This window comes from Nelumbo nucifera, chromosome 2 (genome assembly GCF_055504915.1).
Source record: "Nelumbo nucifera cultivar China Antique chromosome 2, China Antique-T2T, whole genome shotgun sequence".
NCBI classification, from domain to species: Eukaryota; Viridiplantae; Streptophyta; class Magnoliopsida; order Proteales; family Nelumbonaceae; genus Nelumbo; species Nelumbo nucifera.
Window position 1 is genome coordinate 34,032,500 of NC_142650.1, and position 72,089 is coordinate 34,104,588.

General features: G+C 38.5%; 2 protein-coding genes across 5 annotated transcripts; one reads left to right on the forward strand and one right to left on the reverse strand.

Moving 5' to 3' along the window:
- Positions 1–21,491: 21,491 nt before the first annotated feature.
- Positions 21,492–39,975, forward strand: LOC104603233 (uncharacterized). Of its 4 annotated transcripts, XR_002023000.2 has the most exons (11): positions 21,492–21,821; positions 21,913–22,020; positions 27,081–27,494; positions 27,587–27,652; positions 27,755–27,797; positions 28,653–28,707; positions 28,851–28,899; positions 30,837–30,904; positions 31,194–31,302; positions 37,599–37,728; positions 39,560–39,975. XR_002023000.2 is itself a non-coding variant. In XM_010267209.3 (10 exons), exons 3-10 carry the CDS (start codon positions 27,312–27,314, stop codon positions 39,674–39,676), a joined length of 690 nt encoding a protein of 229 aa, XP_010265511.1. In that variant the 5' UTR covers positions 21,494–21,821; positions 21,913–22,020; positions 27,081–27,311; the 3' UTR covers positions 39,677–39,975. The 4 variants fall into 4 exon arrangements, 3 of the variants coding, with proteins under 3 accessions (XP_010265511.1, XP_088755232.1, XP_088755231.1); XM_010267209.3 differs by lacking the exon at positions 37,599–37,728 and having other exon boundaries at positions 21,494–21,821; XM_088899106.1 differs by lacking the exon at positions 37,599–37,728 and having other exon boundaries at positions 21,494–21,821; positions 27,093–27,494.
- A 3,534-nt stretch (positions 39,976–43,509) lies between these two features.
- LOC104603232 (ATP-dependent DNA helicase) lies at positions 43,510–50,980 on the reverse strand. Its single transcript, XM_010267208.3, has 6 exons — positions 50,562–50,980; positions 49,886–50,167; positions 49,608–49,781; positions 49,416–49,522; positions 46,603–46,913; positions 43,510–44,418 (listed from the first exon to the last, which is right to left on the reverse strand). Exons 1-6 carry the CDS (start codon positions 50,712–50,714, stop codon positions 43,799–43,801), a joined length of 1,647 nt encoding a protein of 548 aa, XP_010265510.1. The 5' UTR covers positions 50,715–50,980; the 3' UTR covers positions 43,510–43,798.
- Positions 50,981–72,089: the final 21,109 nt, after the last annotated feature.

The following is a 72,089-nucleotide window of genomic DNA, read 5'->3' on the forward strand; positions in this document are numbered from 1 at the left end:
ATCCACATAGGCATTTCAACAAATACCCATGTATCTCATTGTTTGGCTCAGCAGATTATTAAAAAATCGGGCATGCCTCGAAAATCAGGACCCCACCATGAACCGTTTCTCCCAATGGTTGACTGATGTGTATCCTATGTGGTGCTTACCTGTCAACACATACATGAAAACGGTGATGAAAATCACCTTACCAAACAGCATAGTGTTGCTCACTGCCACGTAAGCGTTTTTTTGTGAAAAACGGGTCTTGCAAGCATGAGTGTTTTTTCTTGAAAATCGGTCCCAAAAAACGCCCACACTTCCAAACACCATGCAGATCAACCCATGAAAATTTCATTTAAATATTGAGACCTAGAAAGGCCATTGAGACACGAAGTCAGCTGTTCAACAATTTGATCTACTCTGAGTCTTACAAAACTGTTTTAAGTCTTTAACTGAGAAGAAAGATTTGACGTTGGAAACATATTATAGAAATATAATGAGGTATAAAATAATTATTTTATCCACTAAGATTTCATTAGGTATATTTCAATGTTTTAAAAAACAACCCGGAATTGGAACCATTCTGGCCACTAGTTTTCGAGTTGACGGTTCTACCATTCGATTTGAACAAATGGCCCATTCTGACAAAACGATTTAAAAAATTAAAAAAATAATAATTGACTTAAAAATGGCCAAAAACTATTAAACGGGTGATGGTTTGACCACAAGGGTCAATGGATCATTGACCAATTCAACGGTTTTTGTCCAAGAATCAGTTATAGGATAAAACGGAACTGATTGCCTGGATGATTTTCGGGCTAAACAGTCTGACCATCCTAATCAATGGCGATTCGAAAACCATGATATATTTTATCCACTAAGAAATATAATGAGATATATGACAATACTTTGGTGAACCAACCGATCGGCCTGAGTCCTAATCTGAAAGTGGAGGGATGTAACTTGCTTGTCATTAACACAATTCATTCCAGTACAAGTGATATTGGAAAATTGTTTTAAATGAGGACCTCGCTGAAGGAGGGAATGAGTCAGATTGCAAAGAGGAAAATGCTGATGGTAGGGATGCATGGACAAGGAGTGGAACGGACAAGAGGGCATTGAAGGCTGGGAGGAACACTTTAACAACACTACAAAAGAATTCGCAAGTAATTTTGCATTTTCTAGCGTTCAACACAATGAGGACGAGTTGGGTCCTAAGGAGCAAAAATATTAATAAACGAAAATTTTAATATAGACTGTTAGATGAGTTGCTAGACTTTGCATTAGGCGTCAAGTCAATGAACTTAGTAGGATGTTTAAACCTTCTATTTGCTTTTTGATGGAGACTAGGGTTAATCCGATTAGAGCAAAACAGATTACTGCTTCTTTTCATTTTGATATATAAATGCCATATTGTTGAATCTATTGGACTGGCCAGAGATCTATGGGTTTTATGGGATTCATCTGCTTGTTCTATAGATATAATTTTATCTAACGATAGACTTATACACTCGCTTATTATTAATTTGAACACCAATAATTCCTGGTTCAATACTTTTGTATATGCCCCCCTTGCAAATTGGATCAGGTAATTAAGGATGTGGGATTGGATCAAAAACATAGCAGACAACACCAATGGGGCGTGATGTGTTATGGGGGACTTCAATGCCTTGAGAAGAAATGAAAACAAGATAGGTTGTTTGAAGATATATCTCCACCACACTAAAAACTTCAATCATAATATGATTGATTATTGTAATCTCATGGAATTAGAAATGGAAGGATCCCAATTCACATGGAGAAACGGCTTGACTAAGGAAAGGATTGACTGGGTTCTAACTAATGCCGATTGGAGAGATATGTTTTTCCTTCGGATAAGCTTTTGAATTTACCCTTCATGGCCGTTGGTCACACGCCTATGATTCTGGATACAAACTCTAATGTAACTAATGAGCCTAAACCATTCAGATTTGAGGCCATGTGGTGTCTTGACCTCAATATTAGTGATTTGATTAAAAAAGCTTGGGAGATTGATGTAAAGGAGACTAGGGCCTACCAGTTTTACAAGAGGAGGAACAATCTTGTTAAAGATTTAATTTGGAATAAACTTCATTTTGGAAATATAAAGAAAATGAAGGAAGAAATCCTTGCAAAGCTCCAAAGTATCCAAAAGAGAATAGAAGAGGACCCGGACAATAGGAGTCTATGAACCATGAGAATGCTATGAATAAACTTCTCAATAACATTCTTGGTTGAGGAGGTTTCCTAGGCCCAAAAATCGAGGGTTGACTGGTTGAAACTTAGAGATAAAAATAATAAAATTTTCCATACAATTGCCACCATTCATACAAACAAGAATACAATAAAAAAATTAAAGATGATAATGGAAATTGGTTACAAGAGAGAGAGAGATTAACAAGCTATTCTACTTTAAGTTTGAGGAAAGATTTAATTGTGCCATTGAAGATTTGGAATATTGTAACCAATTTCCATTATCATCTTAATGGTCTTAATGTCTTATTTTTCAAAAAATTTTGGAATATTGTTGGTGATTCTATGTGTCCAACCATTAAAGCATTCTTTCATTATGGGAAAATGAACTGCAATTTGAATAGAATTTTTATTTCACTCATTCTAAAATGCCAGAATCCGGAAGTAGTCAATGATTATAGACCCATTAGCTTATGTAATGTGGTTTATAAAATTATTTCTAAGATCCTAGTTAACCGCATTTAACCATTACTAGATGAAATAATTTTCCCTTTCTAAAGTGCCTTTGTTCCAAATAAGCAAATTACTAGTAATATTCTCATTGCTCATGAAATAATGCATTCTATGAAAAAGAAGAAAGGTAATTCAAGAGTTATAGTATGTAAAATTGATATGAAAAAGGCTTATGACAAATTGGAATGGGATTTTATTTGGAAAGACCTCAAACACTTTGAGTTTCATGATATCAAGACTGCCTCCTTCCAGATCCTCATCAACAACTCCCCTACTAGAATGATCAGGACTAGCAGAGGCATTAGATAGGGAGATATGCCGTCTCCTTATATTTTTGTGCTTTGTGTCGTGGCCTTAACCAAGAGTCTTTGTATGGAGGTATCTAGAGAAGATAAATTAATTGGTTGTACTATCTCTAGGGGAGGTCCCTCCATTCCCATCTTGCAAATTGTGGATGACTATGTAATTTTTGCTAAAGCATCTATTGATGCATGCTTTAAAATTAAAGAAATCTTGGACAATTTTGCCAAGGCATCAAGACAACTGCCCAATTACCATAAATCGGCTATCATTTTTTCAAAAAAAAAAAATCCAAAATAGACATCAAAAAATAATGGCCAAAATTTGGAAGATTTCCATAGGGGATAAAAATAAAGCTTATCTTGGGGCTCCCATCATTGATGGAAGGGTTTCAAAGGAGGTTTTTAATAATCTAAATGAGAAACTATAGAGGATGATGGTAGGGTGGAAAAAGAATATGCTATGCCTGGAAAATCACTCTAATCAATTTCGTTGCTTCAATGGTCACCCAGTTTATAATGCAATCATTCAAAATTTCGAATAACTTCATTAATGAGCTAGAGAAAAACTCAAAGATATTTTATGTGGTCTAATTGTAGAACCCATAACCCCATCCGTCATGTTAATTGGAGAAGAGTGAGTCTTTACTTCTAAATCCAGGGAGGTCTTGGCGTGAAAAACCTTAAATGGTTTAATAAAGCTCTATTAGCTAAATTGGGATGGAAAGTAATGACCTATCATAATAACATATGGGTGAAGATGGTTAAAGTAAATATCTTAAGAATCAAATTTTTTAAGACACTAAGCCAAGACAGGATACCTCTTGGGCTTTGGAGGGGTGTTTTGAGTGCTAGGAAGCTTATCAATATGTCTACTTCCTATAGAATTGGGAATGGGAGGTTGGTCAATTTTTGGACTGATACATGGGCGGGTACCAGCCCAATTATAAATGAAGTCTGTCCTGACACAATAACTAATTAATTTAGTTATGAAGAACCCTGAAAATAAGGTATGGAGATGAACATCTCATCACATCATTAACTCCTTCTCATGTGTGGAAACACATAAAACCAATTATGATCCCTTCCTTGGATATGGAGGACAAGATAGTTAGGAAATTTACACCCAATGGAAATTTTTTGGTTAAAACTGCTTATAACGAGGAATGCAGATTTAATGGAGGAGAGAATCTATCTCACATCTACCCAAAGAGTTTTTGGAAATTTAAGTTAATGCCAAAAATCAAAGTCTTTCTTTTCCTCCTCCTCAATGATAAGCTGCCTACTAAGAATAAGCTTATAGCCAGAGGTTTAAGTATAAACCTGTTATGTAGTCTGTGTGGGGAAGATGCAAAATGTTGATCACCTTTTTTTTAAATGTGAGATTTTGAAGCAGGTGTTGGAGAATTGTGAGTGAGTGGCTTCCAATTCCATCGGATGATGGATCTTCATTTAACCAATGGTGGTCCACTCTTGACAATCTGGATCACTCTAATTGCAACGTTTACTTTAAAGAGAAGATTACATGCTTGTTATGGTTTATTTGGAAAAATAGAAATGACAAGTGTTTTAGTAATAGTATTGCTTCTCCCCATCTAATTGTTAATAGAGTTGTGAGATATTGACAAGAGATTAAGAGTAATGTATTAAGCGAGAACCATTCCAATAGTAAGAAATGCATTTATATAGGATGGTCCCTTCCTAAACATAATTATATTAAGATAAATTTTGATGCCTTGTATAGAGGTGATGGTGGATGTGCTATTGATTGTATTGCTAGGAACTACCAAGGGAATGTTCTTGAAATCAAGGCGTATTGTATTGGGTGTGCTATGATAAATCAAACTGAAGCGTGGGAGGTGATCAACATTGCAAGCAACCACAAGGATAATTGGATCATCATCGAGGGAGATTCGAAGTTAGTCATCGACTACCTATCCACATGGAGACTGGAGAACATCATCACGGAATGCCAAAACCTTATGTCCATATTCAACCTAAGTATATTGTTTAAGCATGTGTATGGAGATGCGAATCAAGCAATTGACTGGTTAGCTTGCCATGCTCCTCCTATCCAAGAAAACTTGTCTATCTATAACTCAAGTGATTTTAACTTCATTTGTTTAGATGATTTGTGGGGAAGGGCTACCCCAGGCTTGTGTAGCTCCTCTGTTTTTCTGTAAAAAAAAAAAAGTAAGGCCATGCTTAAAAATAAGTGCTTATTCAAAGTAAATGGTTATTTGGGCTGGGACCACATTATTAAGCACTTATTGGTGTTTGAGAAATAAGTCCGAAATAAGTGCTCATTTTAAAAATAAGGGCTTATATTTTAAGCCCAAATTTCCAATCTTTTTAAGTGTTTATACAATAAGCACTTATTCAATTTTTTTTTCTAAAATTATCCTTAGTTGAATTTTAAAATACCAGTTACAATATTATCCCTAGTTGAATTTTATAAATGTTCTTTTGTAAAAGTGTCTTTATAACATCTCAACTGGGGGGAGCCTAGAGGTGTTGGAGTAATGTCTGCTCGCCCGACGAATACTGCCATCCGACTCCAAGGGGTCCCTGTCAATGCGTTTGCCTAGACGCTGGCTTATTGAGATTGGGGTAGATCTTCTGCCATATTGTTCCTAGCCCCTAGAGAGGCGGCCATTTTGTGGAAGACCTCCTATTGGGCACTGTAACTCATCCAACTACTAGGCGAAATAGTCCAAACGTTGAAGTACCACATTGAACTACTCATGTGTGAACAAGTTTTGAGCAGGTGGGACATTATCTTGGTTATCAACCATTGCTGGAAAAGAGGTTTTTTTTAGAGTTTGTTAAAGGAAAGATATTAAGTCTTTCCCACAAATGACACCAATTATTGCTATTGAATTTGGAGTCGAGGGCAGTGTAAAAATTTCTGAGGTCCGAAGGCTACGAGTCCCACCTGTCAAGAGTGAAAAGACATCAGAGGCCTCGGGAGGGTTCCTAGGGGAAAAGACTCTGATGGTCAAGTTAGTTGAGGACTTAAAGTAAAGTCAAGGTCACTGCAAGAGAGTAAGTTCTGACTCGAGTATGCGTGAGTGTACCTTTAGCCGTGATGCCCCTTTTACAATTAGAGTCACGTGAGTGACGAGGTAGTCAGCTCGGTATTGATAAAAGAAGTAGATCGGGTTCAACGACCCATCTACTATGTTAGCAAATTTTTGCAGGACACAGAAACGTGATATCCAGAAATTGCGTACGCGCTAGTCATTGCAGCTCGAAAGCTTTGGCCATACTTCCAGGCTCATACAATCATCGTCCTCGTGAACAAACCCCTGAGGCAAGTCTTGCTCAAGCCTGAGGTTTCCGGTAGATTGACGAAGTGGGCCATTGAACTCAGCGAGTACGACATCCAATACGAACCCCGAACTGCCATCAAGGCCCAAGCCTTAGCCAACTTTGTCGTGGAGTGTACCTTCAGTGCTGTACTCCCTGAGTTGATTGAGCCCAAGCATGGGGAAGCTTCAACCAGTGCGGCACCTCTCCCGGTTGGAACAAACCCGACCTGGGATGAGGAGCCCTGGATCCTCCATGTGGACGGCTCATCAAATCAGCAAGGTAGTAGAGCTGCAATCATTCTATATGGGCCAAGCGGGATGAAACTAGAGTACGTGCTTCGGTTTGAGTTCACTGCGTCCAACAATGAAGCAGAGTACGAAGCGTTGTTAGCCGGGCTCGCCTTAGCAAACGAAGTACGAGCTAAACACCTCATTATCTGCAACAATTTCTAGCTCGTGGTCAACCAGGTCACCGGCGATTATGAAGCCTACGAACCGACCATGGTCGCCTACCAAGCCAAAGTCAAAGAATCTCTGCGTGATTTCCAGTCCTACTTCATCAGGCAGATCCCGAGGTCCGAGAACGCTGAGACCGATGCCCTATCCCGATTAGCCAGCACAAGCGACAACACCATGAGAACCATGTACATAGAGAACTTGCCTCGGCCTAGCATTCTCGAGGGGGGAGGGGCAGAAGAGGTCGCTCCTGTTGCGCAAGCAGAGCCGAGCTGGATTGATCCATCGCAAGCTACCTGCTCCATGGGATCCTCCCTGCAGATCGTAATGCCGCCAGAAGGGTAGAGTGTCAGGCAGCCAAATATGTCATGATAGACAGATGGTTGTACTGAACATCCTACACGCTCCCTTATCTGCGCTGCTTACGACCTTCCAAAGCTGAGCTTGTACTCCGTGACACTCATGAGGGTTTGTGTGGCGTACACCTGGGGGGCAGGGCTCTTGCCCAAAAAGCGCTACGACAGGGTTACTATTGGCCAACGATGAAGGCAAATGCGATTGAGTTCGTCAAGATGCGACAAATGTCAAAGGCATGCCAACATCCACCACCAACCTGTTGCCGACCTAAAGTACCTTACCAGCCCATGGCCCTTCGCATAGTGGAGAATCGGCATACTTGGACCATTCCCGCCAGCGACAGGACAGAGGAGATTCCTAGTGGTAGCAGTGGACTACTTCACAAAGTTGGTGGAGGCCGAACCTCTCGCGACAATCACAGCACGAAGCATACAAAACTTCTTTTGGAGGAATATAGTTTGTCGTTTCGGACTACCTCAAGTGCTTATCTCTGACAACGGCAAGCAGTTCGAAGACATAAAGTTCTAGAACTGGTGCAAAGACATGAGAATACAATAAAATTTCACCTCGGTGGCGCACCCTCAAGCCAACGGCCAAGCAGAAGTCACGAACAAGGCCATCCTCTGTGGACTGAAGGCACGCTTTGCCCGAGCTAAAGGATTATGGGTTGATGAGATGCCCAATGTACTTTGGGCTTATCGGACCACTATGAAGACCTCCACGGGTGAGACTCCCTTCAACCTCACCTACGGCATAGAGGCAGTGACCCCAGCCGAGATCGAGGTGCCTAAGCTATGCCTGGAGGCACACGATGAAGAAGCAAATGAGAGTGAGCTACGCACCAACCTCGACCTACTTGAAGAGGTACGGGACCTCGCATACATTAGGACCGCGGCCTACCAGTAGAGAGTAGTTCGGTACTATAACGCCAGAGTCAAGAAGCGGAATTTTTGCGTTGGAGACCTGGTTCTTCGTAAAGTCATGGTGCCTAAGCCCAGTGTTGGTAAGTTCAAACCGAATTGGGAAGGACCCTACCAAGTAAAGCGGGTGCTCGGGGAAGGTACATACGAGCTTGAAACCTTAGAAGGGAAACAGGTACCTCGGGCATGGAACATCGTCAACCTAAGGCAATACTATCTATAATTGTCGAACTAGGGAGTGGACTGTGAATCGCCCCCCCAAGGCCTAAGGGCCAAGACGCTGACCTAACAAAAAGACCTCAGCACCATATAAGTCCTAGTCGCCTCCTCGGCATGGGCATATAAGACCCAGTCGCCTCCTCGGCATGGGCGAACTCCAAAGGAGAGTGGACTATGAGTCGCTCCCTCAGCCTAAGGGCTAAAAGCACCGAGATCACAAAAGACCTCGGCATCATATAAGACCTAGTCGCCTCATCGGTATAGGCGAAGTACTTTTAATGCCCAAGGCGTAGGCAGCTCGGGTATGAGCCCTATGATGCATAGTCCACTCTGGCATACAACAGGGTGAACCCGTCAGGGACAACCGACATCTACTTAAGTAGCCCGTGTGTAGACAGGTCGGGTATATACCCTACTACTTCTGTTAGAAAAGGTTAATTGCACGACACTTGGCAAAAAAGTGTATTTCATTATAAAGAGTTCATTACAATATATATATACTGAGCTCGTAGGCTCGAAGTACAAAGAACTATTAGGGGCACTCATTGCCCTCGCCAGAAGCTTTGGCAAAAGAACCAGCCTTGTTGTCGACACTAGCTTTGTCATCGGCACTAGCCTCCTCAATGTCAAGTGGCTCGCCATCGCTCTCTGCCTCGGAGTCCGGGTCTCCAGCGGCTTCAAGGGCCATCTCATTTGTAACCCCCGAAGTAGTGATGGAACTCATATCGAGCTGTGGGAAATCGTGCTTGGTCAACCATCTACTGAGCTTGAAGTCTTTACGGTAGCCCTCCGATCCGGCCTCGATCAGCTCTCCCTCGAACTCCGCCGAACTCTTATAATCCTCAATGGCCTTGACCTTGGATTTCTCTATGGCCTTAAGAAGAATCTCAGTCTGCTCCTTGACGTCGGCCTCGAGGTTCTCCACCTAGCGCTTCAGATCCGCCTTCTCCGACATCAGCGACTCGATAAGCTTTTTCTGAGCTCGCGCACTATTTTCCAGTTGATTGATCTTGCCGCGAGCTATATTCAGCTCAGTATGAGCTTCACGGGATGAATTCTAGGCAGCTAGAGCTTGCTTCAAGTGCTGCTCGGATTGGTAAGTCAAGGCGTGCATGGAGGAGTTCACCTGCCAAGTGTGTAAATCAGTACCGACAAAACTACAAATACAAAAGTCAAAGAAGAACAAGACTTACCACCATGCAGTGGGTAGCCACCCGAGCCCCGAGCTGAGCAGGCGATAGTTCATCCCAACTTGAGACTTCCTTAGCATATATAGCTCCTTTGCTCTTATGGAGGCTGCATTGTGGGGTCAGGATACTCTGAGTTGATCCTTCGCTCCCCGAAGAAGCAACGGTTGTTGTATGGGCGGGTCCCGAAGATGTCTCGGGCGCACAAGGTAGGACCTTCTCCGACTCCAAGTCAATCACCGGAGCCGTACTGGAAGGCTGTTCGGGCTCAGGAATGGCGGGCTCTGGAGACTCGGTACGAGTTCTTTTAGTAGCTCGCTTCTTCTTCTTTCCTTTCATCCGCCCAAGAAGCTTGTCCACATTGAGATTCATGGGAGCTACAACAAAACTTGGCATTAGCAACGTCAACAATAGAATACAGCTATCAAAATCAACTTTAAACCAAGACGACCTACTAGGACTCAAGCCGGCCTGCACGAGCTTATCTTCGGCAAGGTAGTCCTTATAGTGGAGGCCGAGCTCCGCCCAAGACTGGAGCGTCTCCCTTGTCTTCAGGTCCAGCCTAACACCGGAATCCTGAATGGCAGCCCTCCAATGGGTAGGAAAAGGCCACCCCGCGGGATTACGAACCACGAAATAATTCCGTTTCCAGGTCGGGATCCTATTGGGTAGTTCGTGCAAAAGCTTATAACCCGGGTGAGGAGACAGATAGTAGGTCCGCCTATACTCGGGAAGGACGTAAGAAGAGTTCCTCTTGATTGACAAGATAGAAGAAAAAATATCGAGGTCGAGAGGTAGACGGTACTCATAAAAAAGAGAGATTGTCCCTATTACGTTTCGGATGGAGTTTGGGTGTAATTGGTCTATGGTAATGTTGAAGAACTTCAAGACCCCTATGATCAAGGGGTGCAAAGACAAGCGAAGACCAGCCACGAGCTGCTCTTCAAAAATTACGATCTCATTATAATCGTGTTCCCAAGGGAAGTTAGTTATGGGGAGACTATAAGTGTACTCATCCAGGAGGTGGTATTGATTTATTAAAGCCCTAAGTCCATCCATAGTCATCGTCGAGGGACCGAACCTATCAGGTGCTTGACCTCGATAAGAAGTAGACGCTGGGTTATCCGTGGTCCCTCGCGCCTCCCAGGATGACTCCACCTCGGGTGGACAGCCGAGGTACCTTCCTTCGGCTCACCTAAAAGATTATCAAAACTAAGGTTGGACATGACTACGAACTGAACTAAATTGAAAAGGAGAGGCTAGGGGAGACTCACCCAGAAAAAGCAACTGAACTGGGAAAATGGCGAACTGGGAAACCTGAGCTAAAGAGTCTAAGCGTGACCTCTGAGCGAAGACTAGTGAACTTATGGAAAAGAAAAATGTCTCGAGTCCTTCTATTTATAGCTGCTATGTCCAAGAACCAACGGTCAAGATCAAGGCGATCCAACGGCTCTCAAGAAAACCGGCTGCATGACCCCCGAGGTTATAGATTGCATGATGTCCGCTCGTAAACCATAAGCAACCCGGGTTATCCTTGATTGAGCCGAGCAGCGAACTGGTCCGACCGACGAACTATCCAATTGGACGGCCTAGACTTCGGGCCAAATCCACCCGTCATGTCGTGAACTCCCCACACCAGGTCAGGACCCCTGGCTCGGGGAGTGGGGGGCAATTGATGGAGGGTGATCTGGCCCGACCTCGTAATAAGGGGACACGTGGATATGACTCAACATAGGTGACAACTCAGCATAGCCAGCTCGCTACAAAGTGATACTCCACTACCCCGAACTAAGGGTTCTTCGAGCTGAAATCATGCCGAGCTAAGGGCACCTCGGTATCAGGTCGCGGCACCAGTACATAAATCAGTTCGAGGTGTATGACCTTTAGCTCGAGAACATCAGTTCGAGGTAGAAACCAGCTCGAGTATACCGATCTGCCCTCTATAATCCCGAGAGTCACTCCAGTGGTTCCCGAATTTTGCGGGGTCACGCCTCGTAACAGCTAAGCATTATCTCCCCGTCCGATTCGGGAGGAAGTGATTAACCTTATCAACTGATAATGTTATCTCCAATTATCACGGAAATAGATTCTATCATGGCAATAATCTCGGAACTACTCCGTGAAGCCCACGAGGACTCAATTATATAAAGGCCTCCCTCCAGGGGCCCAAGGTACGCACACAATTACTGCTTACTAGCTCTCTTGCTCTTTAATTACTCTCAGCTCACACATACTGACTTAAGTATCGGAGCGACCTCGTCGGGTAAGCACCCCCGGGTTCTGATTCTTTCTGTGCAGATCCTCTATGTCCGCTGTCTACTGGAAACCGAATCACCTCCAAGTAGGAGCAACTAGATTGTGCATCATCAATACACATTATGAAAATGATCGAACAATAATTATATTAATTCTTTTGCTTGCATCATGTAACTCCAAGTTAATAAATTACTCAAACCTTTTTAATTTCTTACACTTTCTGAAACCACCTTCGAAAAAAAATAGGCATAGACATCCCAAACAATCTCCATTGTATATAAGGGTAAGGGTGCAAGGCGATCGGGTAACCCAGACAGGTTTGTAGTTGGGAGGGGAGAGAACATGATAGCTGAAGCATTTCGTACATTTCATTTGGTGGTGATAGGCGTGGTTGTGTTGGAGAGCCATTCGATCACGTATCTGCAGCTTAATTTCTTCCAAACCAAACCATTAGTAGCAGATAACCTTTCGTGATTGATTTTCATTTATCTGGAGGAAGCTGAAGATGCAAGAATGGCTCTCCAAGATCACCATCAAATGAAATGTACGAAAATGCTCCAGCTACCATGTTCTCTTCCCTCCCAGCTGCAAACCTGTATGGGTCTGTATGGATTCTTGTAGATATATGGCAGTCATCGGTTGATCGAAGCTGGTGATGTAACAACAATATGACATGGTAGCTGGAGCATTTTCGTACATTTCATTCGGTGGTGGTAGGCATGGTTGTCTTGGAGAGCCGGCCATTCACGTACCTGGAGCTTGATTTTAATTTGTTGGGGATGCTACGTACCATACGTTGTAATGAATCGAGTCTTTTTATGGATGATGTTTTTCTTTTTCCTTCTTTATTTTTAAGTTTTTGAGAGATAGCAGTTACTTTCATGGGCATAGCCTTAATTAGGCTAAAACCGTTGATCACAGTCTTTGATGTATTGTTATTGGCCCACTTTGATTTGGATGAAATAGTTAAAAGCAAGGATTCAAGCATGGATATCAGATATTGAATTAGATAATTAACTCGAATCGAATATACTAGAAATATATAGATACAAACAAAAGATATAAGAAATGCTCGGATATGGTAGGGAAATACATATAAATCACATAAATGCATTAATTATACTGAATCAAAAGTCGAATTATCTATAAATAAAGTATAAACACATTATACAATAATAGAAATGCACATTTTAATATATTAAAAGAAACATTACAATCAACAATACTGCTAGGACTCTAAAACATTCACACATCATACAATAATTAAAAATATTAATTTAATATTTTTATATGAATAATAACTCTTTTTCTAAATAATAATATGTTTTCATTTTTAATTAATAATATACTTAGTGAGGGTGTCTATGTGTATCTCATTATTGCCAAATGGATAAGAGTTGAGCTAAGATTGGTAAGATTGTTTATAGGTACCTAAGTCAGGGCATGCAAAATGGTTTAACTCTGCTACATAGGTTGTTGGAAGCTCGAGCCAAATTCTAATAATCACATTTCCTGCCCCATGAGTGATGAAATCAACATAATATGAAAACCAGGTCATTATGATACAAAAATACAAAAGTACATACTTGAATTACCATTAAATAAATTCGAACTGATGCAAAATCATGGCACTGCAAATGATTTGAGTGTAAATTCTGAGTTATTTTTGTTTGTTTCAAATATCAGTTTACTTTGTTTGATTTCAGTAAAAAATGAAGTAAATTAAAACATTAAAAAAAAATAAAGTAAAATCCAAAATAAAATTAAACAAAAATTTGCATTTTTTACATTTGCACTTTCAATCATTTGTACTAGTACAAATAAATTCGCACTGCAACCACAACGTAAGTACCTTTAAAATACACAAACAAATACAACAATAAAGGCAACAGATTTCAGAAAATGTAACACATAATTAAATAAAATAGTTGCTTGGGATCCATGGTTCAAACTTTTAGCAAATGAGCTTAGCAACTGATCTTTTTATATTAGAAATATGGGGTAAGAGTTCTAATTCCACAAAGATACGTAACCCTCATCTTGCTTGTTATATTGTCCAAAATATGAATGATTTCTAGTTTTTCTTTTATGATTAAAGAAACATAATTTTTCAGATAGTGAGACCTGATTTTGAAGAGTTCATGAAATTGTTTAAGATATGAGCATATTAATACCATGAATTATATAATAGCTAGGAAATCCTAGAACCGAAGCTTAATTTATTTCCAACATCACCATTTTTTAGCATGCATCATCTTAACTTGTCCAATATTTTTGTGCCCACTTTATTGTGCAAAAGAGACAAAATGCTTGATGCCAAATAGAATCGCCTCATTACATACAAGAACTAGTCCCGCGACCCAGACCCGACTTGTTCACAGCCCTATCCACCAGTGTTTCTTGATGACAACCATGGGCCTATATATACCCATGGTTGTCAAGTGCCTTCAAGGTTGTTCAATCCTAGAACAAAATCCCTGAAAACCTATACTACATCAAATTAACTTAATTCAGAGGTGGCAGAATTTTTTTTAAGAACAGTATCACAAAATATGGATAGCAATTTACCTCATTTCTCCGATTCCCGTGAGGATTCGTTCCGAATGGGACAGGGATGGGGATGATTTTTCCCTGTGGGAATGGGAATGGAAAAATTTTCATCCCCGTTAGCGGGGATGGGGAGAGCATTCCCCACCCCCATGGGGATCCCGATCCCCAACCCGTGGGATCCCACTAATATATATGTATATATGTATATATGTATGCATATGTTATATATGTATATATGTACACATACATCTATATATTAATATTTTAAAAATATGGTTGAATATGTTTAAATCTTTTCTAATAGTATTGTAAATTTTAATTATTTTAAATAAAATAAAAATAAAAACAATATGGTTAACATTATAAAAAATCACAGGAAATGGAAGATCCCTGCGAGAATGGAGATTCCCATGGGGACGAGGATGGGGATAACTTCCCCATTAGCGGGGATGGGGATTTTTCTGGGGATGAGATGGTTAGAGGCTCCCCATCCCCACCCCACCCCGCCCCTTGCCATTCCTATTACAAACATGCATCAGCCAATAAGTTCTTCTAACTTCTTTATCTACTATATTTTTGCCCTCCTGTATTTCACAATAGTATCTTACCACACATACAATAGACTTAAGTAGAACTTTTGTTCTTCTCTTTTTCATTTTTCCTTACCATGAATGCTGCAAAAATTGATATACCTAGTGTCTCTAGCTAAAATAGAGCATCTTGATAAAACTCATTTTATCCGTTGGCGACACAAAATATATTAACTATTGGACATTCATGGTATTGCCTATGTATTAGATGATTCCTCCCCTAAAGACCAATATGAAAGTTGTCATTTATGTGAATCAATTTCAGTATAGTTTGTTTTGAGTCTTTTAGGCCAATTCCAGTAATAGTGGGTTTGAACTCAAAAACCAAAACAAAAGGTTTTATTATTTTGCTAAATTGGTTCATGTGGAGAAACAGTTTGTTTTTGTGGGATATGATTGGACCATGTTTCAAACGTAGATCCTGATACATCAAAGAAAAATCCCATCATGGTGTTCACACCAAAATTTTCACCACTAGCACCACCCCTAGAAGAGGTTGTAAGGCCATGTCATTTGGTCATTTATTTGGGTAGATAAATTTATCCAAGTAAGTTTGTTGATCTATATATGTTCTTTCTTTTTCAGGTAAATAAAATAATGACCATTTTAACTATCAAATGCTATTATTAAAAGAATCAATTTTGTCTCATCATGTGTTAATAATTTTTTCCTACGTACATAGGAAGTTACTTATTCATCTAAGAGATGGGTATTATTTACTTGGATAAATGATACCTAGTAAAAATAATTTTGTCATCGGCCCCACATGAATCTAAAAGACAAGCATGAGTATCTCGGTTATGGGAACCAAAATCCCATTGGTCAACTTCTCCCCCTTCAAAATCCAGAAAACAAAATAGCTCAAGTGGTACAACTTTTATCTTCTTGTATAGGCCATGTTTAGGAGTGTTTCTCCAATGGGCTTTTTGTGCTTTTGCTTTAAAGAAGGCAACAACTAGTCAAAAAATCATTTGTTGAAATTTTACAAAAGAAGACTTTTTGCCTATAAAGCTATTTAAAAGGTTAAAAACTGCATTTAGCTTTTTACGTTCCCAAGAAGCTATTTTGAACAAAAAAGATTGTGACCAGACAAACAATGAAAAAAACACTTTTTTTCTAAAAGCCCATTTTAAAAAGTGGTATTTTAGAAGCTTGTTTAGCCAAAAAGCACTCCCAAACATGGCTTTAATGCTAGAAATAGGCTGGTTCAAGTAAGCTGCAAACGATTTTAGCAGTTCAACTAGGTTTGTTGAATTCAATCCAAGTTAGTTGGATAATCTATGGACAAACTGGGTAGGTTCTGATATCAAGTCGGATCCAATGTGATTAGGGTTGGATTAAGGTTTCTTCTAATGTCTTAACAACCCTAATATAAGTGGGAGAGCGTTAGAGCAAGCTCCTCCCCACTCCCCAGTTCGGTCAGGATTCTTCCACTAGCACTAGTGTATTTTGCTTGAACTAGGACTCTCCTAAGTCCAATTCAAGCCAAGCATGTTTTTCTAATTTAATTAGAGAACTACGACTCTCCTTAGATATAGTATCTAAGGTGTGACTGCGTGAGACCCATCGGAGTCTAGATTGAATCAATAAGTGGGACCTGCCTCCTATTGGATCACTATCCTAATGGAGATAGGAAATTGCCAAACCGAATTGGGCTAATTCGGCCCTAGCAGTTAGGGCCTACTATAAGCCCAACCCAAATGGACTTTAAATAACAAAGCACTATCACGTATCACCTTTAGAACCCCGTCCAAATTGGTCCAACCTAAAACCTATCCGTCAAATTATAGGACTAAATGGAAACTTGCAACATGATCTTTTTGTCTCCAATACCCAATATTACAAATTGAGGAAGGACTTGTTCCCCTTAGAAACAAAACCAATGTCATGTCCTCTACTATGATGGAACCAAGAATTCATCGGGAAAGACATCACCAAAGTATTCTCTTTGTCTAACAACTTAGCAGATCTCATCAGGGTTGGCATCTGCCCCCCACAGATTTGCCCCCCAAATACGTCCCACACAATCGGAACTCAACGCGTGTCATAAAACACGGGCACTTAGTGAGACACGTGCGAGGGGATGTTGATGCCATTTCCGGCATCCCCGTTAATGAAGCACGTGCACTTACCTCCTGTGGATATGGCTGTTGGCGTCGGCCCGCGGAATTCGACTGGGTTAATCTCCGGTGAGTGGGTTACGAAAGGGGGCCGGTGCCAAGAGTTTCAGTTCGAAGTAGAATGGAGGAGTATGGGAGAAGGAACACTTTTGGGCAAGAAAGGAATTAACAGAGGTGCATTTCACGGTGTGAAATGGGTTCGGCATGCGTCTCGCTTAATGCGTGTGTGTCATGACACGCATCACGTTCCAGTTTTGTGGGATGTTTTTTGGGGGCAAGTATGTGGGGGGCAGATGCAAACCCATCTTATCACAATGATCAGTTTCTAAGTTTGGAAATATAAGGAGTCAATTTCCTAACTCTATATTTCACTAGCTAAAATTTTTTGTGGTTATTCATATACCATAATTGATTGCCTGCAATGTAGTAATCGACTACATGTGACAACGAAAACTAATGTCACTAAGTAGTTGTTGACTATATCCATGGAGTAATCGACTACATGTGATAGTTGAGCTTGGTGTTACACTACCTTTGGCCACAACTAATGAAAAAGGGGTATGCAACTACCTTGGACGATTAAGAACTTAAGTGCATCAAGTAGTTAACTACCAAAAAGTAATAACCTACTAGAGAGAAAAGATTCTCTTGCAAGTAGTAGTCAACTACTAGAGAAAAAAGATTTTCTCTTGCGTAGTAGTTGACCACCTAAGACTATCAATCGACTATATAATCCTAACAAAATTCAAGCAGTTGACTACCAGTTTGAGCCAACTAACTATTTGAAGGCTCAATCGCACTTTCCTCTTCTAATAAGCCTTCATTTTTGTTGGGAATAAGCCCTAAACCTTTTCAAGAATAGATTAATGTCTTCCTAACAAATCCATAATGGTCATATGATCTCTAAGCATCATTCCTATTGTAAATACATGTGTTTGAGATGAAAAGGGTTTGGTTTGTGGAGGAAAAACTTGTAGAATATAATTCACCCCCTCTTGGGTTAGGCTACTTGGACTATCACATTTGCCTTGACCCCATCTTCATCTGCTCCAACATTATCATCAAAATTGATGCTCTTTTTTTTTATTTTCTTTTTCGGACTGAAATTGCTATAAATTTTCAAAGTACACCCATCACCTTTTAGAGGAGGAACAACAAACTTGAAACAAACATATTTCAATTTCCATAAAGGTCGATAGTAACTATAGGTTCCAAACCATTTCATAGCTTTATTTCCTGGTTCTTGCATATATAGGTTCTTTTAAGGTCCATTTTTCAGGTCTCACCATTGCAGCATCTCTATTTCTTTTCTTTAAAAAAAATGTATAGAGGAGTGGGTCAAAGAATTCATAGCAAGGGTGCCCCAAAGGACACATCATTATTTTTTCAAGTTTGTTTTCTATAGTATGATATTTTGTTCAGCTCCCTTTGATTGCTCCATATATCCTTTCATCTCCACCAAATGCTACACTTCTTGCTTACATTTACGGCAAACAACTCTTTTCCCTTTCCTTCAACCTCTTCTTTGCTAAATAATTTCCAAATTGAGCTAGTCAACTTATTTCCCTTCTTTTTCTTTCTCCTAGTAACGGTACTAGGGGTAGGAACTCTAGCAATATCAGTAACATCCATATCAGTGCTGATACTATCATATTGTGACTGAACATCGTCGGCATTGAACATGTTAGGAAATTGACTTTGAGAGGAGCCGGCCTTTTTTTTTTTGAAAACTAAAAAATAAAAATTAATTTAATTGCAACTTACTTGGACTACCAATTCAAAATCTTAACTTGATTTCAACTGTTGAAGTTTCCAAGCTTTCCAAATTGCTAACTTGAGATGCTTAAGCAAGATTTCTTGTTGAAACTAAACAAAGTTGATATTTGGAGAGTAGATAGAGTATGAGAGTGTGTATAAGAGAATATGAGAATTGATGTAATGAGAATGGTAGAAGATAGGGTATTTATAGGAAATGGAAATAATTCAATTACCTAAAATACCCTGAAAATAGCTGTTTTTTAGTTGTTGGGAAGGGTATTTTGATCATTATAAATCTAATTATCACTTTATCCAAATCCCCCATACTAGTTGTTATATAGTCATTAGGGGCATTATTATCATTTTTCTCCCCAAAGCCAAAATACATAAATATTCCTAACTAATTGTTTATAGTTATTGGGGGTATTTATTTAAAACCCTCTAAATGGTTTGCTAGGTGAAAGTGTAGGCCCTTCCTAATGGTTTGCTAGTATATGTTGAGCTTGGTAACCAGTATATGGATTGAGTTAAATTCAGAAGCAGTGCTAATTAGTGTGGTGTTGGATAAAATTTAAAATTTTATTAGTTAATTTTAAAATTCCAATGACATAATTACTATTAAATTTTAAATGGATTTTAAATTAATATAATTAAGATTTAAGATTATAAAATACAATTCGTATCTATTTGTCTAAATTCAAGTTAAGAGTCAATTGGTTTGGACAAGTTTAAGTCCAATCCAAGCAATATTTCTAGGTGAAATATTTGTTTATGAATTTTAATTTGTTATCAATTAATTTTAAAAATTTATTGATGTAATTATTTCTAAGTCCAATCCAAGCATTATTTGTTTTGTTGATCAAATTCGACTCTCAGATTAGACAGGGTTGGGGGTTATGACCTTATGAGCTGCGTTGCACAGGGTGATGGCCATGCCGGTGGCACCATGTGACCACTGCACCAACTTGTCCCTTGCGTTGCCTTCATCGGATGGGTAATTGCGGGTGTGGGGGGAATCTGTTCTTCATCATGTACCTGAATGTGTCCTTAACATCCTTAGCGTACGTCTTGCCCAGAGAGAGGAAAGTGGAGCAGCACGTGAAGGATCCCAGCCAGGCCATGGGCTGCACCCCAGTAACTAGTGCCGTGCCATCTATACATCAATGTGCAAGCTATGTTATCGGATGCCCCAGGCCCAGATCGTCCACCGGCCAACACAGCCTGAATTACTTCTTCCCCAAGATGGTTGTTTATGAACAAGGCCGCCCATAAAAAACTGGCTCGACCATAGTGAAGCTCATAAGGCATCCCAAAACCCCACCCTCTTCCGGTGGAAGAGATTTGTCTTGCGCCACCTGAACATTGGTGAGATGATCAGCTTGGTACCGTTTAGTATGCAACCTTGGCTACTAGCCTACTATGCCGCACTGGCCTATTTACTAAGTACTAAATATTAATTTTCTGCTAACATCTGGCATTGCACAACCTGTTCAACGGGTGTTAGCAGCAGAAGTTAATTAGTATCAGATTTGTCGCTGCTCTGCGTCAAGATTGGGAGGGTACAAAGCGACGGAGCAAATCGAGAGAAAACGGGTAGGGTACAAAGCGTCGCGCCCCTGGTTTGACTTGAAACAGATCGGCGGCCATCTCTTCGTGGAGACGGGTAGAGATCGTCCGACAATGAGATTCATGGCGGGGTCAGATGATCCTGCTCAGACCGAAATGATCTTGCCCAGTGCCGTCGGCGGCAACTCTTCCAACGTTTTTGGGTGATGGGTGAGGAAGATCACCGCCATTGCTTGAAGTTGCAGTGGTGGCGGTGATTTTGATCATTGAAATCAAACTGGACCTAGGAGGGGAAGACTATAATAGGGAAGATGTAGAACGGGACTTCCAATTTGATTTAAGGGCAAAACCGATATTTTAGCCCTTTCATTAATATTTTACCGACAATGATAGTTTTCTGAAACAGTAGGGGTAGTATTAGATAATAGTCAACGGTAGGAGTAAAGTTAGTCAATTTCTTAAATTTTAAGGGTAGTTTAAGTAATTTCTCATATAATTATTATCGGGTTATAAATCAGATTAAACCGTGTTTTTATAATTAAAAAAATAGATAAAAATTTGAAAAAAATCTTAAAATTTTATTCTATATGAATTTTGATATGTACAGTTATTTATATATGCACTAATAAAATTGAAAATAAAATTATATATTAATATATTATATAATTGTTGTATATAATATACGATCGAGCCCATTGTGTCGTGCTACGGATCGAGCTGGTTCACGGGCCAAGTCTTAGGTTAGACTGGGCTACGGCTTAGCCCAAACCCGCATGGGCCCATGCCATGCTGTAGGCTAGGTTGATACGTGGGCCAAGTCTTAGGTTAGGCTCCTGAATATACCTATTCAAGGGCTCGGTAGCCCAATAGTTCAGTCCAACCCATTAACAACACTAAATTAATTAATTAAATAATTTGAGACAGTCTTTACCAATTTTATATTGATAATGCATGAAGTTTTACTTATTTATTTACTTATTTATTTACTTATTTTACTAAATTATTTAATTAGTTAATAATTTAATAATCTAACAAATTATTTAATTATTATTTATTTTATTTTATTAAATTAAATATATTATTATCCATAAATTTTTATTTATTTTAAATAGATATTATTTTATTTTACTTTTACAAATTTTTCACTATATAATAATTTACTTTTGATAAGTCACTTACCATCATCTTTTGCCCATGCAATTCCTCCCCTAGGTTTTAATCTAATATCCTAAATTCGTCTCGAATTCAACCTAGGGTTTTGATAATCGGGTCTGGTCGGATACCCGAAAATTCTCGCGAAATTGCCATTCCTACCCCTTCCTCTTGCGACGAGGACAGAGAGGCGGCGGTGAAACTCCTTTCTCTATCTCTCCCCTCTCGTTCTTCTCTCTCTAATTCTCTCTTACACATCCCCGTCATCCTTTTCTCTCTTAGTGACCTCCGGCTACTGTTCATCGTCTTCTTGACTAGAACAGAGGAGTTGCGGTGACGGCACCCTTCCCTCATTTTCATCCATTTCTAGCACGGTAAACTGTCAATTGGATCCCTTCCCTTCTCGGTCTTCGGCAAAATCCCCACCCAGACGATCATTTCTTCTTACTAAGCTTCTGGTTACAGATATCAGTCATTATTGCCGTTCGAAGAAGGAAACTCGGAACGATACACTCTCGGTTCCTCTGTTGCAGCGTCCAATCTCACGCTAAATTCATAAGTTCTTCTCCCATCGTAATCCTCCTTCCTTTCTCTTGTATCTTTTGATTTTTTTCTCTCGTTTTTCTATGGGATAGCGATCATCTGGGTGGTCGTCAGAGCCGGCGATGAAGCCTCTGCCGAACTGGCTTCCGTGAAGTCCTTGGAACCTACCCAGATTGGACTTGGCTTCCTCCTGCTGCTCTGATTATTTATTTATTTAGCTATCCAGAGAGAAGATTAGTGTTCTCTATGTTTTTTTCAGTTGTGATTTTCTATCTGAAGATATTGTTGATTATAATGCTATTCGTTTCATTATGTTTATGTTTTATCGATCACTGAAGGCCGAATCCTGTAGTTAGTAAGTCACGTAACATATTGCATCTTTTCCTTTTAACCGTTTCATTACGGTGGATTGTTATGTTTGTTTTGTTTATCTGAGGGTGAGACTTGATGTGTTTTGTTAATCGCTGTTTAGATATTAGGTTAAGTATGTTGTTTTGGTGATGCTTCATCCCAGCCGAATTGATACATTAGAATTGGGTTGTCTGTTTGATTTAGATTCACGATACTGTGATGAGGGATTTCGGACATCCTGTTATTTTTGTTGCCCTGAGGAAGCCTACCTAATCAATGATGATTGTCATAGCTAAAAATAAGAAAATAAAAAAAAAAAATTACAAGGAAAAATAACAAAACAAAGGGGAAAAAATAGAATATGACAACCAGGAATAGATACTGGAATGGAGATGGTCTTTGATGTACAGAACGGGAATGAGAAGGGTGATTGGCCGAGGAGGACAAATTAATCCAATCTAAAAACTGAATGAAAAACAAAATAATGAATAAATTGAGCAAAAATGGACGAAATGGGTGGCTAGTTCAATAGATTCCGCCATATTTAGGTGATAGAAGGGGAGAATAAGCTATCAAAGAGGAAACATTAAAAATGAAATAAAAAATGTAAAAAATAAAAAGAATAAAGAATAATAAAATAGAAAAGTAAAACAACAATACAAAAAAAAATAAGAAGAAGAAGAAAAAAATAAAAAATAAATGAATAGTAGTAATGATAAAAAAATGAGAATAGTAATAAAAAACATAGGATGAAAACCATAGGATAAATAAATTGCTGTTCCCATAAAACAAATAATCAAAATAAATAACTGATAAAATTAAATTAAAAAAAAGAAAGTAAAAAATAATAAAAATAAAGAAATAAAGAAATAAATAAAATATAAATAGGGTTCATTCTCTTGTGTTGGTTTGTTCTTGGCTTGTTTTGCTTTCTTTATTATTGATGTCTTTAGTTAATTAAAGAATTGCGTATTTTTATGCTCATGTTTGTTTGGGTCCCATATGGGCCCCACCTATCAGACCTGGGAGAGGGGTGCCTAATCCCTTCCCTTTCCTATCCGAGTCTTACCCAAACTAATTTAACCAGTTCCTTGGATTTGGAGTCACTATCAAACAAAATTATTTTTGAAAGTCATTCTTGGAGGTCCCATCACCTTCATTTCCTTCAAATGATGGGTGGTGACTCCAATTCAGCCCAAGTGAGCCTGACACTCACAAGTATTTCTCGAGCCCCGTGTGTTGGCAGCTCCAATCCCAGGGAAGCCACTTATCTTCTATATTTCAGCACAAGAACATTCTTTGGGAGCTCTCCTTGCACAAGTAAATGATGCTGGCAAGGAAAATGCACTGTATTACTTAAGTTGAACCTTAGTGGGTGCTGAATTAAACTATTCACCCATTGAGAAGACATGTCTTGCCTTAATCTTTGCCACAAAGAAGTTCCATCATTACATGTTGGCACACACCATACATTTGATCTATGAGCTAACCCCCTCAAGTACCACAAGACAAGGTCTGTTCTTTCTGGGAGACTAGCTAAATGAGCTCTTCTACTCTTAGAGTTTGAGATTGTCTGCATACCACAAAAGGCAGTGAAAGGTCAAGCTCTAGCCTACTTTCTTGCAGACCACCCAATTCCAGCCAACTGGGAATTCTTTGAGGAATTGCTAGATGAAGAGGTCTTCTATGTTGACATAATGACAACATGGATGATGTTCTTTGATGGAGCAGCTCAGAAGGATGGTGTAGGGGCAGGAGTAATGTTTGTGAGCCCTCAAAGAGAAGTCTTGCCATTTTCTTGTGCCTTTACCCAACTTTGTGCCAATAACATTGTGGAGTGTTAAGCTCTCATTATTGGCCTAAAGATGGCAATAGAAATGCAAATTCGCCAACTTACCATCTGTGGAGGTTCGAAGTTGGTTATTAATTAACTCTTAACAGAACATGAAGTGCAGAAGCTTGATCTGATGCCATGTCATCAATATGCAACCCAACTGCTAAAGCAAATTCGATGGTTTCACTATTGAGCATGTCCCTCGTAGTGAAAATAAACAAGCTGATGCTCTACCTAACCTTGTTGCAGTACTTACATTAGCCAAAGAAGAGAAAACAACATAGCCAATATGTGAAAAGTGGGTCATTCCCCATTTATTACTAGAGGAAGAGGAAGAAAGTGATGTTGTCTTTGTATTATGCCACTGAAACTGAGGATTGGAAGCAACTTCCGGAGGATCTTAAACACAAGACAGAGATATGGTACAAAACACTATGTTTTTTGTACTTCAACAACACACTTTATTGTCACTTGTTTAATGGTGTCTATATGAGGTGTCTTGGAGATGAGATTTGAAAAGCTCTTGAGCAGACCCATTCTGGGGTATGCAGAGCATATGAGTTAGGACCTAAACTCCATGAATGCATAAAAAGGATGGGCTTTTATTGGCTTACCATGGTGAAAGACTCCTTAGAATATGCTAAACATTGCCAGACTTGTTAGTTCCATGGATGGCAAACCACCTGAGCCATTACATCTAACTATTGCTTCTTGGCCTTTTGACAGATGGGGAGTTGATGTAGTTGGTCTTCTTCCTAAAACTTCTAAAGGGAATCTTTTCATTCTTGCTGCGACAGATTACTTCTCAAAGTGGGAAGGGGTTTGTTCCGCGTAAGAAAGTAAAGAAAAAAACAGTGGTGGAGTTCATCAAGACAAATATTGTCTATAGGTAAGGCATTCCACTTTACAATGTGACCAACAATGGGAAGCCATTCAGTAACCATTTGATGGATCAGTTCTGCATAAAATATGGAATCAAACAAAGGTGCTCAACCATGGACAATGCAACTGCTAATGGATTAGCAGAAGCCTTTAATAAGACTTTGTGTAAATTATTGGAGAAGATAGCTTCCAAGTCCAAGAAAGGTTAGCATGAAAGAATGGGCAAGGCATTTTTTTTATAATTGAAATAATTTTATTAATCAGCAATATACAATAGTACAAAGTCCCCAAGGAAAGGCACGAGTTGCAACCTCTTCGGGCTAGTTAAGTACAGATTTCCAGATTAATAATAACTTACAAAGAAGCACAAAAAAGATCTTCCCTAGAAACCCCCTGTTTGGCTAAAGCATCAGCCATAGAATTAGCAGACCTACTAACCCATTTTACCTCAACTCTCATATTGCTGGTTAACCACTTTACTTTTTTGATGAGATCTTTGTAGCCCCAAATGGTGGTATCCGGGTTTAGAAGCCACCTTGTTACCACCTGAGAGTCCCCTTCAATTAGGAGATGCTCCACCCCAAGCTGGTTAGTGATCTGAATTCCTTGTACTGCAGCAAGGACTTCTGCCCTTGTGGAGTCCCCCACTCCCACCGGTCCTGTGAGTAAGGAAATTATGTTGCTGTCCTTATTTCTCAGGATACGCCCTATTCCTGAAGGCTCGGGGTTGCCTTGGCTGCTTCCATCAAAGTTCAGCTTGATGAGACCTTCCAAAGGCGAAACCCATTCTGACAGAATTCTATTCTTCTTTTTTTTTATGAATAAATTCTATTCTTCTTTGTTGAAGTATTAGCTATTACTAGCCAATTCCTCCACAAGTCATCAAAAATATCCACGGTTTTCAGCCAATGGATTGCTCTTGTTAGGATGCAGTCCTTCACTTTATCTAATCCTCTTTCCTTCTCTAAGAAAATTCTTGCATTCCTTTCCTCCCAAAGTGTCCACAAAGTGGCTGCCCTGACACATTTCCACATGGCCTTACCTCTTCTAGTGTGCCAAACAAAAACATATGGGTTGAATAACGAGCTTAAATTAGAAGGCATAGACCACCTACCTCCAAATAAACAAAGGCTCCAACTCCATATAGCTGTAGCAAAGGAACAAGAGATCAGCAAATGCATACAGTCCTCATTCTCGGCCTTACACAAGGAGTACCAATTTGGGGAAAGACAAAGAGAGGGTCTCTTTTTCTGTAAGTTTTCCAAAGTATTGATTTTCCCATAGAAGACTTCCCAGCAGAATACAACAATTTTTGGGGGAATAGGTCACGCCCAGACTTCTTTGAAAGGCAATTTTTGGGTAAGGCATTATTGTACCTCTTTTTGTACACCTTACCCTAAGGTGTGATTGCCTAGACATTCTCTTCTCTTCTTCCTATTTGATATTTATTTTCGGTTCTACACATCTACAACTTGAGTTTAGTTTCAAGAGTAGTGCTGAATCACAAAGTTCTTGTATCACCATGCTTCGATTTCTTGTCAAGATTTTAGAAGAAAAATGTTATGGGAATGAAGTTTCCAACGAGTGAGGAAAATTCTATTGCATAGTGTTGATTAGTAGAGGTTATTGTTAGGGTGTATGGATGTGTTAGGGAGCAAGCTTTGGGTCCTTTGAGGAGGATTGGATTTTGATAGCAAATGTGCTGTGATATTTAAGGGCTAAGGGAAAGGAAATTTTTTTTGGTACTTCAAGGGGCTTGAAGGGATTTGGATTTTTCGGTTTTAAGTACTTTTCCTTGTGGGTGATATCTTGTCACTTTCTTGTGCCTTCTCTCATTTTCAATAAATTTTCTTTTTTATTTATAACTAAAAGAAGGTTTTGATAAGGATCATGAACTTATTGTTATTATTGTTGTTGATGTTGTTAGTGTTATTATTATTATTGTTATTGTTTTTGTGATCGTCATCATAATCCCTGAAATTGCATTGCTGAAAGTAGTTGCCATTGCTGATTTTCTGTCCAGGCCCTCTCTTAGGTGGGACAGATTAAACGGATGCTGTATGCCCGAGCCCAAGACAAAATCTATCTGTTGGCTTTGAGAACCGTTCATTGGGAGCCTATTAATTGAATGCTTCAAGCCCAAACTAGACAAACACATTTTGGGCCTCAAATATTTAAATTCGGCCTACTGACATAAAGATTAATGACAAGACACAACTTGTGAGTTGTAAGATCTGGTAGTTCAATAGAAAGAATGGAGAAGACAACTGCTGAAGCTTCCAGTGACCAAAATGTCTCAGTACCGGTGTCAATTTGGGAAGCATTTCGGTTGCATTTGATCTGTGGGTTAGGGTTAGCAGTAGCATTCTGGGTTGCCCACAACATCTATTCTATTGATCTCATTTCTAACCCTGATCAGACCCTATTTCTCATCTGGGTACATTAAGCATACCAATTTTAATGGAGACTGGCTATGCTTCCGAAAAAAATCTAATTCGTTGTTTTTTGTTGATATAAATATTTTGGTAGGTTATCGAGACACCAATAATAATTGGAGTTTACAGTATCTCACGATGGAATCCCAAGCAATGCTCGGTAACTTTCTGATCTCCTGTTCTTAGTTTTAATTTGTGGCTTTGATCTGTTCTATATGTCTAATATTTGATAATTTATTAGGGTTTTGATAATTGTTAACAGTTCTTGAAGGCGGTTGGACATGGCTTACTAGGAATTCCAGCTGGTGAGTATGCATTCTAAGTTCTAATAGTTTAACCTTTGAGAGTTTCCTTGTGAAATTTGATTAGTAATATATTTAATGCTTGAATTGGTTCTTGTGTTCTACATTTTGGAAACTAGTTTTAAACTTACACAAAATGGTAGACAACTCTGCCTTTTAACCATTCGACAGAATTACGATGTGATCAGACAAAAGGATGGTGTGCATTATACTTTGGTAGTGTTTGACCCAGTTGAATCTACACTTGTGGCTTATGGGCTAAGAACATAAGCAGTTGATTCTCGATTGGTACTTTCCATTTTCTCCCCTAATATTGGGTATTTGGGTCTTAAGTTAGAGGGGCAATTTGATTATTCAGAAAATTTGTTCAAATATTTCCGGACACTATATTTAAAATGATTATCAATGATCTGGTTTACAAGTCAGTTGCTTGGGAGTTTGATTGCAGTTAACCTTTAAAGTAAGTAGTTGCAAAAGCAGATAGCTGTTCTTGGAGATGGATAGTTAAGTAGTCCCAACATTTTGTGCTTACTGCTATTTGTCCATTAGCTAAAAACACTTCACCCATAACCATAAAGGACTTTGATGTGGCCAAACACAGTTTGACACTCAATACTGTTATATGGCCCCCAAGATCTGCTTTTGCCATAGGTTAAGTTGTGATAAATTCCACTGTAATCAATTGAAGGTTTCTTATTCTTTTTGTTGAGTCATTTTTTCCCTTTATTGATACACTTCTTTCTAGTAATATTTTTAAACTTTCACATGTTTTATGCACTTTTAATTTATGAAGTGCTTGCTATTTCTTAGTGCTTCATATTTTCTGCAGAATAACTTGTATAACTTCTGTTCTTGTAGGGGCATTTCTAAATGCTTTTGGAGCTATTGTTTTGGGGGCACCTATTGGATTTCTGTGAGTGATGTTTATATGCACCCATACAAAATTGCTAGAAATAATACAACCACTGGGAGATATTTATGGATAATCTCTTAGAAGATGCTCTTGTATTCAACTCTGCTAAACGTTCTTTGTACTTCATTTTTTGATGGAGACAGGTATATAAAGAGAACCATTAGCTGGTCCCTGCTCATGTCCTTGTTCACTGTGAGCACCAAACCCTTGTCTTCCTCTTTATGATCTTGATTGAATACCTTATTGTTTTAGTGACCCAAGTGAGTAAAAGAGAGCCATTGAACTTGTATTTAATCTTATGGGTTGATCTTGGATATTTCCTGCAGTGAAGAACAATTCCCCTTACGTGTAAAATAAATGATCTTGGATATTTTCTGGAGTGAATGAAAACTCCCTTACATTTAAACACAAAAATTGAGATCCGCAAAAGCCTCAGATACTGGCTTTACATACAATGAATAAGAAGTTGCCCCTTCTAGACTTTTTATTTACTGATAGATAACAATTCACCATATGGTAAAATCTTGGGGTGACTAGTGTGAGAGTTTGGTTTGAGTCTGAGAGCTGCAAGTTTTTGCAAGAAATGCTGGAACCAACATTGAGTGTAACAATTCACCATATATATAGAATCTGCATACAAGGAGGAACCAGCGATTTCAAACAAAAATTAAGAACTCTCCAAGGCAGCACCCCACCTCTTTAAAGCATATCCTCCACGGAAAGGTTACAAAGAATCCCATCCAAAAGCTTTTATATAAAAACCTAACAAGGGTGCAATTCCCTGCCTACACAAAAAGGAGAGGCCAAGAGCTCAAAACCCATAGATCAGCAATTAGGGATAAATGATATGGGGCAGACAAGTGCGTATGAAGTAAAACTTCTCAATTCTCAAGTTCATATCCTTCTTGTAGTTTTCTATTCTTCTAGCTATAACTGTGAGTTATAGAAATTTGTGTGTGTGTGCCTGTGGATGTGTGATTGAAGTTATCATATTTTTCAAGGTACCAAGGCAAAGCTAGGCAATGGGGGATCTTGTAGTTAGGGACATGGTTCAAAGTATCGATACGATATGCCTCGTATTGGGTGTATTGTATCGTATCTTTTGAAAATGATACGGTCCGAAATGCCTGTTTCTAGGTGTTTCAGACCCCCAATTTTTTTAATAATAAAAAGCATGCTAAAAGCTTCCCAAAAACCAAAATTTGAAAAAAAAAAACTAAAAAAAAATAGAGTTTCGGCCGTTTATAAGTGCCGATACGATACGGCCGAAACACGTATCGTATCGATACTTTGAACCTTGGTTAGGGGCTTGGGCTTCTGCTTAACTCCTTTTTTAACAAAAATATAAATCCCAGGGTAGTCATAGTCCCTGGTTTCATGGCAACCAGCAGTCATCTTTCGCTAATAATTGTCAATAATCCTTGTGAAATAAGTATAGCCCCATATCAAAACATAGAACATCAACATATGCACGAGAAGAACAATAAAGAAAAGAAAACATGCCTTTTCTGCTATTATGTGTTGATTTGGTGAAATCTTGAACTTCAAGTTCTTCTTTGCTTATTGGTTCAGGTTTTGAAGTCTTCAAGGATTCAAGACAATCCATTGACCTTTTTTTTGGTAGCAATCCATTGACTTGTATGCTGATCAAACTTGAACAAATAACTAACCTTGTACCAAAACAACTTGGTGCTTGGGTAAGATGATCCCCCATGGGAAAGAAAAGCTTGGCTGTTTGGGAAAAACAGCCTGAGCTGTTTTGAAGCTTCCTGCACATGACACATTACCCCATTAGTTCTTTATTTGTCTTTTTAATTAAAAGAATATTGATTGCAATTGCTCTTTTAACCCACATCCATGCTAATGTGTCACGCACACGAAACTTCAAAACAGCCCAGGTTGTTTTTCCCAAACAGCCTTCCCCCTTGACACCTAGAAATTGCCTTGATTACTATTGCAATTATGAATGTGCTTATGAACTTAAGTTCACCCTACAATTTTCTAAATTATTCATGAATATGTAGTAGAAATACCTCCAGATTGTGTTCTCTGTTTTTCATGTCTAACATGCTATATCTTTATTACATTGGTTACTGAAGTAGATAACTAACCTGTCTGTATTTTTGCAGTTTGCACCTGCAGCTTCTGTTTTTGGTTCATCATGGAACAATTGGCAGCGCCTGTTTGTATATGCCAAGTAAGCATTTCGGTTTATGAAGTTTTACCTATTTCCATGTGCAAAATCATAATGCTCAGTTTGGAAGGAGTACAAAATGCAAATATGTACAGTGCAAAAACATATAAAATAATACAAAATACAAGGTTTTGCACTCTACATACAAAATACAAGGTTTTGCACTCTAAATGTCAATTGTCAAGTAACCTAGTTTCAAATGCAAATTTGTACAAGGATGTTATGCAATCATAATTCTCAATTTTTGTCTACTATGTGCTATTTATGATGGATTACATATAAATTTTCTCAGGCCAGCTGGCATTGTTGATTACATGATTTGTCTACCAGCTCATGGGACTGTTATTGGAGCTTGGCTTGGGGCTTGGCCTATGCCCCTTGATTGGGAAAGGCCATGGCAGGTAAGATTTTCTTGCTCCTAATTTAATTAGAATTTATGACATTTATTTGTTATTTTGTTTGAATTCCTACTTTTCCTCTTCAATATCAGTTGGGTTAACATCACCAATAATATGCATGTTCTCAAATCCATTTATATGTGTCAGAATTGTTAGAAGTGGTTAACAGGGGCAGTATTGTCATTTTCATGTTATTCTTTCTCTCTTATATCTGCTGTAATTTTCCTAAGGGTGTTGTAACCATTTCAGCCTTAGTAGAATGTTAATACAACCTGGTTCGACAGAAGGAGAATAGAACAGATTTCTCCTTTCTTGTCTTCCCTCTTTTCTTCTCCTATTCTTCTCTTTCCCTTCCCTTTCTCTTCTTATCTTCTTCTCTTTATTTTTTTCTATCCTTTTCTTCACTTTTTCCTCACTTTATTAAAGTTGGAACATGGTATCAGAGCCTTGAGGTCAACTGTACTGTTCGCGGCACTGTTCACCTCCCAACTTATTGTGCCCTAAGAATAGAGAATATTCTCTATTCTTGTTGGAAAGGAAAATGACTTAAGGGGGCTGATCGCCTACTTGGAAAAGAGGCTTTAATGCCTCAAGTTGCAGTGTTGTGTGAGTTGCTGTTTTTCTAAAAGCCCTCTATTCAGTAATTCGAAGAGGGCAGCTTTGTGATGTTTTGAGTTGTGAGGTAGGTGCTCCTCAATGTGTGGTGATTTGTAGTGGTTTGTGTTGTGGTAACACCTTTTGGTAAGTATGCAATCTTTCTCAAGTGTTTCTAAAGTAGAGGGTTGATGATTCTTAGCGTTTTTCCTAAAGAGAAAGGTGTGTTACAGGAGTTGCATACTAGCTGTTTGACAATTTGCCTAGGTAACAAATCAGTGATCTCCTCTCACTCATGGCTTCATCAAATGGCTAAACCTACAGTAGTTGTGCAATCAGATTTCGTGACTTCTCAATTAACTACGATGAAACTCAATGGTACTAATTATGTCCCATGGGCCAAGTTGGTTGAGGTATCTCTCATTGCAAGAGGCAAGCTGAAGTACATCAAGGAGGGTCCATTGAAAAGTGAATCAGAAGGGTACAATGAATGGGTACAAGAGAATGCCCAAATTATGACATCACTTTGGAATAGTATGGAGAATCACATTAGTATAAACCTTATGTTTCTAGACATGACCAAGGAGATTTGGGGCCATGCCAAGCAATTGTACTCTGGACAAGACAATGTCACAAGAATTTACCAGTTGTACCAAGATTATTTTTTCTTCAACAAGGAGATATAAGTGTTGAAGAATACAATACTTCTCTAAAAAGATTAAGGAATAAGCTCAATGTTTATCAACCCCTATTCACTGATTTGAAGACTCAACAAGAACAACGAGAACATCTAGATGTAGCAAGATTTTTATCTAGGTTGAGGTCTGAACTTGAACCAGTGCAGACCCAAATCTTAGGGAGCAGTGATCTCCTATCCTTGTCTGAGGTTTTCTCTCGCATAAGGAGAGCCTCAAATCCACATAGTGATCATCCCCCACCTTTAGAGAGATCAGCCATGGTGGTTTCCAGAGGAGGTTTTCCTAGTAGACATATGCGTGGTAGAGGTGGAGGAAATGTGAGGGGTTTTGGCCGTGGGCCCAGAGGTGCACAAGGAGGTGGTAGAGAGTTTGGTGGTGCAAGGGGTGGTGGTCGTCATAGTGATAGTGGCCGTGGGTCAGCCTGTGATTGCTCACATTGTGGACGGGAAGGTCACACAGTCAACTTTTGTTATGATCTTGATGGCCCTCCATCCTCCTGGGCTAACCAAGCAATGGTGGAAGGTGATTTTGGGAGTTTTAGTGTGGTTGGAATTGCTCCTACTTCCAAGGTTGGTAAGGATAAAGACAATTTCTATCTCACGTGAGGAGTATGAAAATCTTCGCCAGTCTACCTCTTCTAGTTCTGCCACTGCTACACTTGTGAAGTTAGATACTATTTGTCTTGCTTTTAGTTCTTCACCTTCACCTTGGGTAATTGATTCTAGAGCTTCAGACCACATGAATGGCTCCTCAAATATGTTTGTATCCTTGTCACCACCGTCTACTTCTCAAATTGTTACCTTAGCTGATGGTTCTTCTTCTACTATTACTGGTACCGGTAATGTGTCTCTTGGTTCTAACCTTAGTTTACACTCGGTTTTTTATGTTCTAAATTTCCCTTTAGTTTCTTGTCTATAAGTAAGCTTACTCAAACCCGTCATTGTTCAGTAACATTTAACCTTCATATTTTGTCTTTTAGGATCTCAAGACGGCGGGGAAGACGATTGGTGGTGGTTGTGAAGTTGGAGGACTGTCTACTTGGATGACCATGGTCCTTAGAAGGCTCTTCATTCCTCTCTTACACCACATCAATGGCATTGTCGTCTTAGTCATCCTTCTCAACTAGATTGTGATTCATGTTAGTTAAGTAAACATCATAGTGTCTTTTGTTCCTAGGGATGATAAGAGATTCCTAAGTCCTTTTGCTTTAGTCCACTCAGGTGTTTGGGGTCCTAGTTGTGTGTCATCTTATAATGGATTCAGATATTTTGTAACATTTATTGATGACTATTCAAGAATGACATGGATTTACTTAATGAGGATCATTCAGAATTGTTCTCTATTTTTCTATCTTTTCATGCTAAGATAAAGAATTAGTTTGGTGTATGCATTAAAGTGTTTCGTTCAGATAATGCCAATGAATACTTTCATAATAATTTTCAGTCTTATTTTGACTCTCATGGTATTATACATCAGTCCTCATGTTCACACACTCAGCAAAATGGTGTAGCTAAGAGAAAAAATCGCCATGTGATTAAAATTGCTCGGACCTTGTTGATTCAAATGGCAGTTCCTAAAATATATTAGAGTGATGTAGTTCTCACCTCTTGTTTTCTCATAAACTGTATGCCTTTTCAATCCTAGATGGCAAGTCACCTTTCTCTATCTTTTTTCCTTCCACCTCACCTTTCTCTCTTCCTCGTGTGTTTGGTTGTGTGTGTTTTGTTCACAAATTGGGTCCAGGCCATGATAAACTTGACTCCGGAGCTATTAGATGTGTTTTTCTTGGTTAATCTCATGCTCAGAAAGGTTACAAATGCTATGACCCTATTTTACGGAAAGCTTTTGTTGCTCCGGATGTTACCTTCTTTGAGAGTTTACCTTTATTTCTTTGGACATGAACCTTCTCCTTCTATTCCTCTTCCCTTTGAATCTGGTGATGTCTTTATTCCCTTGCCTACTATGAAAGAGCCTATTCAACCATTTATTCACAGAGTGTACTCTAGACGTGATAGACAACTAGAATTGTCACCAGTAGTTGATCCAGCTCCAGCTTCTGACATGCCACCAGAGTCTTTGCTGTTGATAAATCCACCATCCGCAGATCTTGATTTTCCTATTGCCCATCGTAAAGGTAAGCGTACTTGCACAGATCACTCCCTTTCTCGGTATGTCTCCTTTGCTCACTTGTCTCCTTCACATCAACGTTTTATTTCCCTTCTATCCTCTGTTTCTCTATTGTGTTCTCTATAGGAAGCCCTCTCATTTCCTAACTGGAAGAAGGTGATGGATGAAGTATTTCATGCTCTTCAGTCCAATAATACTTGGGATCTCACTTCCTTACCACCTGGGAACCAGGCCGTTGCTTGTCGATGGGTATATATAGTTAAACACCATCAAGATGGCAGTATTGAGTGGTTTAAAGCTCGACTTGTTGCAAAGGGGTATACTCAGACCTATGGTGTGGACTATTGGAAAACCTTTTTTCTTGTGGCTAAAATAGGTTTTGTACGAGTGCTCATTTCTTTAGCTGCCCACTTTGCATGGCCCGTATTTTAGCTTGATGTAAAAAATGTGCTTCTCCATGGTGATCTTCAAGAGGTATATATGGAGCAACCTCCTAGGTATGTTGCTCAGGGGTAGTCAGGAAAGGTGTGTCGATTGGGCTGAAGCAATCACCACGGGCATGGTTCGGTCGTTTTAGTAGTGTGGTGCAAGATTTTGGCTTGAAACAATGCAATGTTGATGACTCTGTGTTTAGTAGAGACTCGTCATCTGGGAAGATCATTCTAGTAGTGTACGTTGATGATATTGTTCTCACTAGCAATGATACACATGGAATTGATGAGTTGAAACAGTTCCTACAGCAACACTTTCAAACTAAAGATCTAGGAACCTTGAAGTTCTTTCTTGGAATTGAGGTAGCTCGATCGAAGTGGGGAATCTCTCTGCCACAAAGAAAGTATGTTTTAGATATGTTGGATGAAACTGGGTTGTTAGGATCCAAGTCAGTTGAAACTCCCATGGATCCCAATGTGAAGATGACTGATAGTCAAGGGGAGCCATTAGAAGACCCTATAAAGTATCAGAGACTAGTAGGCAAGTTGATCTATCTTACCATCACTTGGCCTGACATCTCCTTTAGTGTTAGAGTCCTCAGTCAATTCATGCAAAATCCAACAACTGCTCATTGGGATGGTGTTATGAGGGTACTGAAGTATCTAAAGGGTGCTCCTGGTCGAGGGCTTTTGTATAAGAAAGGGGGAGATATGTCTCTGGTAGGGTACTTAGGTGCAGATTGGGCAGGGTCTCCGATGGACAGGAAGTCTACTACAGGTTATTGTACTTTCTTGTGCAGACATCTCATTACTTGGAAGAGCAAGAAGTAGAACGTAGTTGCTAGGAGTAACGCTGAAGCTGAATGCGGGGCAATGGCCCATGCTACCTGTGAGCTAGTCTGGTTGAAGCATCTTCTTCAAGAGATGAATATCACAATTTGTCAACCCATTAAATTGTTATGTGACAACCACGCTGCAACACATATTGCCTCTAATCTAGTGTTTCATGAAAGGACTAAACACATCGAAGTTGATTTCCTTTTTGTGAGAGAGAAAGTGACAAGTGGAGAGGTTGTTACACCCTATGTTAAATTTGAAGACCAAGTAGCTGATATTTTTACTAAAAGCGTGGGTCGCTCAACAATGGACTATATTTGTAACAAGCTGGAACTTTATGATATATATGCTCCAGCTTGAGGGGGAGTGTTAGAATTGTTAGAAGTAGTTAACAGGGGCAGTATTGTCATTTTCATGTTATTCTTTCTTTCTTATGTCTGCTGTAATTTTCCTAAGGGTATTGTAATCATTTCAGTCTTAGTAGAATGTTAATACAACCTGGGTCGACAGTAAAGAGAATAGAACAGATTTCTCCTTTCTTGTCTTCCCTCTTTTCCTCTATTCTTCTCTTTCCTTTCCCTTTCCCTTTCTCTTCCTATCTTCTTTTTCTTTCTTCTATCCTTTTCTTCACTTTTTCCTCACTTTATTAAAGTTGGAAGAATATGTGTAATTGCTAATTTGCTATTTTACCTGATTATTTAAGGTGGTACTAAATCCTTGCCTAAAATTTTGTTCTATATTATGGATAAAATCTTGTCTGAGTGTAAGATGGTACACTTACTTCAAATCTAATCATTAATGTCAAGATTAGAGAGATTTATACATAGTTTGGGACACATGTTTCTTTGTTTTAGGAGTTTGAGTCATGTTGGGGGGTGGTGGTTTTGTGAGTTCTGTTGTACTTTTTTGTTTAGCGCTGTATTGGTTGATCTGTGATCACCATTTGTACTCTTTTTTCTTTTAATAAAATTTTTGTTTTACCTTAAAAAATGTTGATTTTTGTTTGTCCATTTGCAAGGGCCTCCTTTATAACAATGTCTATCAGGGATTTCAGAAACAAGTATAATCATGGACATATATAAGGCAAAATAACTCTCCATTTCTTGACTCTAGGGCGCTGATATAGATACAAGTGTTCCATATGATATGATAATACCATCTTTTTAAATTGGGAAAACCTATGATACCAGAAAGACATAGTACCGGAAGAGCTTTAACCAATCAAAACATCCCCATGAATTTTGATGAATACCACCAGATTGGTCACCTCTTATATGATACTGGCTGATTGGCAGTAAGTTTTTCTGATGTCATGTCTTTCCAGTATCATAGTTGAACCCATTTAAATTTAACAAAACTTTCAGCATGTATAGATTTTTCTATCAACTTAGCATATACAAGTTTATTATATTATGATTTGTTAAAATATACAGTAAATACATCTTAGAGGTATCCATGTGGTAAAATGTACTTTAGAAGTGTCATCACTCTTTCTGGTGTCGTGTAGGATACATATCATGCCTGACATGGGTAGAATGGAGATTCTGATCATAATAGCTGACTAACATACGATTTTCTTGGAAGTGACGACCCTGTTAAATGTTGCATACAGGAGACTGAATTGTTTAGGAAACAGATTTGAATGGGGTGGAAATCAGACACAGGACATGTGGAGGGCCAACTTATCTGATGGATGACCTGGAACTTCTTGTTCACGGAAGGAAAAAGATCATCTATTAATGGTAAGAGAGGAAAACACATCAATATTGTAAACATCAAGCCAAAAAGAGCTAATAGCCCTCAATCAATGTCTATAGAAGTATATCTGGAAAACCCAGGAGACCGAGACACAAGTATGTTTATTGGACTGAAATAGTCACCATGGTCCTGTTAGTTCTGTAGACATATCAGCATTCCCTATGGATAAGGGCAGTGGAGATGTCCTGTCTCAGTTTTCCAACTGAACAACCATTGGAACTCTGGAATTCAATAAGAGGACCAATGAAGTATCATTTCCAGATGAATCATGAAATAGCGTTGATACTCTAGATATCATATTACCAATTACAAACAAAAGAATCAAGTTAAATCCCTTTAACACATCCATCATAAAGCCTATAAGCTATAATGACTGGACTTATAAATAATATTCCTACTCAAGAACACAAATGGGTGGAAGAAATGGTTGAACTCACACTGTGTGTTGGGCTTTAATATGCAACGAATTTAATGGTGTTTGCTTGCATCAAGGACTTGCTGAGATGATGGAATATAATAGCAGGTTTTCAATCTAGGGTGCCTCGATGAGTAGTGGAATGGTCTGTTCCAGGAGAAGGGAGGTGCAAAATAAATTTTGATGGGTGGCTTTTTAGGGAATCCTGGAGAATCTGGAGTAGTGGAGTGGTTAGGGATTCCAGAGGTAATTTAATGCTGATTTACTCTGGTCCTGTTGGGTATGGAAATTCGTTAAGAGCTGAATTATTGGCCTTAATTCAAGGACTAAAGTTGAGCTTGCAACAGGGATTGACAGCTGTAGAAGTAGATAGGAACTGTCAAACAATCATTCAGTGGATGAATTCTCAAGATTTGATCCCATGGCAGTTCAGATATTTGGTGAGATTAGCTCACTTTTTAGGCCTCTTTGCATGCTTCATTCAACTGGCTCCCAAGGAGTGCTAATTCGTTAGCTGATTTGTTGGCAAGAAGTGGAGTAGGTGGAGATAGTTTGAATTGGGGATGCCCAGGGCCGGCTTGTAATTTGTAAGCTTTTTTCTTTGTTTTTGCGTTTGTTGGTGTTTGGGGCTTTTGGGAAATTTCAGTTTGTAACTTTGTTTTGTGCTTATTGCTTTGAGCCTTATTTTGTACCTCATGGTTTGTCGTTCTTTCTTGATGAAATTTCTTGTCACTTATAAAAAAAACAAAAAACAAAAATCCCTTTTCTAGATGATGCCTATGTTTAATAATCCTGGAACCTCTTTCCAGTTCCCATAAAACAGCCAGCTCACCTCTTTCTGAAAAAAAAAAAAATCTTAGATTAAACTGTGCAAAATTTGGACTTCTTTCTGTTAAATAATAAAACAGACATGGCAGATATCTTTCCTATATTTCTGATGTTTCTTTATCACCAATACATCTGGACAAATTGAGAACTTAATGACACAAGACATTCCTGGTTTGCGAAGTTAAATGTTGTTTTTTGAAACTTGTCCTAATTGAATTAAACATGCACTAGTTGATTTCATCTTAGTGGCACCCCAATTTGCATAATTTTAGGGTATTCCTGGCATGAAGTTAATCACTGAGATGGATTCTTCATACTGCCAGCAAAATAAAAAAGAAACTATGCCATCATTGCAACAAATGAGCAAGACTCCATAAAAATAGCATGTTTTTTAAGTTCTAGGGTCCTGACTCTTCAAAATTTTTCTAGTCTTAAATGACATTCACATTATAGCTGGTTTACCAAATTGACTTATCCACGCTTGTCGTCAATGACAGGATTGGTCCTGTCAAGCTTTAGTGCCTGGTGTTCTTTCTCTTTTCAAATTCAAATAATGTTATTATCCTTTGCAGGAATGGCCAATTTCTGTCAGCTATGGAGCAATTGCTGGGTATATTATCGGAATGGTTGCATCTTTGGGCTTCATATTTATGTTTGACAGGAGACGGCCACATGTCAAAGGAGACTAATGGAACACTATCAACTCATACCCTCTTCATTCTCCTCAACCAATAACTGCAAGGCTATGAGCACTATTGGCTTGATACACGTAATTAGCCGCAATATGATCCTCGGTGAAAATGCATGACCTTATTGATCAGGGTTCACTATTTGAGAAGCAATTTTGTGCCCATTGAACCTCCATATGAGAAAATTATGATGTTTGATGCAGCATGATTTGAAGTTTGAGGAATGAGATTGACAAATTGTAATCGGAAATCTTGATATGAGAAATATCTAATGTAATTTTCAAAGCTTTGCATGAAAATGATTTACATTCTAGGTCCCCATTTGCTATCCTAATAAGATAATCAATGAATCAATAAGGATCTTAGATACACTGCAAGATTAGATCCCATTTCTTGCAAGGTGCAATTCGGCCTGTGGAAGCACATGATTGTCAATGAGCTAAAATTTACAAATTTGCCCAACTTAAATTGTGCTTAGCAAGGTTCAAAGTATCGGAAACGTCAAGTGAATCGGAAAGGCAATTTTAAGAGACATATCAGCCAATCGGGATATACCTTGGATACACATGTGTATCAAAGAAAAACTATGATACACTTGGAAACATTATAAATACTTTAATAAATCATAAAAATACATGAACAACACTAAATATAAGACCTTAATGAGGTGTATGTACATTAAATTAATATATTTTGATTGTTTTATGAAGAAACATATTGTAGTTAATTATAATTTCCTTAAAAATCCTATGCTTTAACTATAATTTATAAATTAAAATTCTTAAGTTTTAATGTTTTATGGGATGAGAAAAACCCAACTCTCCTATCCAATCATAAAACATGCATTGGTACAATTTTTAAGTGAAAATATAATTAATAATTATTTATTATTTATTTTCAAAAATTATAAAAAATAAATAAACATTATATAATATATTCAAAAAATAGTTATTAAAGAAGAAATTCCAATTGCTTTGTGGATATGATAGATCATCCATGAAATTATAATATATTCACTCATTGTGATCAAGTGATAAAATATAATTAATTATTTATTTATTTTTAATTCTAAAAATAAAAAATAAAAAAATAATTATTAAAGAAGAAATTCCAATTGGTATGTGGAAATGATAGATCATCCATATAATTATAATATATTTCAATTGTTGTGATCAAATGATAAAATATTATTAATTACTATTTATTTTTTAATTCTAAAAATATAAAATGATAAATAAATCCATAAATCTAAAGCATATTTAGTATTTATAGGCAAAGAAAAAAATATATTTTTCATTTTTTTGTTAATTTAGATTTTCCCTAAATATCTTCATGAAATTTCCATAAATCTATTGATAACACAACAAAATTGTGATTGTGAATGTAAGAAATGTAGATCAGCATAATTTTATACATTCAAGAAAAAAAGAAATCACAAGATATTATAGAAAATTGAAAAAAATTTACTTCTTTTTGCAATATTTTTTCAAATTTTGAAAAATCTTCAAAAAAAATAACAATTCACACTTGTTTCTTGTAAATCTTTGCAAATCTAACACTCTATGAATGAGGTTTGGAGTTTTAGAGTCATTTGGGGGGTGAAAGAATGCTTATTTCAAGGAAAAGAAACTTGCTTTCCCCCTTTTTTTTCAGTTTTTGGCCGTATGTTTTACATTGATATACTACCGATATGTCCTAATACACCTCCGATACACCCCGATACACATGAAATATCCCTTTTCTAAGTATTCTCTTTCATGTGTTACTTATGGTCACCAATCTTGACCATAAAAGTTGGGTCAGCCCTTGGTTGGATACATTGTTCCAAGTCGGGTGATATTGCAATATTAACAATCAAGTGAATTATTTGGTTATTATCCAAATAAAGGCCTCCATCAGGTTGTTAGGTGTATCAAAATAGTTCAAAACTTTTATTTGCCGTCTGTGAATCAGGTGGCATGATATTTGGAGGAATTTAACTACCGACACAAATGGGCTTATTCTAGGTTGCCTTGCAAATTATCATTGTTGCCTATGTATGTATATATCCATGCACGTGGGATGAATAAATGGATGCATACACACAGAGAGGCATGAGGCCTTCGGATAGATTTGACAGGAATTGTGTGAACATTATTAGCAATCAGTTCAAGGCCTAATTTCTGCAGCATGGACAGTCCAGACATATCCATTAAAGAGCATTTGTCATGAATATTCGGGAGATTTTACATTGAGTCAGTCACAAATAGTATTATAGCTCAATCTGCCTCAGCAAATGATAACAGCTGAAGCAGCAGGTCTGGCTGAGCAGGATGTTTCCTCTGCACTAATTGCTATAAAGCTTTTTATTTTTGCCGATTTAGGCTTGACATCAGCCCAAGTTTGGCAAGACAGATTCAGGCCAAAGTGTAATTCCTTTAATTTAGAAAGCAGCCATTTTCATACTAAAGCATGCTTGAGGTTAGGTTTGTATCCATTCCATCCATCCCAAGACCCAAGATAGCCTTGCACTTTATTGAGTTGGATATTAGATAATTATGCAAACCAGAGGTTGAAGACTGCTATTCATGGAGTTCTGGGGCCTATCACCTAATGCATGCTAAATGACTTTGGAAGTGTTGTATGATCGGGATTATTATTGGAGCAGTTGATCGTTGTGTGAATGTTATTTGCACAGGTTTTCTGGAAGAATCCCCTCAACGAGAGGGGAAAATGTGGCATATGCAAAAGAGATGTTGAATCTGCACTGTCAGGTCATCTGTCAAGCTAAAAACTTTCGATTTTGCCATACGACCACATTTTTCATGCTGAGTGTTTATAGCGTCACTCCTATTCCTTGCACCCTTGTCGATACCTCCCAAATGACTGTCCACTCATTCCCACATTTGCTTGCACTTTTTTACTTTTATCAGGGATGTGCATAAGCTGTAGATCCAGATACCAGGAATGAGGAATCTCTCTTAATCAACTGAAATTGATTAAGCTTATAGAGAAAGAAAGCTTATACAGAAATGTTTCTACTCTGCTAGAGTTAGTGTAGAAATCTAGTGTCTGATCCTAGCCATTTGTCATGTAAACAAGGCAATAACCATTTGTCATAAAAATCTATTATTAAAAAGGGCATTTTTGCCCCATTCAAGTGTTGGCAATTTCCCCCCTAAATGAAAAAGTTATTTACCCATCTAGGAGATGGGTTTCACTTGCCCGGGTAAGTGATACCCAGAAAAATAAATTTTCCTTGATCCCCACATAAATATGAAAAAAGAATATGGGATTCTTGGTCATTGGGAACCAAAATCCCATTGACCAACTTTCCCCTCTCAAAATCTGAAAAAAGAAGCCGCTTTGGTAATAATTGAAATCCTTAGGCTGAACCAATTTTCCCTCCTGGTGGATAAACCGCAGGTTCAACCATTTCGGTTGACCTATGATGTCATACCCGATGATGTGAAATGGGCTGAAGTTGAACGGGTTAGTGTAACCGTTCGGACCGATAGGTTGTTGACTAATAAACAAATTTTTGCAATTTAACGGGGTGTAACCGATGATGAATTGCTGGAGAGGGGAGGAATAGATGAAGGCACTAAGCCACTAATATTGATTAGAAAACTACTGGTACTAGTAAATTTGTTGAATGGCCAACCACAGAAAAGTTGGGATAAGGCTTACAGTTGGGTAAATTTGTTACATACATCCTAGTGCACGACGCTGTAAATTGTAATTCGTTCTACGGATATTTCAGATATCTGTTGATATATGTTTGTGCCTCAATTTGGCAAAAACATTTCAACTTTTCAAGGAAATAATTACTTGCATCATTTATAACAGCGATGTAAACAACAAATGGAATTTTCAGACAGTTGGATTTAGAGTGACAGTTCGAAGGTTTGATTCACAGAGGTTACAATTGGAACACTGATTTATCATACATGCCAATGCAGGAACAAAGCTAGATAAAACTACAAGCCTACGACCAACCACAACCTCCTTGAAGAGGAAGAATCAGGATTCATCATCAAACTAAATTTCAGAATCCCAAAACAACAAACAGCATGCATATATGCTAATGCAGGGGAACTTTTTTACATGACGAAGTTCAGTCCAGGAAGGAGTCGATGAACATTATCTAGCTTGATTTTCTTCATCCTCTGAGATGTGGAACAAAAACTGTGGTAGAGATGCGATGCGGGGGAGATTAAGTAGTAGCAGATCACCAACCGAATCCTTCCTTGACATGGTCGACTGCTGCTTGGAGCCAGGGACATCAGTGGACTCTCCTTTACCCCCTGCTATTTCGCCCAGAACCTTGTTCTCACTTGTAGAGTTGGCGGAAATAGTTTGACCATCTTTTCCATCATCAGGTCCGCTATTAATCTGATTGTTTTGAATTGTGGCAGGATCCTTCTGTAGCAGACAGCAAAAAGAATTCACTCTAGACATGAGGGATTGAGAATTAACTCTCGCGTGGGACTGCTCATCAGAGACCGATGCAAACTGCGAGTCACTAAGTAGATATTGTGTAATCTCCTCGAGCACATCCCTGTTCTGCAATCCTTCACTGGAGAAAAGCGGGTTGCCAGATGTCATCTGTTCAGATATACAATTCCCAATGTGGTTCACCAGGTCACTCATGGACATGGATGGATGAAGTCCCGGCACTTTAATCTGATCCCACTGAATCAGTCCCTTCGATTCTTCAGATTCATTGCTTCCATTTTCTTCGATTGCACGGGCATCCATCACTAACATGGCATAAGAAAGGCAAATTAGAGAATGAAATGCTGTGAAACATTGGCATCTGTAAACTACTGAAAATTCCAACTCATGATCTTGAATACTTTGGGAGGAAAATGCCACCATTGCATCATAAATTTAGACAGACACACTGTTCTATACTTTTTTTTGATCAATCACTGTTCTATACATTCATGAAGTCAAAGCTACGCCACGTTATGCTTATTCATACCAATGAGGTCTCTCTCTGTCGTAAGTTCAGACTCCTATTAACAGATTTTCTTGGGACCCTAGATAAGGCCGAAAAGAATCATATATTAAGAGGAATTAGCAGAATAGGTCTCTCCAACATGCAATTAAGGCCCCTAAAGCTGTTCTCAGCAATATTCTGTTTGGTATTGGCATACTACCTAAAACGTTCAAATGAAGTATTTATATTCAATGTAATACCAACCCATTATACATTCATACTGACTCTATCCAATTTAAAAATAAATATTTTTGGATGATTGGTTCATTATTATACATGGATTAACATACAGATGCAGGTCTAATGGTTCTAAAAGCATAGAACCACAAAAAACAAACCTTTGTTTTAGAAATAAGGTTCATGGTTTATGGGTATTTGATGGTGTATATCTATCTTTGCTGGTATGCAATGCACCAGAATATATCTCTAACTGCCGTCTAGGATGCCAACTAAGAGCAAGGTCATTGGACTGTTTCTTCAAATGGGCAGCTGCTGGAGGAAACGTCTAGAAACATATTAACTGTAGCTAGCTGTTAGAGGGAGGGAACCCAAGCACATATATACCCCACAACAGCATCCCATTCTACCGATGTGGGATACCTCACATTAACATCCCATACTACCAACATGGGACAAATGGATCGTAACATTCCATCACGCTCTGAAGTCCCGGCACCCACACAGCTGGCTTTGCACTAGTCCAACTAGTCTTGGCCGAACACTGCAATACCGATGTAACCACCTGCACCGCACGATTGCAACTGAGAGGCATAGTGTAGGCTCTGATACCATTTGTTATGTGCCTTAGGAGAACTCACCCCTAAAAGCTAGCTGTTAGAGGGAGGTAACCCAAGCACATATATACCCCACAACAGCATCCCATTCTACCGATGTGAGATACCTCACATTAGCATCCCATACTACCAACATGGGACAAATGGATTGTAACAGCTTCAACCAAACAGAAATCGAGGTTTAAACTCAAAACACCTAGGTTGGTGCTGATGTGGCAGTGTTTCAAGTACAAACAGCCACCGTACCAAATATTGCCTAAGCCAACATCTCAAAATAACGATGAAAAATTAGTTTTCTAGAACTACCACATTTTGAATATGAAGGATCAAGAGGCCATTTGCTAACAGCTGAAGTGACTGAACCAAAAAGCATATTGCTTTGAATAAGTTTTTAATTCTCTGTAACTAATCTTTTCTTCTTTCTAGTTTCCATTTATTACAGCACATATTATTCAAATTTATCTCTTTATATTATACCCTGTCCAGCTTAGTTGCCGAATTCTGGTTTCTGCATGCACCATGAAAATGCAGCCCCAACTTGGTGCAGAACTTCACATGAAGCCATGTTGGAATCCCAACTGCTGCCTATTTCCATCATCACCATAGTTTCCAACCTATGTCTATCTCCAAACCTTCTTTGTTGTTGCTCAAGTTGTTAATCAACTTGGTACAACATCAGAACAGTTTGTCATCAATTAGGGTAAGAGATTTTGCATACTTGATCACAAAAATAATTATGTTAATTGCCACAACAGTGTTTTCTGTAGTTATATATCCATGAAGATAGCTGGGACCAACATTGAGCAACTGCCTTTTTTATTTTCCAGGGAGATGGAAAGCCCCACATGATCCTGGATTTTCTAGAATAATACTTTTGCTTGTGACCATGTGCTTGAAATGAATAAGGAAAATACACATGTTATGAAATTATTCACTAGATACTAATGTTATGAAAGTTCCACCAATGCTTACAAAAAAGAAATAGCACAATTCTAAGAATCCATGGTTTATTAACAGAGAAAGAAATTACGAATATAAAGATAAAAGCCAACCGCTTTTCTTATTTAGAAAGAAAAATTCTTCAAAGATGTCTAAAAAATATTTAGCCTCATGTTTCCCACATATGGAAAAAAGATCCACGAGTGTACCTGAACTAGGGGAAGGTGTTTCCCGGGACAAATGTTCTGGTGTCCTAGCAACAGTATCCCATGGTTCACTCTTTATAGAAGATGAATGAGCAGCAGATGGGGTCGGTGTGTCCTGGAGAGAAGATAACTGGGGTGCATAGTCACTGCTCATAGCATCTGGGCCCTCAAAAACAGAACCTCTTGGCTCAAAATATGGATTCTCTAACACTATCTCTGGTTGTTGACTTAGCAAATTCAGGCGAGGATCACACTGGATAAGCTTTTCAAAATGCTTGCTTAACAAGCCTTGTGGGCACTGCAGAAAATGTCGCCTGCAACCATGAAAAGTAAATAAATTCAATACCTGCAACAACATGAGAATCAAAAGCCCAAATGCCTAGCAAACATTACAATCATATATGACAAGTAATATCAATGAACCCTGTGCCATGTAGGGTAATTAAATTTTGTATGCAAAGAAACCTCCAATGGAGAATTGTTGTAGGCCACCAGGACTGAGAAACAAACAATTTTCAGCTATAAAAATGACCAGAAGTTATCAAATTAAGGAGCAAAGTGGACAGATATCAGATGCATGAGTATGCAGGGTTGAATCTGATAGAGGTCAATTTATGCAGAAAAAAATTGCTATAGGTCAGTATCCAGCCCACCACTGCCAAGACCCCAGACAGCTGGGATGAAGATTGGATCATGACCCTTTAGTAAAGAAGCATAGGAACACAATGATTTAAACAAGACAAATTAGTAAGATGAAAAGAAAAACGATAAATAAAGGCATAGTGATCTCCCCCATCACTTGTTTTTCTTTCATGAACAGAAATTTGATCATCTTCACTGACAAGGAAAAGGGAAGATATCCAATAAACAAGATTCCTTCCTTGACAGCACCAAGAAAGAGAAGAAAATCCAACTCACTGACCAACCAAAACAAAGGCACTACCATAACAATACACCCCTTAGAAAAATACCTTCTGGTTAATCAGACCAACCATCACATCTACACAACTCAACCATGTCCCAGAGTTCTGCTTTACCCAAAAAAGACAACTGCAGTAAAAGAAATGAAGAGAAAAGCATCTAACCAATCAACTGAATCCCATTAGTAAATGACAATTGATTTCCAATAGATAGCCTATTGACTCCAAACGCTTTTTATTTACAATAATTTGTTTGTATGGTGTGAAAAGTCACTTTTCTATACTCATACTTTTTTCTCTTCTAAGATCCTTGCTTCCAATTCTTTCAATATGCACCAACAAAGAAATAGAGCATCATGGAATCCTTCCCTTGGAAATTAAATCTAGACAAATCCCAAGCAAGGCCACAGTCCTCTCCTTTACTGTACCAAGCACCAACACAGGAGACCCCTCAAAATGTCTATGAGCTTCTTTCTATGTGACAATATTTTTCTTTCCCCTCAGACCCCTTCCTTCGGAAAATGTTTATTTCTTCTTCCAAAACCAAGAAGATAACATAGGGAAAAAGGGCACAGTTATTGGGAAAGCAATGCAATAATCATAGGGTCTTAGAAGGATTATCTCTAAGAACCATAATGACGGTACTTATTCCAAACCAAGAAGATAACAGAGGGGAAAAAGGACAAAGCAATGCAAACACTGTAAGGTCTTATGAGGATTATCCATAAGAAACATACTGATGGAATCCATATTGTATTCCATTTTAAGATTAACTATAAATATTCTCCCAACACTTCTAATTTTAGATAAAAATATTGATGGAGGGGATACTTATCCATTCAACATCTTCTTTATATATAAAAGAGAAACTTAAGATTCATCAAAAAAATAAATAAAAGAGCAACTTAAGGAGGAAAATAAATCCTCGCCAAAATTCTGAAATCCTTTGGTTAAATGGCTACAAGGAACAAAAGCATCATCAATCTTCCATAGAAGATAGAACTCCAAAACATTTTCTTTGGCTCCATCGTTCTCGAAGATAAAGAGATCCAGGAGAGAACCCTTAAACTACCTTCCAAATTTTCCCCTTCTTTGTTTCATCTAGTTGAGTCTTTACTGCTCACCTTACTTTGAAGACTTCTTCAATCTCAACAGCAGAAAATGATAACATCGACAGTGTTGCCCTCACCAAAAACAGGCAACATACCATCCACTAGGAAACAAATAAAAGCAAAAGGGAGGATAGCCACAACTCTTCAATACACATGGGAAAAAGGATGATAAAACAAGTAATTAAGAAAGTGATGTCAACATGGAAACCACACTCCCATCTAGACAATGTAATTATCAGTGCTTAAAAGTAAGAAACACAACTAAAGCATAAGGGGCTACTAGCACCAGAGGCACAAGATCAAGGGGTATAATGTGCACCTAAGCAAGTGAAGCACCACTTATTTTGAAAAAGAAAGCAATAGAGAAAAAGTTAACAGAGAAGAATATATAAACCAAAATTCTAAGAGAAACAAAATATTTCATAAAGGATATTAACTGAATTGGTTAGAGTATATGTTATTAACACCAACATAATGGATAAAACTAGGGAGACTAAATTGTTTAAACTCTAGGCATCATGGGTACAGCCCACAATACAGCAACTTACAATATCAAACATCAAATTCAATTTTAGTTCATCAAAACACACTAACAAACCAGGTGAAGCACGTGAACCTAAATTGTTAAGAATAATAAATGACACTTCAGTTAAATAAAGAATAGCGATAAGCAACTACTGTAAAATGGAGCTGAACAATCTAGAAGAAAGGCCATAAGAATACTGCTCCCAAGACTTTCTGGTTTCTGCTCAAAGACATTCAAGAAAATTCCGTTTTGTTATACCTGTGAATGCTTGCCTGTCCACCCGTAAAGTCTGAAGTTGCTTGCCACAAAGTGTGTTTTCTCGGTTGTGGATTGGTCTCTCTAAAGAAAAGAGGTTGTCTGGCCAGCTAAAAATAAACAAAAATAATGCTTTCAACAACTCGAATAAAGAATACAAGCACCAAGAGAAACATAACAAGAGCGGAAAAATACCACTATATCTAAGGTCGCAGGCCCGTTATCAGGGCAGTTTGCCTTCAAAGCCACGATATCAGACCATTGGATTTCTATTTTACTCTTGAGGCCACCTTCAAGAACCTCCCACACGAGCTTATGCTTGGCAAAGTAACACTTCGCCACTAGATCACCTTCATATCTGGATGCGTACTGCCATATAGGATTTCAATTAATCTCGTGTTATACATGCAAGCGCAAAAAAAGTACGCCCAGTTTAACTACTAAATACCAATACCAAATATATTTGTAGATACCTCCCAGGTCCCAATTCTGAGAAGCGATGCAGGGAAGTTCGAAGCCTTCAGCTTATCAGTAGCCCCCGAAACTGCGCCCTTAGAGTCCTTCCTTTTACCTAATTCAACATTTTCACCATGTCCACCTCCTAATGTATAAGCATTACTCTGAGAAAGCTTCATTTGAATTAAATCCAACAACGACGGGCTCTTCTTCAGCCGCAGACCCAACGGACTAGGCTCATCAAGTGGATTATATTGCGATGGTGGGATTGGATATGTGCTGCTTTCTGAGCTCCATTGCTGCAACAAACAACCGAAGAAAGAGGGCAAATCAACTTATATAGAAAACCAGATCTGCTATTACAAAAAACCAGCATTTAATTTTAAAACTACTGAAAAGTCCCGATACAAAACCACCCAAAATAAACAACAACAACATCCAATTTCATTAGAAACTGCAATACATGAACAAGGTTAAACGGTATCATTGCACAAAAACCATAAAATCTCAAGGGAAAAACAACACCCTTAAACGGTATGCACGTAAACAACAACCTTAAATTTCAAAATTCAAATAGTAAGAAGAAAAAAAGCGGAGAAAAAGCACTCTAGCTTTCCCTTTCAAAATCAATCAGACGCTAATCTCAAAATAGAACCCCAGAACAATGATTAAAGCAAGCACAGACAATCAAACCTGCTGACGAGGAGGAGAGATCTTAGGCTTCTTCTCGACAGGACCATGTTCTTCATCTAGCGGGTCCTCGATTTCCAACTTCACCGGCAACTTATTCCGACACGGCGGCTCAGATTCCGGTCGGATACTGCCAGATTTCATCAACTGAACCATCAATTTTCCAACCACCACAAAGACAGAAAAATCAAGCAGCCAGAACCACCAGATCTATCCAAGCCCTAAAGTAGGATCTAAAACACAGAAACCCCAACGATGCACTTTCAATTTCCCTGCCAGATCTGATTCCACATCTCGAAACCCTACCAACCTTAACAAACCAAGATACACCTCTCCGCTTTGACGATTCCAGCCGTTCCTAATCAAGGGATCGGAGATTCTGAAAACCCTACAAAGCTTTTTCTTCTGAATTGCACATGGCGAAATGACGGGAACTAGAGAAATCTTTAAACGGAGTCAGTGGCGACCGCGAACCTTCACCGCAGGCACGTGCCGAAGGTACCCATTGCACGTGCGATACAACGAATATGGCGGAATTTCCGAAGCGGGGAGATACTGAGAACCTGTCTGTCTCCTGTACTTGTCCATATTTAAATTACAAGAACACCCTTATGACCAGAGATTCATATCCATCGTCACGAGGGTAATATCGTGAATCAGCATATTTTAAAGAGAGAACTTGTCTGTGGGATTTTCGAGCTCTGGACTTGTGGCACGTGCGTACGGACACGTTTTAGGGAAATGGATATATGTAGGGCCAGTTTCCTGAACCTTCTTGAATGCTTTGATTGTGAGTTGCGTTCTCTGTTTTTCGGCGGCTTGTGCGGACGGTTTAAGGTGGACACGTGGCAAGATAAGGAGGAGATACTTGTCAGGCCTAGCTGTACGACACGTAGGACTTCCATGTGGAATCCAATTTGCTCTGTGGATTAAGTTGTAAACCAACACGCTTTTTTATTAGCTTTTTTCTCACTAGTGGCCTAGTGGGAGAGGGATAAGGTATTGCTTAATTTAGGGAAGATTGGTGGTCCAACCGTGCGCATCCAAGGGTCAGTCTGGACTCTGGATTCAAGATTCGATTGCGTTTTTGACTGGAATGAAATACGGAATACGTTTCTCATTGCTAGGGTCAAACTTTGAAAAGTCAATATCATGGGTTACAACGACCCTTATTAACAATACCTGAGGTTTGGTAATTGCAATTATTTCCGAAGGAAGCATGTAAAGGTAAATGTCTAAAATACCCATTCATCTATTTTCTTTTGACCAAAATGTTTATTTTTTAAATTTTCTCTATATATAAATCACTAGCTCAAACCCTTTCGATCTTTTTTTCAAAATTGATTTATTTTTTGATGCGACGCAATCTGACTGCTCCTAGGTGGAGATGATTTGGCTTCCAGTAAACAACGGAGCTGGCTGATCTGCACAGAGAGAATCAGAGAACTTGGGGGTGCTTACCTGGCAAGGTCGCTCCAATGCTTAAGTCAGTAATGTGCGAGCTGAAGATAGTTTAGAAAGCAAGATAGCTAGTAAGTAGTGATTACGCGTACCTTTTTCCCTCGAAGGGTTGGAGTCTTTATATATTGGAGTCCTCGCGGGTTTTTCGGAGTGGTTCCGGGATTCTTGTCGTGATGAGGCCCATATCTATATTAGTAGGAGATAACGCTACCAGTCGATAAGGCTTATCGCTTCCGCCCGATTCGGACAAGGGAGATAAGGCTGGCAGTTACGAGGTGTGATCCCGTAAAGCGTGGAATCTAGTGGCGGTATCTTCGGGGGTAACATGCAGAGGTCGGTCAATATTACCCAAACTAGTGCCCCTTGGGTCCGTCCTGGTACGAATGCCGATGTGTCTTATAACCGAGGTGATCTTCATGCAATCGTGCCCCGAAGTGAACTTGTCCTGAAGTGGACTTGCTTCCGAGGTGGACTTGCCCTGAGGTGGTTCGGTTATTTGAGCTCGGTCCGTCATAGACTTGGGTACGTCGAGATGAGCTGTTGTCTTGTCAATTAGATCGTGTCCACGTGTCCCCCTATTATTACGTAAGGCCAAATCACCCTACATCAATTGCCCCCCACTCCCCGAGCCAGGGGTCCTGACCCGGTGCGGGGAGTTCATGACGAGCCAAGTGGATTTGGTCCGAGGTCCGGTCAGTTAGTCAGATGAATCATGGGTTGGACTTGTTCGCTCACCCGGCTCAACCAGGAAAACCTAGGTCGCGTCTGGTTTACGCGCGGACGTCACATGATTTATAAACTCCGCAGACGTAAAAAAATGCGCTAAACCGATTTTACCCTCAGGGGTCACGCAACCGGTTTTCCTAAGAGCCATTGGATTGCTTCGATCTCGACCGTTGGTTCTTGGACATAGTGGTTATAAATAGGGGGTCCGCGACTCACTTTTTTCGCCACAAATTCTGCAATTGAGCTCTCCCGAGGTCGCGTTAGAGTCTTCTAGCTCGGTTTTCTTTCTATTTTCCACTTCGTTCTTTGTTTCCGGTGAGTCCCCATTCCTTAGCTTTTTCCTGCTTTCTGATTATGTCGAGTTCTAGCATAGATAGGCTTGTAGATAGTGTTAGCGAGGTGGAGGGCGTTGTTGTTCTTGCCGGGGAAGTCCGCCCACGGCAGGGTGCCTCCCCTCACCGGTCTTTAGAGGGAACCTCTGACCCTGAAGTTGAGCCATCTCGGCTCAGGGAGACTGAAGCCCAGGAAGAGGGCCCCAACTCCTTCCCGAGGCCGGAAACTCGATGACTTCGGGCCTTCCAAACTGTCTTCAAATAAACTAATGTACTTAGTGTCCCACTATTGTCACCCTGATAGCTTAGTTTTCAGCGTATCCTTAGGTTAGTACCCTTGGGCTCATGATCACAATGAGCTCGCTATTTTTGAGGAGCAACACACGACAGGACTACGTTTCCCACTCCACCCTTTCCTGATAGAAGTAGTTAAATTTTACAACATCACCATTGACCAGCTTCATCCGAACTCTATTTGGAATATCGTTGGCACTATTTCTTTGTTCCACTCCTACGGCCGACCCCTAACCCTGGACGTCTTTAGCTCGATCTGTGCGATCAAGCAAAACTCGGCCTATCTGCGCGGGGATGTCAAACAGAGTTATTATATCTCTCCCGGGCCCAGATTCAAGATCTTGCACAGCTGCCCGAACAAGGTCCCGGCTTGGAAAAGGCGATACTTCATCGCTCGTAACCCGGAAGGGTGGTCTTTTCCAACCCACTGGAGGGTGGCTACTTAGGACCCCAGGGTGAGCTTGGACGGAGAGACCAGAGCAGTGATCAATTCATGTCCTACAAAACTTTACTTACATAGTAGATGGGTCGTTGGACCCGATCTACTTCTTTTATCAGTACCAAGCTGACTACCTCGTCACTCGCGGAGAGGTAGAGCTTCAAAATATCTACCTCCTCGGGTCGGGTTAAAACCAGGATATTGGTTAGGTATTTTTTGAGCTCGTCAAAGGCGAGCTGACACTCTTCGGTCCATTCAAAGTCTTTGCTCTTTTTAATTGCCTTAAAGAAAGGCAGGCAGCGATATGCCGATTTAGACATGAAGCGGCTTAGAGCGGCTATACGACCATTCAACCTCTGAACCTCCTTCAATTTACGAAGCGGTCTCATATCTAGGATGGCCTTGATTTTGTCGGGGTTGGCTTTGATGCCACGTCGGTTAACGATGTAACCCAGGAATTTACCCGAGGTGACACCGAAGACGCATTTGTTAGGGTTTAATTTCATGTTAAATTTGCGCAAAATTTCAAAATACAATGTAAATCTTTTATTAAATCATTTGAAAACTGAGTTTTGACGACCATGTCGTCTACATAACATTCTACTTTTTTGCCGATCAACAGCTCAAAGAGTCGGTTTACATGTCTTTGGAATGTTGCCCCGACATTTTTTAGTTCAAAGGGCATGATCTTGTAACAGTACAGGCCTAGCTCGGTTATGAAGGCCGTTTTTTCTTCATTAGTAGGGTTCATCCTGATCTGGTTGTAGCCCGAGTATGCATCCAGAAAGCACAACAACTTGTGCCCTAAGGTCGCGTCTACCAGACAGTCGATCTTGGGAAGTGGGAAGTAGTACTTTGGGCAAGCTCGATTCAGGTCAGTATAGTCGATGCACATGCGCCATTTACCGTTGGCGTTTTTTACCAGAACGGGGTTAGCCACCCAGCTCGGGTAATGGACCTCCCTGATGAAATCGGCTGCGAGAAGCTTCCCGACTTCCTCATCGACTACTCTCCAACGCTTCGGGGCTAGGTTGCTTTTCTTCTGTCTAACGGGCCTAACTACAGGATCAGTGTTCAACTTGTGAGTTATTATTTTAGGGTCTATGCCGGGCATCTCCGCCGCGGACCATGCAAACACATTTAAATTTTGAAGTAAGAAGCTTACCAGCTGAGAACGCAAAGGCTCCTCAATCGATGCGCCGATTTGGAGAGTCCTGGCTGGATCTTCTACCGAAGCGGGTATAAGGAACGTCTCTTCTATCGGTGAAGCTCGCTCCTCAGTGTACTCCGTAGGTCGTTCTAGTTTGAGGTTGTCTTCTACCTTAGCTTTCCCTTTGAGGGCGACGACATAGCACTTGCGAGACTCGAGCTGGTCACCTCGTGCTACCCCTACTTCGAAGTCTGTAGGGAACTTCATGGACAAATGATAGGTGGACACCACTACGCGAAGAGCGTGGGTGATAGGCCGACCTATTATGGCATTGTACAGGGAGGGAGTTGCGACTACTAGGAAAGTGTGGTCGAACCTCGCAATACTAGGCCACGTACCGACCTCTACAAGTAATGTAACTCGTCGCAGGGGCCTGACTTCCTCTCCGCTGAAGCCTACTAAGAGAGTGTTCGCGGGCTTGCTATCGCTTTCCTGGAGCTGCAGCTTGTCGAATGCGTCCTTGAACAATATATCTGCTGAGTTGTCTGAGTCAATCAGGACGCGCTTCACTTCGAAATCATTGATCCTTATTTTTATGACGAGCGCGCCATCGTGGGGGTACTGGATTCCGTGTGTGTCATCTTCGGTGAAGAATTAGGGGCTCTTCTAACCTTGGCCGCGGCTGATGTGCAGCCCGCGATAATCGAACCGCCGATGATCATGTGAATTATCCCTCAAACCGGTCTTTCTTCGGGCAGCTGTTTCTGTGGCTGCTCGCTTTGCCTGTTGCTGGATTCGGGACCATCTCTACCTTGCTCCCCTGCCGATCTGTTTGGTTTTTATTTTCTTTTAATACAAAGTTCTTGAGATATCCGCGACGGATGAGTTCCTCGATTTCGTCGCAGAGATTTTTACAAGTCTCGGTGCTATGATCGTAGTCTCGTTTGAAGTGGCAGTATACATTTCTATTCCTAGTATTCGGATCCCCTCTCATCCAAGGTGGCCACTTCACATAAGAAGCGTCCTTGATCGCCATAAGGATCTCTACTCGCTTCGCGTTCAAGGGCGTGTAGTTTGTTCTTTCAATTGGAGGAGTTCGAAAATGTTGATCCGGTTACTTCCTCCTCTAGTTGGTTCATCATTCTTCTGCTTATTATCCCCGTTGGTTGAGGCTTCACCTTCTCTCTTCCTCTTCTCTGGTGGATTCTCGCTTTTCTAGTTCATCTCTTCTTCTGTTCCGATGAATTGGTCAGTGAGCTTGAGGAACTCAGTAACATCTTTGGGCTTGTTTGCAACCACGTGCCACTTGAACTCTTTGTGGGTGATACCTCTTTTTGTAGCTGTGAGTCTCACAGCAGGATCCAAGTCGGGGATCTGCAGGCATGCGTTGTTAAAACATTTGATGTAGCTCCAAATTGATTCTCCCTCCCTCTGTACTATGCCGAGGAGGCTTTCCTGGGACCTCGAGCACCTCTTGCTAGTGATGAAGTACGAGGTGAAGATCTGCACAAACTGCGCCCAATTCTTAATTGTCCCGGGCGCGAGGTTTCTATACCATGTGCGAGCTACTCCTTTAAAGGTTTTGGAGAAAGCAACGCACATGCAGGGTTCATCAGCCCCAGCTAGGTGCATCTGTGATTTAAATGAATCTACGTGGTCATTCGGGTCTAACGACTAGTTGTACTTGTCCAGGGTAGGTACCTTAAAATCTTTGGGCATTGGGACAGCTAGGAGCTCGGGGGATAGAGGAGACGACATGGAAAGGAGTGGGGTGGTCTTCACTGTTCCCGAGCTCGCCTCTTCTTTGCCTTTGGGCTGTTTGGGCTGACTTTGGACTGCAGCTCAGCAAGCCTTGCAACGTCGCTTCTGTTGCTTCTTCATTGGCTCCGCATTAGTGCTACTGGCTTCTGTATTGTCAGGCATGGTTCTAGCTGGGAACTATTCGGATTGCTGGCGGCGGCTGCTGTGGACTGAGGGGCCTTGTCTAGAGTCCACGACCAGGATCCCGAACTGATTTTCTACAAGTGGAACCTCGAACTACGAAGGCCGAGGTGAAGCGGCTCTGGTGGGCTGGGTGTCCCATGACCTATTCACTTGCTTGTGATGCGGGAGGAATAACCTGTCTCTCCCTCCTACCGCGGGATGAGACTTGGCTCCCGATAGGGTTTTGGATTTGGGAGGTCTCTCCCCGACGAGGAGGGCGTTCGCTCTGGCGGCAAGGCTTGGTTTGTTGTGTGGCCGGATGCCGAGGTGAAACTGGCTGTTGATTCTGAGGCAGTAGGGGAAACTTCTACTGGTAAACATGATGCAAGACTTGCTGTTGGTACAACTGAAACTGCTAGACCTGTTGCATTTGGGCTTGCATGGCCCGCATGCAGTGTACCAGGTCGTCAAGTTGACTCTGTCCGACCGCCAGGGGAATGACAGAAGGTTCGCTGAAGGTTGCACCCACCATGAGAGGGAGTGGGGCATTGACCGGCGCAATGACTTGAGGCACGTTCAGAGTGGGGACCCTATCCACAGAGAGAGGTATGGTGAACTGTCTGATGCACACTATTGGGACCTAAAGTTGCCCCCCGGAGGTGTTCATGTCGACGTTCTGCCCGACGTTACTAGAAGATGCCATGGAAGTTGAATTTAGGATGCTTGGTGGAAAAGGCTTTTCGTAACGATTCCCACAGACGACGCCAAATGATGCAACGCAATCTGGCTGCTCCTAGCTGGAGATGATTTGGCTTCCAGTAGACGATGGAGCTGGTTGATCTGCATAGAGAGAATTAGAGAACCCGGGGGTGCTTACCCGGCGAGGTTGCTCCGATGCTTAAGTCAGTAATGTGCGAGCTGAAGATAGTTTAGAAAGCAAGATAGCTAGTAACAGTGATTACACGTACCTTTTCCCCCGAAGGGTTGGAGTCTTTATATAGTGGAGTCGTCGTAGGTTTTTTGGAGTGGTTCCGGGATTCTTGCCGTGATGAGGCCCGTATCCGTATTAGGAGGAGATAACGCTACCAATCGATAAGGCTTATCGCTTCCGCCCAATTCGGATGGGGGATATAAGGCTGGCAGTTACGAGGTGTGATCCCGTAAAGCGTGGAATCTAGTGGCGGTATCTTCGGGGGTAACATGCAGAGGTCGATCAATATTACCCGAACTAGTGCCCCTTGGGTCTGTCCTGGTACGAATGCCGAGGTGTCTTATAACCGAGGTGATCTTGATGCAATCGTGCCCCGAAGTGGACTTACTTCCGAGGTGGACTTGCCCCGAGGTGGTTCGGTTATCCGAGCTCGGTCCGTCACAGACTTGGGTACGTCGGGATGAGTTGTCGTCCTATCAGTTAGATTGTGTCCACGTGCCCACATGTCCCCCTATTATTAGGTCGGGCCAAATCACCCTACATCATTTTTTAAATTTGTCCTTCATACCAATCACTTAAAAGTAAAGTTGCAATTTTAAATTTTCTACGTTTTGTTGTTTATAAAGTTTGTATTTTTTTTTGTAGAAACCATCTGTAGTAATAATTATATGGGTATATTGGACATTTTTGTGCCTCTTGTTAGAGGATTCTAAGAGAGGGGGTCTACTTGCAATTGTGTTATAAAGTTCAGGGCTGGTGGTTGCAATTACCAAACTTTCAAGGGACGTTTTAGCAATAGTTAAAAACTTTAGGGGATAAGTAGACCTCTTTGTTAGAAACTTAGAATCCTCCACAAGGAAGCATGTAAATGTCCAAAATACCCATGCATTTATATTTGACCAAAATGTTATTTTCCAAATTTTCTCTTCATATGAACCCCTAGCTCAAACCCTTTCAATATCTTTTCCAAAATTGATTTATTTTTCAAATTTGCCCTTCAAACCGATCACTTAATGGTAAAGCTGCAATTTTAAATTCTCTATTTTTTTCTTTGTTGTTTATAAAGTTTATAGTTCTTGTAGAAACAATCCCCAATAGTAGTTATATGGGTATTTTAGACATTTTTGTGCCTCTTGTTAGAGGATTCTAAGAGAGGGAAGGGGGTCTACTTGCAATTGTGTTATAAAGTTCAGGGCTAGTGATTGTAATTGCCAAACTTCAAGCAATGTTTTAGCAATGGTCAAAAACTTTAAGGGAGGTTTCAGTTTTTTTATAATAAAGGAAATGCGGGCTACAAAACCCGAGGGATAGTTCTCCCCAAAAATTAAAAAAGAAAAAGGGAGAATGACCAATCAGCCCATATCAGAATTTTATAGCCCCAAAATGCAGAGGAAATGCATCCTAACTTGAATTGATGCCAAATTCACGGGCAGAATGTGGTTTATAGGGGGGAGAGGGCTAGTAGTAGGGGGGGTCTGGAATTCAGAATTTTGCATCGGGTGTATCCGATACTTCTCCAATAAAAAAAGAAAACTCCCTATTACTAAATAATGACTCATTGCTCACGTCATGATGACCCACCCACACCTGCTAGCTAGCTAGTATGTTGCTTGATTCCAAGGGGGAACGTCAATGATCCAATTCGAACAAATTGAATGGCATTCCTCAATGATGTTACTGATGTTCCAAGGGGGAATCTCACGATCCTTTAAACAATCTACCACAAGTTTTGAATCTCCTATGCATCCAATGGTTATTGTACCATCTTTTTTTCCTCGATGCATTAAAATTTATTTTAATATAGGATTCCAAAGGGGGAACCCACCTTATTCCGACATTGTGCTTCTTTTTTTCACCCTTGTTAATCAGACTTAAGTCAATATATTCCTTCCATTCATCCCTAGCCTTGTTTAACATAAGAGTTGGGTCAAGGGTAACAATTCTAAACACCTTCTCATTTCTACTTTTCCATAAACCAAACAGAACGAATACAATGAAATCAATACCATCATTAGTCAAGCACTTGGCTTTAGATGTGTAAGAACAATAGGCTCTGGACTTGTTTGGCATATACACGCTTCACAAAAATGTGGTAGGAAGAATCTTGAAGGGAGCCTATTCAACACAAAGAACATAGAGCACTTTATCTTTGGAGGGCAATTTAAGCTCTAAACTCTTTGCAGCCCTTCCACCAAGGTCTAGAGTTCAAATCACACATTGATTGAATATTCCTCGTCTTTGATCCAAATTTTGATATAAATCCCCATGAAGGATAAAAGTTGTCCTCCACCTTCAATCCCCAATGAGGATGGGTTCCCTATGGGGACCCGAATCCCCAAATTTCTTTAGTTAATAATATTTTTTTGAAAATTAATTAATTTAAAATAAATAAAAAAATTAAAATATAAATAATATTTTACTGATATATAAATAATATCATATATAATAATAAATATTTAATATATATAATCAGGGTTAGGGCGGGGTGGGGACCTCATTCCCCATCCCCGACCCCATTGGATCAGGAAAGTCGGATACCCGTTGAGGATGGAGAAAATTGCCATCCCTATCAGAAAGGTATCTTTTGGATCCACCACCCAAATCATCTTATCCTCCTCCTCCGATGGAATAACAATAGTCCTTATTTTGTTCCAAATTTCCGGAGATTTATTGTTTTGTTCTCGTTCCATCTTTTCTCTAATGCTTTCCATAAAATCACTCACTTTAATATGAGCTTGATTTACATCAAACCCAACCCGAAATCACACCAACAGAATCCAATCCAATTAAAGAGGAATACCAAACCTGACGTGTGTGATGTATAGTGCATCCATACTCAAACAAGAAAAAATCGATATTGTCTTAGATAGAACTGGCGACTAACCGATGCATGGGAATAGAGAGAAATTGATCCTACATCAACTTTATTCCATCATCTAATGCATTGAGTTTCAAAGCTTAAGGAAATCAATTTTATTCGATATATATATATATATATATATATATATATATATATATATAATCTTTCTTATAGCCTATCTCCAAATAATTGAATCGCCAACAATGAAAATGAACATAACGACTAATAGACTGAAGAAACAAATAGAGCATTATATTATCGTAATTAAATACAAATTAAACCAAGGCAACGTAAAGTAGACTTAAAGATAATAGTGCCCTAAGATTAAAGGGTACAACAACAAAATATAATTAAGGTGTATTGTCAAGAGTAGTGCAAAAAATAAGATCGAATGACAATAACATTAATTTTTCTTCTTCTTCTTCTTCTTCTTCTTCTTCTTCTTTCTTCTTCTTCTCCACATGATTACCAATTTCATCATCCATGAGATGGTTCTTAGAAAGCTCTTTCAGTGAAGGGTGCAAGTAAGAGCAAGGGAACCAATAACATAAACAACTAATTATATATATTAGAGCATATCATATAAATAGTATTAGCTAGGCTAATATTTAAATATTGCACTATGAGATTAGGATGATTTCATTTTTCTTTAAGGTCTTTGTTGCTAATCTATAAAATACAGTAAGATGCATGGGTTTATATGTCTATTTATGTATATCATTTTCATTTATATAGTTCCAAGTGCATGATGCCTTATTATTGGAAAAATCTTGTTTACAATTGTCTAATATATTTTTCTTTAATTTTGATGTTTCTCTCTTTATGATTGTAAATACTTTCTTTTTTTTATCTATCATGCTTTATTATGTTTATTGACCATTCATCATTACAAGTTTTTTTTATGGTTAACACATTAAAAAAAAAAAATAAGACCAAGAGAAATGCTAAATAGAATCAGTTCCCTATTTTATTGTGGTCATTTTTTATTGCAGTAAAAAACACCTCTCCGCTTCTATATTTTTCTTTGGTGTCCAACAAACTCCTACCCCCATATCATCAATAATATTTGATTTGTAGTGGTGTAGACAATGGGAAATGTGAAAAAAATCTTTTGCTTAAGGCTCAGTTGGAAGCAGTATAAATGCAAATATGTACAACCATGTAATACAAAATATAAGGTTTTGCACTCTACATATTTGCATTTGTACTCCTTCCAAACTCAGCCTAAAGAACCATGTAAGTGTGCTATTCCAACTGATCCTTCCTTGAAATGGATGTGGAGAAGAATAGGGTGAAGTGCAAGCAAGGGATAGAAAATGGAGGATGAGGAGAATAATTGTGACATACAAATGCGGAGAAAAATAGGGTTTTTTTGGTACTTAACACAACACACTAACTTTTCAACATAGGTGGTAGGTAATGGCGGGATTGAAATCCATGTCTTTGTTGGGACTACCCAGCTAACATGCCAATTGAGTGACCACTCAGTTGACGGAGAAAAATAGGGTTGTGGAGAATAATTCACATACACATGCCTATCTATTTGGATGAGACATTGGAGATGGGAAGAAGGAGAAAGAGAGAAAAAGGAGAGGGACTATAGAGAAGAATTTGATTGTTAGGGTACTAGAGGAAATAAGAGATATGTGTGCATAAAAGAAGGTATATGAAGGGACTTGGGCTTTTTAGTGGTGATGGCAGTACTGAGAATGGTGTTGGTGAACTGTAAGTGGGGGATAGAAATGGAGGATGAGGAAAAGAATTAAATCAAAGTTCAAAAAAGGGAAAAAGAAAAGAAGAGAATGATAAAAGAATAGAAGAAGAAGAAGAACCAATGCATGAAAACCAAGTTTATGAGTTCAAGCGTTTACCTTAGTTCAATGATTTGAATGCCAACGTTGTTAACATCCTAATTGAACTCAGTAATGTTCCAATTGATCCATCAAAACAATGAACACAAAAAAAAGGGTTATACAAAAATCAATTAACAAATACATCAAGGGAAGAAAACATCTTATATAATTCTAGACATATTGAATACAAAGAATCAATAAATTCAGAGAAGAAGAAAAATAATAAAAAACAAAAGCAAGAAATAGGATGAATACGAAGGAATTGAAAACCCTAATAAAATAATACATGTAAATAAAGTTCAAATGATGGGAAATCAAAGAAATTTGAAACTACCTCCACCAGCATACCTGCTACCACTATCTCACAGAGAGAGGATGATACTGAGCAAAGAGGCAGACCTTCCATTACATTGAATTGAATTCTTGGACTTTGGTCACACCACTATTGTTAAACATGTAAAAAGTAAAATGTACAGTCTCCTCATTTGAGATTTCTATTCATTGCTTTTTTTTCTGTGTATTATAGGTATAGATAATGGCCATAAATGATTTAATAATGGTAGATGTGTAATTTTAAAATGGTAGATGTGTAATTTTAAAAACATTAATAACGATTTAATAATGACCATAAATGATCCAACATTAAATAAAAGAGAAGTGTCCATATAAAAATCAATTGAGAAGTAAACAATGAGATTGCTTTGTATGAGCGTTGTGGTGAGATGACTCCTCACCTCCCTTCATTCCTCTTTGTATTATAGGTATAGATAAGAAAATAATGTTATGACTTGATTAGGTCCATTTCAAATGTTAATTTTAATGCCAAACCAAATAGAACTGGCATTGGCGATTTTGACTCTAACCCATATAACCCACCTATTTCAATGGTGTCTCAATATGAGTCAAATGATATTATTTGGGTGAGGAAAAAAGGATTAAGGTGGGTTGGGTTGAGGATACCCACTAGGGTCAAGAAACAAGGGTTAAGGTGGATTGGGTTGAAGGTACCCATTGAGTGAGTCGTCACTATCATCGTAGCATTGGATTCTACTCTCTCTCTCTCACATAACTCCACTTTTTTGCATCTTTTTGCCATTAGACAATACAATATTCATGCAAACTGTTCTTGTGGCAAACCTTACGAGGTAGAGAGAGGAGATATTGCGAAAATATTAATGAACCTAGACCTACAGAGAGGAAGTAAGGAGAGATGAGGAGGATGAATGATTGCAAAATCATGGTGGACCGACCATGAGAGAGAGAGAGAGAGAGGAACAATTGAATAAATCATGGACTGTGCTATAGATATGAAAAGGAGCAAACCTTTTCTTCGTAGGATTTCTCAAGAAACAAGGGTTCTCTTCACCAAAGATTAGGGCGTGATACTTGATTGAGAACAAGAAAATAAGAAGGGAGATGCATGCCGATCAGCTCAACTATCTAAATTTGTTTTGGTGAGTCCATTGTCATGGAACGTTCATCTTGTCTATGGCTTGTTTAAGGTTTTCTCTAAAGTCCAATCCAAATTAATCTTCATTTTGACTGGTTGCCTCACTTATTTGTTTTTATTTATTTTTTTATTACAACTTGAAAATGAAATGCATCAATGTTATAGTCAAGGCCAAAACATCATAGCACTTATTAGATCTCCCAACACCAACGGGATTGATCCAGTTTGGCATTTTTGAGATTCCTCATTTTCTAGAAAACACGGACTCTTGCCCTTATCCCTCAAGCTTTCTTTCTCTGAAAACAAGGGTTCTTGCACACCTTTATCCATCAGCTAGAAGCTATTCTCAATTTTTTTCTCAAAAAACAAGGCCTCTTGCCTTTATCTATCAGCTTCCAGCTCTTTCTCTCTCTCTCATTTTTTTTTTTATGTTTTCCTACAATAATAATCTTTATCAATTTATGTAATTTTTTCCAATTCTTATTTTGATTTTATCATTTTTTCCATTGAAAATATACTTTGCTTTTATTTCTATCATCTTTTGTATTTTCTCTAATTTTTGCTTTTATGTAGCACAAATATATATTATTTTTCAATTTTCTATTGACTTATACATTTTATGCTTTTGCTTACTAAAATATATAATTTTTAAATTTTTTCTATATGTTTTTATTTTGTAATTTTTTAAATCTACTAGTTGTTGCATTTGAAATTGAGAAAAAAGATTAAAAAAATGTTCAGCTAATGAGCTAGGTTAGGGACTTAGGGTGGGTTAGTGGGTCAACAATATGGGTGGTTCAGGACCAGGTTGGGTTGTTACCTACTAACATCAATAAATATGGGTGAAAAATGGATTAGTGGGTCAATATAGGTGGGTTGGTGCTCAACTCTTATCGAACCCAACCCACCCATTTGCCACCCTTAAATAGAACCCATCAATGATTTGATAAATGGTAAGGCCCAAAAGCCCATTTAATATTAGGGATAAAGGTGTATGAAATTTCATGTTTGACTCTTTAAGCAAGTAATAGAGACTTCATTTAACTTAGGTTGATCTAGATTGGATATCTATATTTATATATGTGGCAGTGTCAATGGGTCAAGTTTAACCTAACCTAAAACTCGAACAAGGCTGACTTGGCCCTAACGAGATGGGTCAGTTCAATGCAAGTTTATCCCTTAACCCGATCAACTAAAATTCCCATGTTTTCTACAACCTAATCTATTTTTCTTTTTTAATTGTCAACTTATTTGGCTATTTCATTCTAAGTTTCAATTAAATTTTTGATAATTTGTTCTTATATTTTGTATGTTTTAATTTAAGGTGAGGAGTAATTAATAGACACTCTCTCCTCAATCCTCACTCAAATTTAATCTCTTACCCACTCTATTCATTTTGCATAAATACTTGTTTGATAGTGAATGCCCTCAAGATCCAATAGATGATATAGACTGATTTTATTTTAAATAAGAATTCACTTTATTTCTTTATTACATGTGTTGTTGGGCATGTTCCTATAAATTAGAATTTGATCTACATAATAAAATTATGATAATCATTAATTTAGTTGGAAAAATCATGACTGGTATGTAAACTAAATGTTCTAAACTAGTGAATAAATTTGGGTACTTTATTTTAACAAAGCTAACCTACTTGTATTGCCTTTATGAGGAGTGGTTTGTCTCAACCACTAGGGTTAAACCCAAAGTATAAGTGTAGGTGTTTGTGAAAAATTGAACTATACCATTCTAGAATATTCCTAAAATTTATGATTTGTGGAATATCCAGATAGTCACATATAATCCTTAGAAGACTTAATAATAATACTTAGCTAGGTCTTTGAATAAGTTTTCTCTTATGGACACCTAAATTTATTAATAATGGATTTCAAATGAGTTTGAAATCAATTTGCAAAATGTATTTATATTAATAAATAATTTATTTTCTAAATTGATTTATAAAATTATTTTGTCAAGGATTTCATCATGGTAGAAAGCTTAACACTGCATTTTATATAGTAAGGAAATTGTAGTGTTTCTGTTTGGTATTAATGATAGAGGGGTTATTATGTAAGTGTTTATTATAAAACCTAATACTTAATTCTAGATAGTAGCATGCTTAATGGTAGGCCCATTTACCAAGGGCAATTTCTCCTTTACATTAAATGAGAATTTGGCCATCATGTGTTCTACCCTTGAAATCAATCTCAAGGATAGAGGATCTTCTAGTTTGATCCTAATCTGGACTCTTGTGGATCCTACAACTATTCTTACTCCCTTTCTCACTTAGGCTATGTTTGGTTTGAAGGGAAAGGAAGGGGAAGACAGAAAAACCTATATGAGGTTTGTAAAGGTTTCTCTACAATAAATAGCAAGTTCCAAATATATTTAGGCTGAACTAGGAAAGTCCTAGTTAGTTTTAAATTCTCTAACTGTAGAGAGATATTCACTACCAAATTAGGGGAACTGCATTTAATAGTTTTCTTGTTCACTCTAGGATTTGGATTGGGGAAGGTTGAAAAGCTTAGGAAGTCTATTTAAGACCATAGGGGTTATTGTCCCACCTACCTTACACTCTAGAGGAATTCAATCGTAGAAAGAAAATGGTTCTCCATTATTTTCAGCTCAACTTTTCACTGTAGTTTTGAAATATTGGAACTTGTGAGAGAACCACTATAGCTGGTTCGATCTCCACCTTTGGGGATTGTATTGCTCCTTAATTTATTTTGGAACTAAAAGTAGTAGATTGAGTACATCCATTATTGGGGTTAGAAGTCCAGCTGCCACTTATAGTTGCTTGCTAGGATCAAGAAAAGGGTGGCAGTTTGAAGTGTGAACACCGTAGTGACCAGTTATGATAGATTGTGGTTGGATTTGCACATTAGATGACGTTTTATTTTAATTAATTTGGTTTTGAAGCAAATTAATTCAAGCTCCAATTTTATCCTAGAGGAGAAATAGTTTCCTCTATGATTTTTAGTTATTTTTTTAAAATTCCCTACTATGATTTTTAGTTATTTTTTTAGTTCTTTACAAACATTAAACTTTCAACTTTATCATTCAAGTGTAAGAAGATTCCATTTTCTCAAGTTCATGCAAATCAAGTGAAGAAGAAAATGAATTATAAGCTTTTATCACCAAGCCATAAATCTTTTATTTTTATCTTCATAAAGGTTGTGCTTTGTTTGACAAAAATTAAGAGAGAAATAGGAATTTGGTGAAAATTCCTTAAAGAACTTTCCTCAACTTTCCATTTCTCTTTTACTTTCTTTCAAACCAAAATAGATTGGGAAATATGTATACCTCTCCTACCTCCTCTTGTACCCTCCTTCACTTCCTTCGAAACCCATATATTTTCACTAGTAAGAAATTATCACAAGTAAAAGCTTTAAGAAAATTTTGAATAGTTTAAGGAGTTCAATCCATGTGGAGAGAAGCAAACTTTTTTAATCCATAGTTTGATAGGAAAATGCCAAGTTTTTCCTATTTTGTCTCTTTCTTTTTCCATGTGATTATAGTCTAAAGCATTTTGCAATGCTTGGAAATTTCTAAAATGGGGTGTGATATTTAATTTTTTGTTCAAAGATTGGGCCTCATTTTGTTAATGTCTAAAGAATACCCTGAAATGTGATAATAGGTTTGGTTTGATAAGAGGTGATTCATTCTTCAAATGTTTTTAGACATGATTTAGGTTACTTTATAATGACTAGAATGTCCTTTTCATTTAATATTACAAAGGCTCTAAAAGGAAAAAAAAAAAGCTAACTTGTTATTTTCAAATATTAGGTCTATAAAAAGAGAAAGATCCCCTGATTCATTCAAAATTTATGTTAGATATAAACTCTTAGAAGTGGGTAGATGCCATGAGAATTGAGATGGATTCGATGGAAATCAATGAAGTCTGAATTCTTGTAAATCTACCCCAGGGGGTAAAAGAACTCAGTTGCAAATGGATCATCAAGAGGAAGAAGGGGCTTGATAGAAAGGTTGAGACATATAAGGCTTGTCTTGTGGCAGAGGGTTCTACTTAAAACAAAGGAATTGACTATGAAGAAACCTTCTTGCTCATGGTCATGTTGAATCCACTAGGACCCTATTAGTCATTGTTGCACATTATAACTATGAGATATAGTAGATGGGTGTTAAAACTACATTCCTAAATGGAGATCTTACAAAATACATCTATATGCAACAACTAGAAGGCTTTATTGATAAGGGATAAAAACACATTGTGTACAAACTTAATAAATCCATATATGAATTGAAGCAAGCTTCAAGAAATTGGAACATTAGGTTTGACTCAATAGTCAAAAAAGTATGGTTTTGATTCAAACCAAGATGAGCCCTGTGTGTATAGGAAACAATGGAAGAAAATGTAGTTTTTTCGTTCTTTATGTTGATAACATCTCTTCATTAAGGTGGGAATGTTGATTCAAGTTAAGATATAGGTTTCACAAAAATTCTTTATGAAATACCTAAGAGAAGCGTCATACATCTCAAGATTTCAACTCTATAGAGATAAAGCAAAACAAGTTATCAAACTATCTCAGTCCTTTTACATAGAAAAGATTGTGAGAAAGATGTTCAATATGCAAAACTCTTAGAAGGGTTTGGTAACTTTAAATCATGGAGTCACTCTCTTCAAGGGCATGTCACCCAAGACATCTGAGGAAATGGAGGACATGAAGAAGCTTTCCTATGCTTCTAGGAAGCTTCATGTATGCCATGTTGTGCACTTGCCTTGATATATCATAGGCTATTAGTGTGGTAAGCAAATACTAATCCAACCTTGGAAAGGGATATTAGACTATTGTAAAAAACATACTCAAATATCTTCAAATGACCAAGGATACCACCTTATCTTTAAGGGTAACACATTATTGGTTATGGGGTATAAAGTTGTTGATTTCCAAGCAAACCCAAATGATAAAAAGTTATCATCTAGATTTATCTTCCTGTTAGGTTTAGCAACTATAAGTTAGAATAGCAGCAAGGGTCAATAGCGAATTCTACTACTGAAGTCAAATACATTGCAGCATGCAAGGCTGCGAAGGAGAACATATGGATTAAGAAGTTCATTCAATAGGCCAGAGTAGCTCCCAATAGCACATCTCTAATCCCCTTGTTGTGCGATAACACAAGGGAAATTACTCAAGATAAGGAGTCTAAAGCACACTTGAAGTCAAAGCACATTGAATGTAAGTATCGTATCATTTGGGGATATCGAAATTCATAAGATAGAGTTAGTGGATGATGTGGCAAACCCATTAACTAAGCCACTTCAATAGAAAGTATTTAAGAAACATGTAGAGAATATGGGTTTACAACTTGTATCTGATTGGAATTGAGTGCAAATGGGAGTTGTTGAATAATTTATGCCCTCAGGTCTAATAGTATTTGTAAATTGACTATTTTTATGAATAAAACTACAATTATTTCATGTGTCATGTGCTATGTTTCTTCTAATTTAACCCTTGCACTACAATATGTTTAAGACACCATATTTAGTATGTAGCCCAAAATTCTCAATGAGAGAATAGACTTAGGTGGTTTAATCTTGACAAGGTTGTTCACACACTCCCTAAGTGATGGAGTAAATTATCTCATTTGCTAGGGTTGTGACCTAAGGTGTGCGAATGGGTGTTTGCCTAAAATACTAAATCAAACCAAGTTTTAGATTATTTTTGGACTTTTTGGATAGGTGGAATAGTTTAATTATTTCTTGTGATTCCTAACTTGATAATAATTAGAAGTACAAGTCGAGCAGGTTAGGCTAGGTTTATGGTCAACCCAAGCATGACCCTAAAATTTAGTCTTAAGGTCCAAGCTCGAACTGAGCCCGAGGTCAAGCCCAATCTCCCCAACCTGAGTCCAATCCATACTGTAATTCGATGCACTCAGATTGGGCTTGGGCTTAGACTGGACTGAGGTTGGTCAACGAACCAAGCTTCGTGCCATGTTCAAGCTACCTAAGGGCTAGGCCCAGGCCCAACCTGAAAAATGAAAAAAACTCGACTTCTTGGGCCCAAGCCTAGCCTGAGGACCGATAATCCAAGCCTAGTTCTTGTAAAATTTTTGGATGGGCCCACCCAAGTTGCACCTCTAATAATAATACCTAGTCAAATATCTAATAGAAATGCTTTTGATATGCTAAAGAGTGTGATCCTTTTAGGATCAACATCTAGGCATATTGATCAATTATGAATGATATCTAGGCAAGTGATTATTGTTATACGACCTATCACTTTGTCAGACAAAGAGAACATCTGTGAACATACCCTTTGCAGTGGATAGTCAAAATTGTAAATAGTGGATGTTTCAAAATGTTATTGAGGTCTACTTTGCAAATGTATATATTTACTTATAAATAATTTATTTTTGCAAAGGTGTTTGCAAAATAATTCTTTCTCAAGATCCATTGATAAGAGGATGTGACATTGGGTTATGTGTTGAGGGAATAAGTCCTTCCATGTGTCCTAGTGTTAGATATTGATGGCTGGGAGATTATGTAGCAAATGTCTTATTAGATCCCAGACCTTGATGGACATATAATTAGGGTACTACCAGTTTTTATAAAGGGAATATTCCTTAACAGTACCTTAAACTTTAGGGGTTGTGTCAAGTCAATCCCCAAACTTTAAGGCTGTGTTTAGAAGTGATGTAAATCAAGAATGATGTAAATAAGCTGGTTTGGTTTTGTTGGCATTTGGAAGGAGTGTAAATCAAGATTGACGTAAAACTCCACTTCGATTCGGTTTCGCATATGTTTGGATGGAGTGGAATTTATGGCATAAAACTTCATCTAAAGTAAAGTTTTACATTGATTATCAATGTAAATACTACATCAGCAAAATCGATGCAAAATTCTACTTTTCTTATCACACTTTTCGAATTCAAACGGTCACATGCCAACAGTTCGATGTAAAACGTCATCGATGTACTTTTACACCAATGACATTTTACATCAGTTCCAAACACAGCCTAAAACGTGTCTCTACAGTACCCTAAACTTTCAAATTGTGTCTAATAAGACCCTATCATTAGTTGACCATTAGTTAACCGTCTGTCAACATCGTCACATGACATCAGGTGTGCATTAAATAATTTCAAAATGGCAAAATTACCCGTTATGGTATTTTTTGACCATTTTATCCATTTTGTTTAAGTGTTAAAAGAAGGAAAGGGGAAGAAGGGTTATGAAATCGAACACCGATCAACCATTGAAGCTCTTGCTCCCCTGTTCAAGCTCCCCCATTTAACGATTAATTGTAACCAGATGATAACACTCATACGAAATGAGTAAAATGGTCAAAAATACCATAAAGGGTAATTTTGCCATTTTGAAATTATTTAATGTGCATTTGATGTCACATGACAGAGTTGATTGATGGTCAGCTAACAATAGGGACCTATTAGATACAATCTGAAAGTTCAGGGTATTGCAAAGACACGTTTTGAAGTTCGGGGACTGACTTGCCACAACCCCCAAAGTTCAAAGTACTATTTAGGAATTTACCGGTAACCGAAACCAATTGGTTAACCGTCAATTTGGTTCATTGGTTTTTTTATTTTTTATATTTATAATATATATTATAAATAATTATATATATAATAAAAAACTAGAAATACATATAAAATATTATATTTTAAATAATAAATAATATACCATATATTTATATATTTATTAATTTATAATATATGATAATATAAAATATAATGAAAATATATATAATATTTGCTACAACTTTCAGTTAGCTCTAGAGGCTAAATCCTTTCTAGACATGATGCATGGTGGTTTGGTGGGATTTTCCTCCTTTATGTATTGAACAATTTGTATATTCTGTTTTGTGTAGTCAATGTAGTTTTTGACTTATCAAAAACTATAATTATATATATTATTTATGCAAATGTATCTATACAATTATTTATATTTATAAAATATAAAGTTGAATTGAAATCGGATCATAATCAGATCCAAAAATCCAATAATATTAGATTTGCATCTGATCCAATTATTTAAACAATGCAACTTGTAAAATCTGAATCCAATTCGCTCACCCAAATCCAAAATAATCGGATCAAATCTTGGATATATATTCAGAATTTCAGACT

Bases quoted from the DNA above. Each gene is read 5' to 3' on its own strand.
- LOC104603233 (XM_088899105.1), top strand. From the start codon at position 27,312: ATGGAGAAGACAACTGCTGAAGCTTCCAGTGACCAAAATGTCTCAGTA. The intron at 27,798-28,652 runs GTGAGTATGCAT...CTGTTCTTGTAG, and splicing joins CTTACTAGGAATTCCAGCTG to GGGCATTTCTAAATGCTTTT. The intron at 28,708-28,850 runs GTGAGTGATGTT...TGATGGAGACAG, and splicing joins GGGGCACCTATTGGATTTCT to GTATATAAAGAGAACCATTA.
- LOC104603232 (XM_010267208.3), bottom strand. From the start codon at position 50,714: ATGGTTCAGTTGATGAAATCTGGCAGTATCCGACCGGAATCTGAGCCG. The intron at 49,782-49,885 runs GTATCTACAAAT...CCTATATGGCAG, and splicing joins TCAGAATTGGGACCTGGGAG to TACGCATCCAGATATGAAGG. The intron at 49,523-49,607 runs GTATTTTTCCGC...GTTTATTTTTAG, and splicing joins CTGCGACCTTAGATATAGTG to CTGGCCAGACAACCTCTTTT.